General features: G+C 40.2%; 5 protein-coding genes across 7 annotated transcripts in view; 4 read left to right on the top strand and 1 right to left on the bottom strand.

Annotated features, from left to right (window-relative positions):
* Positions 1-9,906: 9,906 nt before the first annotated feature.
* On the bottom strand, positions 9,907-11,436 carry cysltr1 (cysteinyl leukotriene receptor 1). Its single transcript, XM_084718350.1, has one exon. The coding sequence runs from the start codon at positions 11,418-11,420 to the stop codon at positions 10,377-10,379; it is 1,044 nt and encodes a 347-aa protein (XP_084574476.1). The 5' UTR covers positions 11,421-11,436; the 3' UTR covers positions 9,907-10,376.
* Positions 11,437-27,162: 15,726 nt separating this feature from the next.
* LOC146326452 (uncharacterized) lies at positions 27,163-30,390 on the top strand. Its single transcript, XM_084718349.1, has 2 exons — positions 27,163-27,492; positions 29,390-30,390. Exons 1-2 carry the CDS (start codon positions 27,419-27,421, stop codon positions 30,183-30,185), a joined length of 870 nt encoding a protein of 289 aa, XP_084574475.1. The 5' UTR covers positions 27,163-27,418; the 3' UTR covers positions 30,186-30,390.
* A 12,560-nt stretch (positions 30,391-42,950) lies between these two features.
* Positions 42,951-52,174, top strand: lpar4 (lysophosphatidic acid receptor 4). 2 transcript variants are annotated; one of them, XM_084718725.1, is made up of 3 exons: positions 42,951-43,250; positions 49,769-50,557; positions 51,073-52,174. In XM_084718725.1, exons 2-3 carry the CDS (start codon positions 49,982-49,984, stop codon positions 51,559-51,561), a joined length of 1,065 nt encoding a protein of 354 aa, XP_084574851.1. In that variant the 5' UTR covers positions 42,951-43,250; positions 49,769-49,981; the 3' UTR covers positions 51,562-52,174. The 2 variants fall into 2 exon arrangements, with proteins under 2 accessions (XP_084574851.1, XP_084574850.1); XM_084718724.1 differs by having other exon boundaries at positions 42,951-43,279.
* A 3,945-nt stretch (positions 52,175-56,119) lies between these two features.
* p2ry10 (P2Y receptor family member 10) lies at positions 56,120-61,597 on the top strand. Its single transcript, XM_084718723.1, has 4 exons — positions 56,120-56,848; positions 59,501-59,703; positions 59,799-59,979; positions 60,121-61,597. Exons 2-4 carry the CDS (start codon positions 59,528-59,530, stop codon positions 61,030-61,032), a joined length of 1,269 nt encoding a protein of 422 aa, XP_084574849.1. The 5' UTR covers positions 56,120-56,848; positions 59,501-59,527; the 3' UTR covers positions 61,033-61,597.
* A 1,898-nt stretch (positions 61,598-63,495) lies between these two features.
* The window catches only part of gpr174 (G protein-coupled receptor 174), a 9,446-nt gene continuing 852 nt past the window's right edge, over positions 63,496-72,089 (top strand). Inside the window, exons 1-4 of one of the 2 annotated variants that reach the window (XM_084718728.1) lie at positions 63,496-63,716; positions 63,983-64,165; positions 69,086-69,492; positions 71,697-72,089. The exon at positions 71,697-72,089 is cut by the window's right edge and continues 852 nt beyond it. In XM_084718728.1, the coding sequence (XP_084574854.1) occupies positions 69,295-69,492; positions 71,697-72,089 (591 nt within the window). In that variant the 5' untranslated portion in view covers positions 63,496-63,716; positions 63,983-64,165; positions 69,086-69,294. The remainder of the gene's footprint in view (positions 63,717-63,982; positions 64,166-69,085; positions 69,493-71,696) is intronic. The other variant, XM_084718727.1, reaches the window with a different exon arrangement.

The following is a 72,089-nucleotide window of genomic DNA, read 5'->3' as shown; positions in this document are numbered from 1 at the left end:
CCAAACATCCTTTTGTTGTTTTGGCGTTAAACTGCTCTCCTACTGTGGATGTAGTATCTGGAGATCTAAACACCGCTGCTGCAGACTCATTTTTGCTGAGATTAAACCGACTAAGATTACATTGGCTTGGATGACTAATTCAAAAAGGCAGTGAGTGAAGCGTGCTGAAAGAAGCTAAAGTCTTTCATCATAAAACATCTGTAGGTCCCTGACTCTCTCAATCTTTATAAACATTTTTGATCTTTGTGAGAGTATCACAGTTGCCACAGACATGCTATAGAGCTGATAGGCCGTATTTTAATTAAATATTTTAAAATTATGCATTTAATTACTTTTGAGTAGCCTATTTTGTTATTTGTATTTTGCTGAACAGAAAAAAGATGCATTTTGCAACAAATTAAAAAAGAGAGTTTGTGCATTTGAAAATACATTATTTAATGTGTTATTTTATTCACAAATAAGACCTAGGTTTAAACGGCAGAAAAACACAAAAAAAATATTTCCTGACGTTCTGTCAGATCCAGCAACGTGCTCCTTGTGAACTACGGCCTTTCATTTGTGTTCCATGTCAACAGCAGCCTGAGGAAAGAAGCTGTCTTGGTAAATAAAAATAAAACTGTCATCAAAATATGATCAGATGTTGCAGCTAAAACAAGCTCACTGCATGAACTAAAATACAGCAAAGGAAAAGAGCAATTAGCAAAAATATCATGTGCTCTAGAACTGGCAAATATAGTTACACGCTAGAAAACAATCATCACACAATCAAAACATCCTCGCACCCAAACAACAGAATAGGTCGACTGCCACGGACTCCCAAAACGACATACATGACAGTTGGAGATTACCAGCAACAGGCTTAAGAAAGTCCTGGGTTAAGTCCTGTGTTTATGTGATCCATCCCTCCTTATGCAGGCTTTCCTGCTCTTCATGTTGCTCCCATCACACAAGGACAATGCCAAAAAAATTGGGATGTTGTGTAAATAAAAACAGAATGAAATGCAAAAACCTTTTGACCCATATCAGTTGAATTCAGTGCAAAGACAAGATTTTTAATGTTCAGACTGATTAACTTTATTGTGTTTTGTAATTGTACACTCATTCTGAATTTGATGTGTGTTCCAAAAAAAACAAAAAACAAGTTTTAACAACTTTAACACTCAGTCAGTGTTTGGGAGCTGAGGAGAAGCGCAGTAGAGACTTTCTTTGGCAGAGCGGCAAACTTCTGGTTCAGTCCTTCACTAACTTAAAAGGGGTTTAAATGATTTAATCATGCGGCTCTATAAACTCTCCAAATGTTATCAGACTGCATTGTCATTACACATTATTGACCGCTATGTCAGATTGGCTTCAAAGTCCTCCACTGTTCCTTGAAGCTGGGTGAGGACAGGCTGAAATTAACCAGCATGCACAGCTGAAGTCACGGCCTCCCATCTCAAAATATCCCGACTGGCCATTTTAAACTTACGATGTGGGAAAATGGCAGAGCAGAGCAGAGTGTAAATGGGTTAAGGTTAGGCATCAGTTTGTATTTCATTTAAATACATTTTCCATACCAGAATTTTGTATTTTATTTAAATAAATTTGTTAAGCAAGCATTTTCAGTTTATGCAGGATGCCTTCATATGTATTTGTGCCTATCTCTCTGTATATTCAGCCCTCCTCAACCATTTTGATGAGAGGAGAATAAAAGCTTTTGTAAGTTGTGCCTCTGGCAGGATGACTGAGAAGAGGAATGACAGCTCTGTGGCTGCTGTTACCAACATCTGCACTGATAATTATTACAGCTTTAATTAATTAGAATTATTGCACCAAGGCATTGAGAAATAGCTGAGTAGTCAGGGTGGGAACAGGATATAAATGATCTTTAGTGCAGAGAAGAATGTGCTACAGCCTATTTCTAGGAATGATAGCGGGGTTTCATTTCTTTTTTTGTTCACCAGTACATACACACAGTTCTAAAATTAATGAAAAGATATTTTATTTAAAACAAGAAAAAAATCTCCATTTTAAAAATGCAGTGCGCCTGAATCCATTTTAGGCACTAAACTTTTTTTTTGACCACATAAAAACAGCAGTTATTACAAAAGCCAGAAGGCTTTCTAAGATTTTGAGAATTGATGCGATGATGATAACGTTTTAGTCACAAACAAACTGAGGGGCCTTTCTCTCAGTGTGCGTCACAGAGTAGACAAAAATACACCGGTGTCTCAAAATGCTCTCAATGGAAGACACAATGACTGTTGACACTGCTGCACTGTTCAAAAGCTTCCTGTTGGAGCAACGACAATCTCTAAAAGCAGGGTCTGGGCCCTCGGGTGAGTGCGTTGGAGTTGAAACAGCAGTGAGTTTGGTGACACGTGTCGTGGCAGAATGGGCAGTCTGAGACATGTTATTGTCTGTTTTTAATATGTAATGGACTCATGATTGACAGATGTTTGAGTAATACCCTGACACAGCTTGACTCCGGTGGCTCTTCAGATTCCAGACTGCTATTAACCCGTCTGTGAGCTGTTTGTCTGCCCCACTTTCCTCCGACCTGAACTTAAGAGTGGCCATAACCCATCAGCTTGGCCTTTAACCTTGGACTCTTTAAGTAAAGAAAATGCAATCTGCATGTGGCCTTTGATGTGGGCTGAGTGGTCATATTCAAAGAGTGTAGTGTCACATGTAGATGTACGCTGGTATGCACAAACACACACACGCACGCACACACACACACAGAGGTATGTTTAAAGTGGCAATGTGAGGCAGCATACTGAAAAATCTGAGCTCCAGCACGCAGGAATCATGCGATGTGACGTCTGTATACTGGACAGGGCAGGGTTGTGTTGACTGACCTAAGTCACTTCTGATTCTTTATACCTAAGGATACAAAAGACACCGGACAAAAGATCAAAAAGATGTCGGGGATGCTGATTTTGCTTACATTCACACTGCGTCCACATATGAACCTGGTTTCAGGCCTCACTAGGCTCTGTAAGACTGGTTTCCTGGCTGCTTCCCTCACTCATCAGCAAGGTGGGGGCGGCCAAGCTGTGTGGGAAATCAAGTGTGGTTGTGTCAAATATCAGGTTTGTAGAAGTGCTCATCTGCAGACCATCCATGAACCGTGACATGCATGAAGAAATTGACAATTTTCTGCAATTTTCCACCATCTCTCCTGTTTCCTTCTAGGACAGAATTGTTTCTATTAGCAAGTAGCAACTTAAGTATATGAGACTTGAAAGGTTTTCACGCTTGAAGCCGTTCTAATCAATATTTTTTTTAAAGCAACAGAGGATGACTATATATAATATAAACAGATAATTATCCAGAGACTGTGCAGTTTCTCTCAGCTCAATGAGGCTTTTTAGCATCTATCAGCTTGATTTGGTTTTATGGTCCACTTTTTGTTCAGTCATACCGCACTCATTAATGTTGTTTTCAGCCCCAGCAGGCAGTTCTTTTCAAGGAGATGTAAGCTCTATTAACCTGTTGTGCACTACCCGCCCAGCCTGTGTTGTGTATGAATGATCACGCTAAAAGAGTGTCTTCATTAAATGTGCTCATGTTTTTCATGAACGGTGAACTGAACATATTAGTCTGCAATGAATGAGCGTGTATGTGAGTGCAGTTAACCAACTTACCCATTGATTCCACTGGGCGCTGCACGTCTAAGTGGATAAGTTGTCTGCGTAGTTGAATAGTTTCTTTTTTGTCTATTTTTATTTTGAAATTGATTGAGTCTTCCTTCCTCCTTGCTCAATCTGGATCGTGCAGATTGATGCAGCATCCGTTCAAAAACAGACGCTGCACGTGTTTGAAGCAGAAGCGGAGAATGGCTTCTTGGATGTGATGCAGCCGTGCCTGGGGTAATCAAGCTGTTAGCGATGCTCACATTGTCCGTTGACTAAAAACAATGTGATGCAGACTCGCAGCTGCAAGAGGGCGAGAGAGAGAAAGCGTGAAGTGTCGACGTGATATAAAAACTCTCTTTGATCATTTAGGCTGAACTGTATAAACAACACTACTGACAGATAGATCCATGTTATATACACTCATCTCCTCTCGTCTTCCTCTCTGTGCAGTTCTCATTCATGCTTGTTCTAAAATTGTTGTAAATTGTTATTGATAACTATTAAGTTACCATTAACATTGTATGGGACTTTGAACACCATATGAGCACTAAACAGACCCTGTTAGCGGTCAGCTGGTAAACAAAATAAAGCATTTAGCTGCTAAAGAGCCTTATTTTTCTGTCCGTTGTTGGTGGCAATCAAAACAGAAGCAAAAGGACAGTAACATTTGGACTTATACTTCTCGGGCTGCTAGAAACACGACTCCAAATGAATGCTAATGTCGCTCTGTGTCTGCTGAATGTGCAAAAGAGCACATGTTCACTTTATCAATGTGACTTTAAAAGGTGAAAAGTGTTGTGTTTTCAGCTTGCTGTGCTGCAAATGTATCAAAGGGCCCCTCAGTTGCAGTGTAGAGCAGTTTGAGATGATCGTCTTGAATTGTCCGGGGTAGCGTGAGAGTCGATCTTGAGAATGTGTTGTGTGTTTAGATGATTCCCTGTGTTTGTTGCACAAAAACTAAAGGCAGATTTTCCATGTTAAGAATAAACCCACAGGAATTAAACCATTAGACAGTTAGAGGGCAGGTTTGGTAGTGTCCTGATGTAGTCCAGCGTGGATGTTATATCGTGTGGTGAGTGTCCAGTAAGCGATTTATGGATGAAAAATGTAGGATCAAAGGTCTGAAAGGGAAAAATCCCAACTTTTTATGTGGATATCCAGTCAATGTTGATGATAACTGTGAAGCAGTAAATTCCTTTTTTGTGCAATATTGACTAAGAAAGCTGAGTTCTCCTGCTTGTGAGGCTTGTGTTGCTGTGTGCCATACACGTGATACACCTGTATGGTACGTAGCAACACGTGATATCACCACCAAAACAGAGCATTAGGTGACAAAATACTCATCCAGCATGTCCACCGGATACCCAGAGGTGAGGACCAGAGATTCAAGCTGGAAAAGCCAAAGACATCACTGCAAGATCACTGGATTTTGCTGCAGGAGAACTCAGGTTTATCAGTCAATATAACACACAGTGAGGAATTTAGTGCTTTAATTGACTATATTTACCATCAATACTGATAAAAAAAAAAAGTGCACTTAAATCAAGGATGAACTGATTAGATCTTAGTCGTCAAAGGACCTCATGTCTTTTCCATTCTTGTCAACACGATATCTCAAGAATGCCTGGACAGAAATCCTTCACATCCACTCCAGGATGAACTGACTAAAATTGGATGTCAAAGGTCAAGGTCAGCGTGACCTCACAAAACACACTTTTGGCCATTAGATCATTTGGGATAGGATGAAATGATGAGGTGATAATATTTTATATCCAAAAGGTCAAAGGTCAGCTTCACTGTGACATCATAATGTTCAGCTCTCTATCAGTCCTCTGTTCTCTGTAAAACAAATAGTCTCTCAGTGAAGACATCAGGTTTCTGACTGGAAATTATTCACTGGAATCAAACATGTAAAAAATAAATAACCACGTATTAAATTCCTTCAAAATTTTCACGGCAGATATAATGAGTCTGAACAGACATGGATGTAAACTGCAACCTGAGTACCTTTACCTTTATAAATTACAATCAATCAAATTGGCCAATGCCGTTTCTTTGCTTTTTGTTCCACCTTGCAAAAAATGTGATAAAAGTTCAAATATTCTGGTCCTTCTTTTGCTTTTTGGGGTCCCCTACAACCCCCTCAAGGACCCCCCTCGGTCCTCACACACCAGTTTGAAAGCCTAAATTTCTGGCGTGCCCTTTAACTTTTCATGACCTCACTGTGATAATTTAACTTCCAATAAGACCAATGAGAAAGACACTTTCAAAGCTTAAGTGCCTTTCAAGTTATTTGCCTAATGTGACTTATGTGTTTCCATGGGGTCCAGGGATAGATAGAGGTCATTGGGTAGGTAGGGGGTCCCCAACAAAAGACAGGACGGATTATTTAAAACTTTTAGCACATTTTTTGGAAATTTGAACAAAGCAGAATAAAATAGGGCTGGACGTTTGGTTGATTGTAATTCATAGTGATCCAAGTGTGATTAAAAAAAAAAACTCAGAAAGACAAAATCACCAAAAATTGGGTGCATCTGTTGCAGCCTGGTCTCTTTCCAAGCTCGTCAAAGACCAGCTCTGCTGCTCGGCGACTCATCCAGGCACACATGGTGCCTGTTGGCTGAAACAGACACAAGGACTTTCACCCAGGAGACTTGGGTTTGTGTCCCATGAGAAAGACGTGATTAAAAGTTTTAAGGTAACAGACTTATGTCATAAGTTGCGTCATTTGACGCAATGATTCTCCTCGTGATCCTCTTCAGTGACATCACATGAGGTACGTAATGTAACATAGTTATTGTAATGGTCTTATCCCAAATCTACTCAAATAGTTTTGGTGCCTAAACCTTCTAAAACCACGACCATTTTACAACTTGATCCACATGTTAAAACAAACTATCTGACAGCGTCTCATTCAGCCGCTGCATGTGTGGGATGCCGAGGGGTGGTAACAAAACGTCATTATTTGATGAGTTGTTATGAGAACGGCTTGTCTGTTTTGGGGTTCCTTGACATGAAACAGTTTGGGACCCCTGGGCTACAGTACACATCTAAAAACATGACAGAAAGCCTGACTGCCTACAATAAAATCTGCCCTCCTGGAGGGCACCTCCAACTGTTTCTGAACTCACATGGTGGGCATTAACACATGTTGCAAAACTGAGTCTGCTCCCCCCGAAGACAAACTGTTTTATTTTTTCTTAACCTTTCCCCAAAACTAATCGGTGCCAAGAGCAAGTCATTTAATGAGCAGGGAGCGCAGATGAAACAAATAAAATGATATCGGTTATTTCCTACGACGGTATAGGGTCCACTGTTATATTATCTATAACCTCTTTAGAAATAAATTGGCAGGAATTTAGGCGGGGACTTTCCTTGCTTCCTGTACAGCGAGTATGTCCACCGTGAGGTACACTAACGCTGCACACCACAGAGTCCCATCTCTGAGATAGCCTGGCTCTGCAGACTGAAACAAACATCTTTTTGTGCAAATGGAGGAGGCAGCCGATCATGTGCTTGATATAGTCTGTTTATGAAGTGGTAATACAGTGGCCTTCTATGTTCTAATCAGCAGGGTCGGCCTCAGCAGTCTGCTCTCTCACTGATGTTTTGTGTTTCTGATTAACAGGGAATCTAAAATTATGTCTGAACGTGTCTTTATAGAAGCATGAGGATATGCTCTTATCCTTATCTAGATATAACATATTTCATCGCTTCAGTTAATTACTTTATGAAGCATACAGACAGTTTTATGACATTTGGCATGAATTCAGCTCGTAAAAGTGCACCACACATCCTTTTGATGTCCTGCACTAGAGCTAAAGCAGCAACCTATTGTTTTCTGAGAGAATGGAGATAAAAAAATAGAAAAGCAATAGAGAAAATGATCAGTATTGAATCTATGGCTGAAGTACTGCAGCAATATTTGAGCTGGTGTGACACCCAGTGGACAGAGTTTGCACCTCTTCAGTCAGTCAGCTGACTGTCGTGAGCTGTAGTGGATTTCCATGACAGGGAGAAATAAATGTGATCGTACTGAACTGACACATATTGGATTTATTAAAGCACTTATTACACACAACATGGAATATAATTTGCATACAGTAGGAATACAGCAGCATATTCTCAGGTCTTAAAAGAATAGGTTTGTAAATTTTGTGAAATATACTATACTATACTATACTTGCTTTCTTGCAAAGAGTAAGATGAGAAAATTGATACTATATGGTATTTTTCTTTAGTTTGTAGCTTTGCATAAAGACAGGAAATAGGGGAAACAAACTACAAATGCAGAGATTAAACAAAACATGCAACAGCACTGGTATATTTTCATCTATAAAGCGATACCTACCTCTGTAACCTTCTCTGTGTCGGCTCTATCAGTGGTTACTTTTTAATGTACCCCGGGTTTTCACTGATTTGAGGAGAACTGTATTTTCCTACTTTGCACCGTTGGCTTGGAATAATCTGCAGAAAGATCTTAGATTAGAAACACTTGTATCCGCTGATAAATCTAAAGGCATCATAAAGAATGTGGTGACGGAGACGTGTGCTTGTTTTTCTTGAGAGGCCACTATGTTTTAATAGCTGCTGTTTGGATTTTTGTTTAATAGTTGTGTGTTGTTGTGATTGGCTGCTACCTTGGCCAGGTCTCTCTTGTAAAAGAGATTTTGAATCTCAATGGGACATCCTGGTTAAATAAAGGTAAAGTAAATAAATAAAAATACTGTACTGAGTCAAAAAAAAAGGAACATGATATGGCATCAGAGATTTAAGGAAACTTGCCAAGTTCAACTAAAAGCTTCTCTGACAGCAGTGCCAGAGTCGGCATGTTCTTGGAAATTCCCATTCCAGTAAGGATTGCGTCTGTTTTTGTTTTCCTGTTTCACATTTATTAGAGGTCAAACTGATGCCGAACGTTTGTCGAATGAGCAAGTGTCTGTTTACGAGTTGTAAGGAATCATCAATAATCTTCCAGAGGGAGTTGATGTTTCTAACTGGTTAAATTGAGCAAAATGTCAATGGAGTCTGGCAGGCAGTAAGACAGGCAGTCACTGAACTCTAACTTGTGTATTCTCAGAGCAGCGGGCTCAACTTAACACTGACAGATGACCAACAGGTACAAACAGCTGATCAGCTTACAGTGTAGGACTCGTCCTCGGTCGTCATTATGGCAGCATAATGTATCATTCGTCTTGTGCTTATGTAGCTTCAGTGTCCCTGCAGGCAACCTGCCCTAGTCTGGGGAGGAGGAGGAGGAGGAGGAGGAGGAGGAGGTTGGAAACAACTTGCTTCAACCATAGATCATATGGATTCAAAATATTTAAAACACCATCTATGGCTCCAACTTGCTATTTGTTCTGCTGCACTAATTTTTGAGTGTGTTCATTATTGATCCTTTAATGTAGTGACACTGCATAGAGGCCTATTTCTCCTTGTTTACAGTTTGTTTGCTCATATTTCCATACAAATATGAGCGAACAATCATCTAACCCTAACCCCTAACTCTCAAATATCAAACATCCTTCCGTCTCACTGTTGAGATTACAGTGATGAAAATCATTGAGTGAAGATTTGAGATGGTAAAAAAAGCAAATATTCATTATTATTTACAAAAAAGATACACAAATAATAAAAAATCAATAGCACAAAAACAACACATTAATTGAAATTAGGTAAAAATAACAATACATGGTGTTTCATAATACAGTAACTCATATAATAACAATAAAAAACATAGGGGAAACAGTTACAAGGGCATAATTACAACTTACAAAAATGGTGACAATAACAGTGATGGAACGATAGTCAACAAAAGTAAAAGTCTGCAGTCAGCAGAGTTTAGCCCTTCTTCTTGATACATTCATTTGTAGGTTGTACGAGAGATACTTGAAGAAAATCCAGATAAAGACATATTACAACCTTATCTACAATACAGTTATACATTGATATACTTAATGGGTTTGCATTTGTAATTCTACAGTCTGAGTAACAGGTTGCTCTCATAATAATACAGCAGAATAACATCACTTAAATATTTAAGAAGATGCACTATGAAGAATAATAAATATCAGTTTTAATGGAAATGATCTTCCTGAGAATTAAATACTCTGTTCGTGAGTAAACCAGCCCTCGTTTGTTAAAACCTGTCTCTCCTTCCCTGTTTCTTAATGACAGCAGATGCCATCCTGAGCTTTTTAAACTAGAAACCGACCGATACTGGATTCTGGGGCTGACGCTGATACTGATATTCGAAAGTTAAAAAAAGGTTCTGATATCACTATATATTCTTTATACAGAATATAATATACAGAATATAGAATTTATACATAAACACTTTTTTTTTGCAATGATCCTTTAAAAGTGATTAACACTTGTGACAAAGATATTTTGTCACAGGATATTTTACAGTTTAACAATATTTGTTTTTTGTCTTAAATGACATCAGGGCACTGAAACAGTAAACATTCACTGGTATTTTTAATAACTATAAATAACTATAAATAAAAAAACACAAATAAAGAAAAATATATGTTAATATTAAACTTGAATTCAGAAAAAGGATCAAATATACATAAAATGCTACCTATAAGCTAACAAATAAAAACAATCTGCATTATGTTCTGTTAAAAAAAAAATTCACTTAGGCACATATCAGAAAATATATACGCCATAAACGATAACGACTGATACAGCTGTGACAAGCCAATAATATCAGTTGCCCCTTGTATCGGTCAGGTGGTTTGGTGTTGTAAATTAATTGGCCTGCAGCTGGCGGTTCTCCACGGCCTCCGAGCCCGCCACGGGCTTCAGCCTTTCTATACGGTGCATGGTGCTGCCCGTGAACGACCGGCGCAGGGAGGACAAGCGCCTGCGGAAACCCTCCCCAGAGAAGAAATAAAGCAGTGGATCAAAGCACGAATTGGAAGCAGCCAGGGACAGCGTCACCACCACAGACTTCTGCATGGCGATCTGCTCTGAGCAGGTGGTGTCATTTCGGGACAGGAAGCTCAGGTGGATGGTGCGCTGCACGTGGTATGGCATGAAGCTGATGAGGAAGGTCAGCAGGACGATGACAATCATTCGGATGGCCTTGGTGCCTGTGTCCTGCTGGCGTCGGGCAGCGTTGGTGCGGGACAGCAAGGCGCGGATGATGCCGGCGTAGCAGAGCAGGATGACCAGGAAGGGCACGATGAAGCCGATCACCAGAGACACGTAGTTCAGCATGAGTAGTCTCTTCACGCGATGACCTCCACTTCGTGGCGGCTCAAAGCACTTGGTTTTATTTGTGTTAGGGTCAAAATACTGGCCAGCCATCAGGAAGGGTGAGGATGACAGACAGATGAACACCCAGACGCCCACACACACCAGGCGAGCTCGACCCTCCGTCACCAAACGCATGTTCTGCACAGGGAAGACAATGGCCAGGAAACGTGTGATGGACATGGCGGCCATGAAGTAAATACTGCAGTAGAGGTTTACGTAGAGGGCGTAGGAGCTGATGCGACACAGGAAATCCCCCAGGTCCCACTGGCCCTTGTTGACATAGTAGAGAACTCGCAGTGGCAGCGTCATGACACACAGCAGATCGGACACGGCCAGGTTCAGCATGTAGACGTGAAAGGGTGAGCTCTGGCGGTACGTTCTGATCAACACCACCAGGGCGAAGCCGTTCCCGACCAGGCCCAACACGGTGATGAGGGAATAGGCTGTGGAGTAGACCTGGTTACGGAAGTCATCGATGGACGGACAGGTGGTAAAGTTGCTCGCTACAGCGTCTGTCACATTCATTTTCTCCATTTGTGGCCACACCTGCAGCTGCTGAGAGAGAAATAACACGATGATGAGGATGCGTGCAAAGGAGAGCATGTCAGTGATGCACCCATCGAACCAATATTTTTAAAAAGCATGAGCTAAAACTGACTTCTAATTTCACACTAGCCTAATGTGTATAACACACTCACCACTGCAATCTTGTTAACAGCAAATTTGATGCTATTTATTGCTAGCTTAATAGCTAAAAGGTTGCTGTGTGACTGGGTGCAAATACACAAACCACAAAGGGTAGGCATGTTATCGTATTACATAATTGCATCTGCATCCGACTCCTATTGATTAATAATAACTCTGCTCAGACAGCAGAAGTCTAGGAAGATAGAATCGCAAGAAGACATTAAAGTGTACAACTATCATACAATTTACTTTAAAAATGAAATATAAGAAGTAGTACAAGTAATAAAGTCAAAATAACAGGGAGCATTGTTTTTAGGGATTCAAATCTAAAATGGCAATCTAATGACAGTATGTTGCGCGGTTGATGTTGTGAAGCTAGACACCTTCTGCATGTGGATAACAAAATCAGGATGTATAGCTTATGGACACTGTAATTTCATAGTATAGCATAGAATTGCAATGGAGAGCCTAGAGTCTGACACGTAGGCTTTAAATCATCACTTATGAGCCACTTTCGGTGTCTGCCCTCTGCTTGCATATTCTGAAATTCTGAAGTTTTACTTTACTCTGGACATTTCTGGGCTTCAGCCTGTTTTGCTGGAGAGAAGAAGCCAACTTTGAACAGTGCATTTATAAACAATATTGTTGATTCTATCTTTAAGAAAAAAAAGCAGTAGCTCTGCAGGTTGTGATGACTGCAGTATAGCAGATTATATCTGAGATAGTCTGTTTTTCTGCTGCGTTGCAGATTCTGGTGGAAACTCAGATAGGAGATAAGCGTTTTAGATTTTTATCCTGTCACATGATGAAGGTTTCACTTTTTTCTGGGTAGAAAAGATAAAAAAATGATTTCTACTTCAGCCTATGAAGACAGTTTTTGAGTATTAAATTGTTGATGAGTTCAGACAGAGCTGCAGCCGACTCTGACTAAATAAGGTCATGGATGGATTGTGTTCTTGTAAATTGTACCCAGACAGCAGCTGACTCTGGGCCAGATAATTGTTTTGCTTTACTGACCAATTTTACCATCTATGTATCTAATTTACATTATGACAAACAAAACTACATACTTTTCACATGAACTGACTGACTCAGTTGAAAATACAAAAGGCTGTTTAAAAGACAATAACTGTGCTTGAGTGCAGTTTTGAGTTCACTTGAATATTTCCATTTTTTACAAATTTATACTTTATTCAGCTACATTTTAGAAGCCAATATTATGCTTTTTACTCCACTACATTTGTTTGATAATTTAAGTTACTATAATATAACTACATTGCAAATTCTGATTATTAATACAAAACATAAATCAACTAATAAAACATGATGTATGATAGACTAATCTTACTGAGCAGTATATAAAGTAACAGAAATCAGCTCCACCTTTACCAGCGTCAACATAAAAGGTATAGGTATGCAAAATGTTTTGTACTTTTGCCTTTGGTACTTTAAGTATGATGGAAATGCTTTCTGTGTTTTTTTGAGTTCTTCCATGCAGCTGGTAACATATTTTTACACTGTGGTATTAATACTTTTACTTAAGTAAAAGATCTGAGAACTTCTCCCAGCACTGGTAAATGCATTTTACTTTAAACTTGTTTATTTGTGTAGCTCTTATACACTTTGCATTAACAGCTTGTGTACTGAGTCGCATAATCTTACCATATGTTATCAAATTATACTCATCCAAGCATCTGCCATAAAGTATTTCCTGCTGTACAAAATGAAAGTGTTTGCATTACTCAAATTCAGGTTATGTGGCAATCAAATGTTGTAATTAGTTATCTATAAGTTACTTCCCCTTAACAAAAGTGAAAATATCTCTTTTTCAGCCAAAGTAAAACTTTCAATGTGATAAAAAATAAGACTCTTTCAAGTTTTCCTTACCGCTGAATTCCTGTCTGGTGCCAGAGCACAGGGAGGGCAGTCGTTTCTTTGGTCCTTCTCTCCTGGTTGATGTGCTCGACAGCAGTGCTGCTTCGGTGTGTGTTTGTTTCCTCCGCCTCTCTGTCTCGTCTGCCAACTGTCACAGCAGTAGTGGGAGGAGGACGCTGCAGGTGGCTGCCTTCTTACAACCTCTGCCCTTGGGAAGCTTTTTACCGACTGATATTTCTCTTCTGCTGAGCAGTGCAACAGTGTCAGCCTCAATGACATCATCAACCACACAGACACACATTTACAATAATCATAATCATTAGGAGGGATTTGGAGCCTGTGCCTCGTCGATGGGAAAAGTGAAAGAGAAGTGTGGGTAAAAATAAAAAGAATGCATCAACACTTAAAGTTGTGTGTTTGTGAGTTTACTTGATCTGGACATCATTCATCCTGTTATTGATGTGCAAGTCATGAATCAATCGTTTGCAACTCAAGACTCAAGTCCTCATCTCAGTTAACTCATTCACTGACTTTCCCCTTGCAAGTGCAAACGAGATGAGATCACATGTCACTCACACTCTTATATTCACAGTATTTGTGAAAATGTATTAAGTTTATTACTGTATTAATCAACCCTGTTAGACAAGCAACTGCTTCAGCACTTGTTTTGTTTCAGTGGCGCTCTCTTGGCCCGGTGCCTGCTCCGTGCAGTCAGCTGAACGTCTGCCCCGCCCCTGTGCTGCACACTCGCACTCACTCAGACAGTCGGTACTCCAGAGCACGCTCCCTGCACGGAGCTGTTTGCCCCGTCCAACCAGATTCACCACACTCAGTCTCGTTCCCCAGCTTGGAGTGGTGCTTGGAGCTGAGGCTCTGGCACAAATCACTGTTTCCACGCCAAGAGATGTGAGAATTCCACTCTTGCAGGTCCTCCAGCAAAGTCTTTTGAATTGTGTAAAGCAATAGGCTTTATAAATATGTGTTCTGAGTTTCTGTTATTAACCACCACAGCCAAATTTTTTACAGTTGCTAAGTATGGAAACTTAGGTCTCAAAATCTCAAGTGCCAAATACCGCTATGACCTGATACATGGACGCTCCGTTTAGCAAACATGTTTGAGCCATCAGAACCAGAGGACAGTGACCTATCAACTCAGTTAAGAATCTCTTTTTTCCTTCAGTGTCAGATTGTTGGAACTGAAGTGAGCAGTGAGTGTGATTTGGACAGAGAGAGGCACTAAAAGTATGTTCGTAATGACCGTCGGGAAGGGTGGGGAGATTGTGTTGGATTGTGGAACTCCACGCAAAATATCCTGTGCACATTTCAGTGCTACGTAGTTCACAGTCTTTTCATGTTTTCAGCTGTTATTTTCTAATATGTATCTTCTTTGGACGAAAATCTCCTCTACACAGACTTGAATCATCTTCAAATTTTTCTTTTTTTTTCAAGAGCGGAAGGCTTCGCCATCTTGGGGTAAAAAAAACTACCAGTTACCAAGCTTCTTCATCTGTTATTAGGGAGCAGGACAATAAAGAGATGGGATTTTTGGAAGGGTCTATTGTGCGTGCACCTACAGGCATAACTCAGCCCTGAACGTACATCCCCTGAGAATTTTTCCAACAGGATCAAGTTGAGTTGCAGACAAACTCCTTTTCCTCCTTAGGTATCAGTCATTGCTTGTATTTGCTTGTTCTGCGTGCAAATACACAATTACAGAACCTGTTCTGTTCTGACTGTTTGTGCATACTGGAACCTAAGAAGTACTTGTTAATAGTTTTGTACCGTTTGACATGTGTCTACACAAAGGCTCACATTAAATGAGAGCCTACTGGAGTATTTACAAGGCCAGACTGCATTGCTGATTCTTGTTTTTTAACAGGTTTTTCATCCAACACGTGCAACTTGGAGGTTCACATACATTTTTTAACTTGTATTCTTTTGATGTCTGAATTCTTCTTCTTCATTGGCATAATTATATACCTGTAACACCAATTAAATAACAATATGATACAAAAAATACCAAAGGGAAAAAACATAAAACAAGCAAAAAAAAAGTGTAACTCATATAAAAATTAAGTAAATAAACATGTGAATAAAGACAGAAAAATGAGCTGACTTGAGACCTGAGATTGTCTGTATTAAAGATCAACAAATCTGTTTCTTTTCTAATGTAATCTGGTTGTGATCTTCTCAGTGATGAAGACATTTTTTACCCCATCTCTCCATTGAATTACGCCAGGAGACTGTGGTTTTTGCCAGGAAACTGTTATCATTTTCTTTGCTGCTAAATCGCTGATTCATTTTACTGAACGCGTCATTTAAGACAGCCTTGTTAAGCAACGTGTTGGGTTCGGTGCAGCTCGCTGTTCTGTGGAAACAAGTCAAGAATGAGCTCCGTAACCTGAGATCAGACGGTGTGACTGTGAAGTAATAAAGCAAATATAAAGAAACACATAAAGAAAGATGGGTCAGCAAACACAATCCCTCTTATACTGATGATGGAAGGCTTTTGTTTATTCAACAGCATTTCCTCTTGCTAATGAGTGTGATTTACAGTAAATAAATGGAGTGCGGATACTACAGTGGAAATGGGCATACTCATTTTTTCAGTTAAAAGGCTTGTGCGTGTGAAGGGCAGGATAATTCATCTCTGACGCATTAAGAGAACCACAAAGATGACTGCAGTGGCAGAAAACTGCAATAAAATGTTTTGACCCTTCTGAGATATGTGGAAAGTGCATTTGTAGTCTCAGAGTAATGCCATTTCAAGGTCTCTGAAGTATCAGCTAAGCACACATAACTGTTTATTGATTGCATGCTGAATTAGGTCTTATTGTTGGCATGATACTCTCCGCACTCAGGGCAATTAACAGTACATCAATCATGCCAACGAAGCAGCATTCATCAACAGTACTTTAAACAAATCATATGTAAGCAAAAACTTCAAATACAGGTGCATGGATTGCAGCTAAAAATAAGCTCCTACCTGTCTGCATTCACAGACGGACAAATGTTGGTTGAGTTGAGTGAAGTTTCATGTGCTGGTGTTACTGCATTGTGGCTCATAATTGCCTTGATGCTAAATCCAATAATGCGGGTGGGAAGTCGAAATGGTTGTTAGACTAAGTGCATCCTCCCGATGATCATCCAGTTTTCAGTTGTTGTGAGTGGACTGTCCATTCCCTCTGCTTGCTTATTGTTTTTGTTCAGTCTTATCTGACTATCTTTAGTCAGGAAAATGGGCCAAATGTGATTTTTTTTTCCCCAAGATGTCTTCTCCCCGTCGCCTCCCCCTCCCCCCATTTTTGTTTTTTCTTTGTTACACAACTTCGAAGATAACTAATTGCTAATTTAGGTGTGCCAGTGAGCCAGCTCTTACAATAACAGGAGCCCTGACATACTGACATGGAATGCTCACCCTGACACGTTGCCAAGTAAAATACTGTAGTCTGTGGGTGGGAAGTCAATGAGGGAGCATGCCCTTGCTCTTGCATTGAGGACTTCATCTGGTTGTTGGGTTGGTTGGTTGCCTATCTGGTTTGTTTTTGCCTTGGCACGTTCTGTTTTGTAATATTTCACTGTACATCCATCTCACACTGAGGGCTTACATACAAATCCACATGGAGTCAGAAGAAAAGTTACTTTTCTCTCCAAACAGACAAATAATCCTCCATTTACCCAGCAAAATAAAATCATTTATAAGGAAAATCCTTTTGCAGAACAAAACTAGGATCCACAGAAGTGTCCAAAAAACAATATTTCACAAAAAGGGTAACCCAGAGATACAAATTAACAGTCAAAAAAGCTGTATTGATCCAAACTGGCTGTAGGCAGCCTCCTTCCTTTACTACTGCTGACTAATTAGCCATTTTGGCTAACTTCTCAATTACAACAGTAGGAGGTGCACTTTCCCAATACTCACAATTAACCAAATACAGGGAATAACAGTAAAAAATGTAGAACTTGTGAACAATTAACCTCATTAGTACAAGAGAACAATAATAACTGAAGCTGGTTGGTTGGTTGCCTGTGTAGTTGGTTGCTTGGTTGGTTGGTAAGTAGGTTGGCTAGTTGGTTGCTTGGTTGGCAGTTGGTTGGTTGGTTGGCTGGTAGTTGGCCGGTTGGTTGGTAGTTGGTTGGTTGGTAAGTAGGTTGGCTAGTTGGTTGGTTGGTTGGCTGGTAGTTGGTTGGTTGGTAAGTAGGTTGCCTAGGCACTTGGTTGGTTGGATATCAGGAGTGGGTACAAATAGTAGATGATAAAAGGGACTGAGCAGATGGTCAGTCTCATTAACTGTTGCTGCTGCTGCTGGGGCGTCGGGGGAGTGTCTATAGTGTAGACCATCAGCAATGAGGTGTTTCAGGACCGAGCGTGGTCCCTGATGAAAAGATTATGCTGGAACACAACTGAAAAATGTTGTAAACAATCTTAAGAGAATACACTGTATTGTTCCTTTTCATCAGCTGTTTGCTAGATGAGTTAGAATGACACCAATGATGTGTTAATAACTTGCAGCCTGAGAAGTGCTGTGCCAGAGTGCAGTGTTTTTATGCATGGCCATTCACTGTGTTTACCTTCATTAAACCAAGCTGTAGTAGTATAACCAAACAGACCTCCACACACGCCAGACTGGTTGGTTGCAATATTCTCCTTTTAATGAAGGAGATGTCTGATTACCAGAACTCATAACAAAGTAGCTATAGATAATATTTAAGGAAATGCTGTTGCATAACATTAAAACTGGGGAAGGCAACATTGTTTTGATATCATTGAGAAAGTATTTCATAATAACCTTTCAACATATTGTTAATGTTTTGGGTACAGACTTACTTTGATGTGTTAATGTTGTGATCCATCCAGACATTTCCTGAGGTGAAGCTCACCATTAACTGATCTTTTGTTCTCACTCAGAGCCATGAGACCAGTGATGTGACTGGCTGAGCGAGTATTTTGATAATCGCCACGTCAGCTGAACAATATTTACCTTCAACCAGCCCGTTACATACAGTACATTGTTCTGCACAACCTAAATAGAAGATAGACATGAAGACACACACTCTGTGTACCTAGACTTACCACCTTGTGCTTGGCATTTATTATTCAAATTTCAACTGAATGCAAAATATTAATATTAATATTAAATGCTTTTGCACCCTTGTAGAACTGGGCCTGTCCCAAAGGGCACACTACTGCCTGCATCATCAAGGACTGGTACATATTGGCACTGCACTTGCAACACTGGCAACTGACACTGATAAGAAATCTTTTAAAATTATGATAAAGGAAATTTGAAAAAAGAAAACATGTTTCCCAGAGCGTGAAACCAACCTCTTTGGTACAAGTACATCTGCAGACTCAGAGTCACTACAAAACATGCCAATGACACTATACATCCCTCAAGATGGGTAGGTTTAGGCACCAAAACTAATAAGGCAGGGTAAAGGATGCAGTATGATGTTTAAGCTGCTGCAAAAACAAACAACTCTTAACAAGCGTGTGGTGTTGGCAGCGCTTTATTTGATTATTGCCATGTCAATAAAGCTACTTGAATTTGAATTGACATTGGCAGCAGAAACTGTGGTTTGCATGTTATCTCCTGCTGATGGTAAACATTTGTTTCCTCTAAACATGAACACAATCTTTCCTTGAATTTAATCACGACCACAATCGTCTAAATTTCAGTAAATAGTTGTTGTTTTTTTCTGCTTCACATAAGACTGCTTTAAATGTGTGTTTGGTCACTAGGCAGCAATGGAAATAAATAAATATACCACTGGCATACAGTATTATCACCTTTTAAAGTGCAATTTCTCCACTTTTTATGTGGATGTCCAATTAGCATTAATGATAAATGTAGTCAAATAAAGCAATAAAGTCAATAAGGAATTTTCCCTTTACATGTAAACTGAGAAGGTGGACAGCTGCCTATTAAAGGGACTGATCAGCTTATTTGATGCGGGGTTGTGTGAGGTACTTATCAATAGTCAGTGTATTAGCTACAGTAGATGGAGGTTAGCATGCGTCCAGTTTGAAGAAGCAGAGAGGGGCACCAGCACTGAAGATAAGCAACGTACTGCTGTGGACAGAGTCAGAAACAAAAAGGTCGGTATTTTAGCCACTTAAGAGGTCCACCTAAAAAATCTACAATTGCTTAAGTGTATTATTTTCACTAATTTACCTTCCTGTCAGACAGTTTTTACCGACATGAAAAAGCTGTTTTGGAAACCAAATATCACTCTCTCCAAACCAACTCCACAGACAAAATCAATAATTTTACCACGCAGGGTCTACCACAGCCTCAGTCTGTTAGTTAGTTTGTGTTATTGTGCAGTTAAATACTAAAATCATGTTTTTAATCGCAAATACCGAATTCACCAAACTCAGTTTTTTATCAACTTTTTATTAACACTCATTTTAAATAAGTTACTTGCACTTTGGGGTCGAAAAAGCTGCCAAACTCAGTGTAGTTGTGTTGGGTTCACTTAAACAAACAAGTACTTAAAAATGATGTTTTTTCAGTGGTGAAATGTAACTAAATACATTACTCTTGTACTTAAGTATTGTGGACTTAAAATGCACAAGTTATTTTTAAATCTCAAGTTTACTTTACTTAATTTTTTTGAGGCAATGAGTTTGAATAGTTTTCTAATAAGTGCACTCAATTTATTAGATTTAACAGTGTGTGACTTCAGTGAATCTGAACTTTTGTATCACTGAAGTCAGACAACGGAAACAAGCAAACAGATCGAGGCAGCAGTGGATGAGAAACTCTCATGTTCTGCGAAGTAAAATTACTGATTTCACCTGTGAAGTTTGGTTGGTTTGGAGGGGGCAGCATTTAGCTTGTAAAATAGCGGTTTCCTGTCAGAAAAGGCTGTCTGACGGTAAGGTAAAGTGGTGAAAATATTCTAAATACAGTGTACACTTAAACCGATGTTGATTTTTTTTTAAGATGGACCTTTTTTAAGCGGCTAAAATACGATGGTTCAGGTGGGAGAGTGTTAACTCCATGTGCTGAGGCTGTGAGTCCTCTGCATCGGGCGTGGGTACAACTCTCATCTGTGACCCTTTGCTGCATGTCATTTCCCCACTCTCTCTCTCCGTTTCCTGTCATATTTTCGGCTTTCCTATAGATTAAAGGCATAAAAAAAAAAGCCTCCAAAGATATTTTAAAACAAAAACCTTTTGTTGCTGACCCTGTCCACAGCAGTTCATTGCTTAGCTTCCATGATGCTGCTTCTCTACTGTAGGTAATACACTGACTGTCAATAAGTACCCCATAAAACCTCACTTCAAATAATCCAAATATCCCCTTATAACACTAGCATCATTTGGAACTGTGTTTGGTTGCACCTAAAGAAATATGAAACGTGAAAACACTGATTAAAACAGCTTTTGAAATACTTCAAACTTGAAACTTCACTTTCTGGGCTTCCAACTTAACCATAGAAGTTGTAGATCAGAAAGCACTTATGAATCATTTTGGAAGGTACTAACTGACCACTTCTGCCGAATAAACACTTACAAACTTTTGTTTACTGGGTACAGACACTATGCATATTTGACTGGGGCCCAGCAGCTCCTTTGCCTTCGCTGCAGCACCGCTCCTTTCATGGAAATGAGAGCAGATGTTTCCCTCGAGCTAACACACGTCAATTATCACAGTGTGATTAGTTTCATGATTTGTGTGTTTTCACTCTGCTGGCAAGCTGGTAAGATCGCCAACATTATTTGCCTCAACGAGTTGCAAACCACAGTTTACATTAGTGATTTTTACATTCAATTAGCATGATTTTACAGACAGATTTATGCAGTTGAAACAAAAAAAAAGTGGGCTTAATAAAGTCAAAAAGACTACCTGGGTGGTCTGCTTACCCTGAGATCTATTGTTATTCAAATGGTCTCTTTTGTTGCTCTGACAGAACTGGTAATACCCCGCAGACGAGGATGTTTATGTAGGTCACTTTATCTCTGAGGTGTATTGTTCATCTCAGCAGTTTGTTGAAGTGTCTCACAAAGTGATACACTCCTGCCAGATCACCGCTGAAAAACAGACTTGCAAAATAACATAGAAAACTTTTTGTGGTTTCCTAGTTGCTGACATTGTACACGCAATGTCTGTTAGCTGATGTGCAGATACTTTCGTATAAACTTTTGTTTTGTATAACCTGGACGCTTCAGGTCAGCAGAACAGAGAATTCTGACTATTTAGGAACCACATGCTGCATGTATACAAAGTAACTGTTATATATTATAAAATAACACTTTATTGGTTCATTTTGCAAAACATTATAAAGTATTAAAGCCAGAGTTCAGTAATGGCTCAGCATGCTGTATATTCAAATCATCCTTTACTGCTACAACATGAGGTTGTAAGAGGCCCAGGCTTCCTGTAGGGTCAGGCAACATATATTGATATATATAAATAAATATCATTATTGTTATATGAGACTAGACATCATCTTAGATTTCGGCTATCATTACATCATGATATGGCATAAGTGTTATCTTTTCCTGGTGCTAAAGGGTAGTTTACTAGTTGGCCTAGTTTACTGCATTGCTTCTGAAGAATGGCTTCAGGCCTTGCTTAGATAACCTCACACAGTTATGCAGCATAAATGAAACCAAAATAGTAGAATATGTGCAAACAAACACGTAGACGCAGACAAATCTGCCATGCGTAAAAAGGAAAATGGAGAACTGTACGTTGAGCGCAGAGAGAAAATATGTTGACAAAGCTTCCCATTATTGCTTATCTAATGATGTGCACTCTATGATGCATTTGGCATTTTATGAGGGCTTTCTGGTTTGAGTTACAAAGAGCAAAGGAAGTTAATTTTTTCTGGAAGTTGTAGCTGATTGTGGTCGGGTTGTGAGTCATTAGGAAGTCTTTCAGCAGCTGTATGAAGTCATCTGTGAGTTCGTGCGGTGGTAATTGAGGCACCATGGGCGTTTTCCATATAAATGAATGAACAGATTCACATAAGGAAATGTATCTCATAACATTATATTTCTGTATGCCTATATGCTCTTTTGTTTGCCCTTTCCATACAGATTTCATGTGACATAACAATAAATGCTTTGAAACTACTATTTTGAATTATAAGTCATAATTATTGTTTGGATGAAATACTAAATCTGCATGATCAAAAATACATAAACAAAATACACAAAGTTTATATTTGTTTTACAGAGAACGTAATCAAGGCAGCCATGACATTTCCTTCAGAAGCTCTTTGAAGGAACAAGTTAATATTAAATAAATGTAATTTCTAGGAGACAGTGTTTATTTTCTGTGGTTGTGAAAAAAAAAAAAACAGGCTGACATTTTAAGGTCTTCAAACAAGCTCCTCAAAATGTGGATGCATGTAGAACATAGTATTGTAAGACAGATTTTCCTTTTCTCTTTGAAATAAGAAAAACAAATTAAGAGAGATGTTTGTGTGTGATGCATATACGAACACAAATGTGTGGTTAAGCAGCAGGTGTATCTCCAGGCTAACAGACACACAAAACAACAGTTCAAATGGTACATAGACAAACACATGACCGACTTACTTTTCCACTGGTCAAACACTCTCAAAGTCTCTTCTTCGCTCTCTTTAAACAAGCCCTGATACTGAGAAGGAGAATAATGTTGGGAAACGCTGGTTTACTTTGTCAGAATGCTAATATTTGCTAATTAGCACTAAGTACAGAAGTATAGAGTAGTATAAAGCATAGAGAGCCAAAGTCACGCTCCTTCTGATGTGCATCATGGAACCTAACTGGAATATGAATGAGTTGCAATTCGTTGTAGGCTTGTCAAAGTTTAGTTTGGTTTTGTGTGAAACCACTTAGTGAAGAAAATCTCTCATCTGGAAGGAGAAATTCACAACGTCGTTGGCCTGGTAGTTCGGTTGGTAGAGCGTTTGCCGCAGGCATCGAGGCTGGGGTTCATCTGCAGCAGCCATGAGTTCAACTCCTGCCTATGGCCCGTTGATGCATGTCTCTCCCTCTTCCCTCAGCAGACCTATACATAAAGGCATGTAAAGCATCAGAAAATATTTTAAAAAAGAAAATCACAACATAGTTTGTACGACTTCTGTGTCTGTTATCTTAATAATATTATACTTAAGCCGTTTTACAGTAAACTGCGACTTTCTTGACTTGTAAAATTATTTTTTTAAACTGACAAACATCACATTTGTAATCCATTTGCCTCAGTTCCACCCAGGCTCCACCTTTTTACCCATTTTTGTTTTAGCTGGGAGTTAAGCAGAGTCAAGCGGACAGTCAGAACCAACACACCCTGAGTTTCACAAAGGCTCTTCAGAAACCTGTGACTGAGGTCACAGAGACTATGTGTTTTTTTAAAGAGTCGCACTAGAGGAAAAAAATTCTCACACAACACCAGAAACCTGCAGGGCTAAGAAAATCTTCATCTTCTCTGCCAAATGAAAGAGCTCATTTCTGTTGTTCAACTTTTTATTTTTTATATTTGTGACGAGACTGGCAAGGCAGCATGTCACTTATTTGTAATCATCCCCTCCATAAGGTGTGTAAGGTGAGTGTGTGCATGTTTGATGGACCTGAAGTTTGTCAGCATCTAATCTTGAATGTGACCAGACTGATCGGTCTATTTTTATGCGCAGAAAGAATTCTGTGATTCAGAATTCTTGAAAAACCTTGAAAAAAAAAAAAAAATTAATGCAGTGGCCAAAGGCATTATGTTTTTGGATCATCCTATTCTTGTGAAAGTGATATCTCAAGAACAGCGCCAGTTTCTTCAGACTTGGCACACATGACCACTTGGACTCAAGCATGAACAGATTAGATTTATTCACTGTGACCTCATACATGACAAAGTTTTGCACAAATATCTAATACTCCTCACTCTGAGTGAAGACAGCATATTTCTAATGAACATTTCCAATGTGACACTTGATACCTTTCATTAAATTCCTTCAAAGTCTTCTCTACAGACAGGAAACTGAAGTACTGGAGAATCAAAAATTTTGACCTGATGAAATAATTGCGGTAAACAATATTATTGTCATACTATCGACCATTTTATGCTATTGATATAATCACCTCTGAACTTTTAAATCTTAAGAGAAAATATTACCATATAAATAATACATACATTAAATCAATCAATAAATAACCCAAACCAATAAATAAAATGGACTCTCAGGCTGTGTTAACAAAAACTTCAGGCTGGGGTAGGCAATTTAGTTTTTGCATCATTGAACAAAGTTTCCATAATAACTGACAGGCGTAGTTCACTCAAAAATAAAGGTTCAGTCATTATCTACTCACTCTCATGCCAGTTGAAAGTCAGGTTTAATTTTTTTTGGTCCACACAACAATGCTGGAGTTTCACGGGAAAACAGTGTTTCCGAATCTCCCGAAATGGTTTAAGTGAATAGTGACCAGTTTTTAAATGTAAAAAATGATTTAAAAAAAAAAAACCTCTTTAGTTCTCGTCTGGTGTAATCCAAGTCTCCTATAAGCCTTGAAAGCTGTCATTTACAGCATTGTTTAGCCTAAATCTTCACTGCGTGATCCTTAGTTTGGTGGCATGTTCGTGTGCACGTGTACACTGTGTGAACTGTGTGTGTGTGTGTGTGTGTGTGTGTTTCTTCTTTCTTTCATTTTTTCCATTTGAAAACTGGCCTTGAAAATCTAGCCTGAGACAGTAGACTTTGGCTGCAGGTCAGTTGCAGGTTGTTGAGTCTCATTCAGAAATGAAACGAAAGTACCATCAGTAACCTGATGACGGCACCGGATGGAAGAAATAATGATGCAACCCAAAGTTATTACAATTCATGCCGAGGGACATTTCACAGAAATCCGTCCAATAGTTGTCAGACATTTCACTAAAAAACAAAAATGTCAACTCTATTGACAGTTTTCCATAAACACCAGAAACCTGTTAACATTTCCTGCCATTTGTAGCATCTTGTTTATGTTGTTATTTGTGACGAGACCATGAAGGCAGCATGTCGTGTATTTGTCATTTGGATGTAATTTAGTTATCAAGTTATCAAAAATGGACTGTATTAACACACACACACACACAAACACACACACACACACACACACACACACACACACACACCCTTGTCTTGATACAAAAAACATATTTTACACTCTTCCTGTCATATTTGGCAAAGATGTTCATACCCCAGCTTCCACACACACACACACACACACACACTCATGTTGTGTGATACACACTTACTCACACACCTGGCCAGTTAAACACTGTCACGTGTGTGTTATTTGCACCAAACCGAAACTAAAGCCACCTGGTCCCAGTCAACCATCCGCCACCGATGGATTAAGCAATGCAAATTGTAACGGCAGGGTGAGTTGAGTGATTAGTCAGTTTAGAGGAGAGTCACGTTGCGTGGCAGTTATCATGGTGATCACACCCAGGTTGTTGTGGATACAGCTGTGTGTGTTTCACTCCGCCTGTGATAAATCAACAATACGTGTGGGTTGGGACAACTCTACTGAAACGTAAATAATTCAGTAACTGAAAACAAGCTGTGGAAACATTTATTCATTCAATGACAAAGTTGGTGGGGACAGTAAACATGTCCCCACATGTTGTTGCAAAGTCTCAGAGTGACAGAGACACAGACACAGTGTGTCCCCATAAACATGGTTACAGCTATCAGTCTCCGGCATGCAGTGCGACAGGAGACAGAAACGCTATGTTGCTGCCAGAGGATCGCTGACTGAGACTGCAACATGGGAACAAATTACAAACTAATACATTTGTGTATATTTCTCACTTTGCCTCTGTTGACAACATGATATGTTTGTTGCTAGTTGTTCAATACATTTATGAAATATTTTGGCTATGGGTAACCAGTGGACCAAACCAATATGAGACACAATGAGGGGGAGCACACAGTCTTTCAAAACTTAAAAATGTATTGTTTCGTGTCGATAATTAGCACAGGTAGTTTGTCTTAATACTGAGACAAGACTAACAAGAGTGGTTATATTTAAATCTTTTGTTCAAAGTTATTGATATTTCTGTCTGAACCAGGACTACGAAATAAAACAGGGGGAAGCTTTACTTAAATGTCACTCAGGTGCACACTTTGCAAGAATACTAGTTGCTAGCTAGCAGGGATATTTTATATATAAGTTTTATATAATTAGTTTAGTGTAATTTATTACATAACATTTAAAATAATAATTTTAAGGAAAATGCAGCATCTGACTCATTTTGGCAGATGTTATAATGCAGGATTTTCTTTATGTACAGGAGCCCCAGAGATTTCTATTCATTATAATTTTCTAAAAGTTTAAATTGCTGCATTTAAAGTTTATCAGATGTAATGTATTAAATGTCAGTGTGCCACCTTAGAGGGTGTTGAATCTCCCCACTAAATGAAAAAAAAAGGAACCCCCCCTAAAAAAAATTTAGCATAAAGCTTCCAAAAAGAAATGGCCCTGCAACCCAGGCCCTCCCTTTGGAAACGCCCCTCCCTACTGAAAGTGAATAATACTGGATATTGGTATGGACATGTCCATAAAGTCCCAACCCAATTCCACACCTTTTCATACAATCCACCCTGTGATTTTAATGACTGATTGTGTTTTTTGAATCTATACTGATTTGATATTAGTCACTGTGAAGGGTTTTTCACCACTGGCTTCTTGATCCTTGTCTGAATGTATGGAAGACATCTTGCCAGCTCATTCCCTGGCATCGGCTCTCCCAGACTAAGCTCCTTTTTTGGCTTTTCGTTCCGGGGAAAAACACACAGACCTACAGTTTTACACTGATGACAGCGACGCAGCCTCGGGCTCAGATCCTGCACCAACGTGAATCAGCTGCAGTCTGGCTTTCCTCCAAACCAGACATGATGACATTTATAGACTGAGACCCAGTGGAGTAGATAAAGAGAAGAGAGAGAGAGGGGACTCCTCACACTTTCTCACTCAGCCTCTTTGGGAAGAGGGGCTGATGTGGGAAAATCAGCCCACATCGAGGTGGAACAGGACAATGACCTTCAAACTCAACTTCCTGCCAACACATGGGTGAGTTACACGCAAAGTAGGTCCAGTTCTTTGTTTAAAGGTGTGTCTGTTGAATCAGTTTAATCAGCTGGAAACAGTTAAAGTTCTGAATATCAACAAGGACGAATAACACATGGGGAGCTGAGGAGCTGTTTGCCTGAATTTAAAAGATATTATGAGACAGACTTCAGTGTATCAGATTTAATAAAATAACCATCGCTTTTCAGACGCCTTCCTACAGCCTTCTCTTATATCTGTATAGCACTATGTTTGGTAAGTTATATAAACAAATACAGTCTGAGTGTTTTTTGGGTAACACTTTATCGTTGATGAAAGATAATTGATAGTTTATTCAACTTGAATAAATAGTAATTTTAGTGCTAACAAACATTTAAATGCTGTTTATATGAGCTTTATAAACCATTTATCAAGCAATTTTAAAGTTCTATAAACATCAGTTAAAAGTAGTTCCTACTTGAAACACACACACAACAAGGTCTGTGATTTCTTGACAGAGACATCGCTGTTCAGTTTCAAATGTGTTTTTTCTTTTTTTCTTTTTTTTTGGACTGTTTGAGCGCCACGAGCCGAGTGCCATCTAGTTCCACTGTACTGGAGAGAAGGGAGAAATCTGTACGCGCAACACAACTTACAACTCACACCACAACAGTACAGATGGATAAATAGTGTTACAGGCCAAATAAAAATGATGTATTTTTGATTTTGGGGGCTTTACATATTTGTTGGTGATTACCAAATGATTTGTAAACCTTTAAGACATTATTGCATAAAGAGATGAGCCAGATATTTATAACACTTAGTTAATAATTAGTTTGTAAACTGTTTATAAATATTATTTGGTTTGCTATTATGAAGTTACAACTGATGATTATAATACCTTATGTACAGTTCAGTCACAGTTCAGTTATGTACATAGATGGATGACTATTTAATGTATTTAATAAATAACTCATGTACATTACGTAACATACCATTATGTTACATGTTACAGTACGTGATGTTATGCTATTTTATGTCATGTTATGTTTCGTTACTTTACAGTGTAGTACTTCACACTATGTTATGCTACATTACATTATGTTATTTTATGCTACATAATGTTACGTAATGTTATGTTATGATATGCTACATTATGTTATGTTATGTGACTCTGTGTTACGTTACGTTGCATTGCGTTGTGTTACATATGAGAACTTATATAAGTTCGTACTTATTTCAACCCAAAACACCATCTTTTCCCAACCCTGCCCAAGTAGTTTTTGTGCCTGTATTTTGAAAGTCTACTGTTGCATATGTATTATTGCTAACTTGACTGTGGGGTCCTGCAAGTACAAAACTGGCACTTGAGGGGTATCTACGACATCATAGTTTGAAGCTAATGAGGTCATTGACCAAGCTGGTATATGATGAGCTGGGAGTGAGAACGTGTTGTTGATAAACATTATCCAGATTTTTATTGTAAAGCAGCGATTGATGTTTGTAAAACTTTATAAATGGTAAATTAATACCATGTAGTGCATCTACAAACATTATTAGGAAGGCCATTATAAAGGACTGCCATCCAGAAACTGACGTAGACTTATGTATACATACCAAACAGTCATGGTGTATCATATTCTGTTCAATGTCAGTTATGTATTTTATCAGTGGCTTCTTTGCTTGTCTGGGCCTCTGCCTTCTTGCACAACAGCCTGGCGTAGTCATAAAAGAAGAGAGAGGTGTGAGGGAATCATGTGGGAGAGATAAACTGCCGGTGCTTGTGCGTGCATGTGTGTGTGTATGTGTGTGTGTGTGTGTGTGTGTATGTGTGTCAGTGGGCGGAGCAGAGACACATGCATAAATGTTTATCCCAAAGAAATTGCATCACATTGAGCTCCATGTGTTCAACTCTCTGCAGATCGAACCAAGTGTTAAAGTCAGTCTGGGAGATCAGCTCTTGGTGCTGGCCTGGTTCAGTCACAGAGGGAGGGCTCTCGGCCTCTAGAGGATGTCTGCGTCGGTTCCTGCTGCTGAAGCTGGTGACGGTGCTGCTGTTCCCCCACGGCGCAGGCGTCCCCCTGCTGATGGGCTGTGCGCTCAGCCTGCGGGTCCTGGTGCTGCTCCGCTCCCCTCACATCTCCACCAAACCCTCCACGGTGCTCCTGGGTCGGCTGGCTCTCACAGACGCTCTCGCACTGCTTCACTGGATCTTTTGGCTCGGAGCGACTCTGGCCCGGTGGATGGGGGGTGGCGGCTTTGAGATTAAAGTGGACCTCATGAAGGAGGTGAAATCATGTTGGTGGGGGGAGGCTGTGGACCTGCTCTCTCAGCAGCTGCTTGACGCTCACCACCTGGCCTCTCTGCTCCTGCTGGGCCTGCTGGGACTGGAGGCCACGCTGGTGTCACGCTGGCCTCAGCAGACTCGCAGGTTCAGGACTTCTCGCTGGGCTCAGCTCAGCTGCAGCCTCATCTGGACGCTTGTCCTGCTTGAACTGTTCTTCTCGCTCCACTCAAAACTTTTCCAGGACTCCAGACCTCAAACTTTTCCCTCAATATTACAAAACTCTCAAACTTCCTCTCTCAGCCTGATGCCTCATCAGCTCCTTCCGACCTTCTCCTACTGCCTGAGGAGGACATTATGGCTAATGAATTTATGGCTGCATTATACTGTCCTCTATAGCAAACCACAGAAGAGACGGAGCTCCTTTCATTAGAAGCTTTGGCTGTAAAATAGTATGAATTCAACCAAAAGTGTTGTCTGTTCCTTGCCATTTGTATTTATTTTGTTGTATTCATATAATAGAACTGTATTTAATGTGTGTAGAAGAAATACTGATTAAAATGTCTTTATATGGGCTTTAAAGGAACACCACACAGGATTTTCCTAAAAATAATCCTGCTCAATCATCACTTATGACCCACTAGCATGCTCTACAGAAATGGAGCTGTCTCCGCTGTCTCCGCTGTCTCTGCTGTCTCTGTCTCGCTCCTCAGCTCTCTGTCCGTGTCATGGACATATGAAGAGGTGCAGGTGTGTTAGTTTGTTTGACTGAGGGCCAGGCAGAGACACAGTGCACAGGATGAAGCGTTCGCCTCGGGTGTCGGCAGTGTGGCTTCCTCATACAGTGTGGGTTGTGCAGAGGTGTGGCTGTGTTTATCTGGAACGTAACTGCTGTGAAACAGTCAGAAAATACACTGTAAAAAAATATCCAGTAATTTTAAAGGATAACTTACTTACTCTGCGTTTAACTCCATCGTAGTATTTGGAGCAGTGGGCAGCCTCTCTGCACTGCTCAGGGACCAGCTCCAGAGCAAAACCAGTATTTTGCATATAAGTTAATGATGGTGGTCTAAACTGGAGGAAATCCAGTCAGCTTGCTATGAGGAGAAAGTGTTAACCAGTGTGTCATCATGTCATCCGGTAGTGGAATCAACTAATCTTTTCTTATTAACTTAATATAAATATCCAAGTTTTATTTATTCAAGTTAATCAAACTTAAACTTTCTAGTATTTATTTTTAAAGCACTGCAGAACTTATGAACATGAGCTCTTCTAACTTGAAGTCTTGTGACTTGAAATGATGAGTTGAATGAACGCACTGCACAGAGTTCAGTCAACTCATTAAATTAAGTTTCTATAGAAACACGACCGGCATTTTAGCAACACTGTTTGTTTTGACAATAATGAAAACATTACAAAAAAGCTGAAAGTTAGTATAGAATTCAGTCCACCTTGCACTTACAATTGAATAAATTCCCCGGGAGCAGTTTCACTTTTTGTGCTAATGCTGGACCAAAGTAGCTTCAAACAGCTCTTTGTGTGAAATGAAGAAGTGACTCTTCAAACTGAGGAAATGTAAAAGGAAGTGAAATTTGTTGGGCATGTTCTTCAGCGGGATTGAAGAGTTGTGTGTTCAACTTAATGTCTTAAGCCTACTGAACATGTTTGCTCGAAAGTTTGTTTGACTAAAAATGTTTATTTGTTTTGAATCATAACAAAATTGCCTTAACTTGTCTTTTCAAATTAAGCCAACTTGAACATTTTAATGCTGCTACTCTCTCTTAAGTCACTCTCGACCAGTGCCGCTCTCTCTGAGCAGTGGAGGAGGGGCCAACTATGAATGTTTACAAACAGCAACCGACAAATCCACCTTTAAAGTGAGACTAGCTATCTAAATAGTTTACTAAAATTAATAAACACTGGTCACCATGAGCTACTGGTCACACCAATCCAGCCAAGGCAGTTGTGAACCCTTGAGTGTACAAAATAGATAAAATGCACTTTTTTCTTGCTTTTTCACTTGACTTTTCATCTGTAAAAAGGAAGATTATGTTATGTTTTTTGTCAAAAGATACATAGTCTCCACTTAATGACACTTGAAACACTTAATAAGGAAGAGGCCCTTCCAGGAAATACATCCTCAATGAAACATAAACACATGAACTACAAGTATGAACTGTACTAAAAACATATTAAAAACTTGTGGTGTGATGATGTTACTATAGGCCTTTGGATTTATGTGGTTTTCTCATCTTACGTTTGTGGTGAAGTAAGCTGATCTGACATTTAAACAGTGAGAGATTCTGATCTGCTTCATCTGTAAACATGTTGTCATCCTGCAGCTGCTCAGCTGTTTGATCTGGCAGACTGAGCAGGAAAAGATGCAGAAATAAAGAAAGAAATAAAATACAACACAAATATGTTCGTGGTTTGTCAAAAGATCGCAGTGTCTTCAGCAGAGTTGAATTTCGTGTCACTCTTCACACTCTCTAATGTGTGTTTAAAGGTGTGTTCTGTTTGCATATCATGTCTCTCATGCTGATCAGTACAGAAATGTCTGTTTACATTTTTCTGCAGAATATCAAAACGGGGATGGTTCAGTAGCAAGATCTTTTTTTTTTCTAATTCCTGCTCCAGCTTAACTTGTTTATCATCTGTCATCCAGCCAATCACTCAGTGAGCTACACTGTAAAAATATCAACTTACTTCTAAAGAAACATGATCACCACTTTAGCAAGACTTCCCAGCATGCTTTGTTTGAGACTTAAAACTCTTGCGAGACCATGTGAAAGACCACATGTATAATGAAACCTTGTTGTGTGTCTCTAATGCATGTTTCAAAATCATGAAAACAGGCAACCGTCGTGAAAGTTTGACACGCAAATTAGCTCCAACAGGAGCAGCTGCAGATGAAAGTTCTTTGTGTAAAATGAAGAACTGATTCTTCAAACTAAGAAAAAAATCAAAGAAAAACAGACTTGATTGAAGTGTTTGCACGGTTGCAAGTAATTTGTTTTCAGTAACTGACTTCATTTCAAAGTAATCTGACAGAACCGTGAGTGTTAAAAGTTAAAACACATAGTTTTTTAGTGTGCTGTACAGATAAAACACACACACACACACACACACAGACAGAGCAGAAAACCAGTTTCTGTGTGTGAGTCAAACGCTGGTCAATCTAATAAGACGGATGCCACAAACACAGAATTTCAGGCTTGAAAGCAGTACCCAGGCACACTGCAGCTTCAGCTCAGTCATCAGTCACTACAATCATCTTTGCTTTACACAAATTTGTTGCTAAAGATCTGAAAGATCAAAGATGTACTTCCTGTGAAGAAACTGTCTGTGTTTGTAACATTTCAAGGGTATCTGTGACCACATCACACACACAGACACACACACCACGGTCAGCGTTGAGACATTTCTGCTTTGACACTGACGCAAAAGAGAAGTGTGAGGAGAAAAAAAAAAAAAAAACTCCTTGTGTAGAGTTATCAGAGACTCACAGAATGATTTAAGGAGCAGGTGAGTGAAACTGCACAGCTGCATTTTAGCTGAGTAATTCATGGTTGTATTGTGAGCTGAGTCCAGCAGAGGGAAGCAGAGAGCAGCTGACGCTTCAAGTCTGCAAAGAGCCACTGACAGAGTGAGGAGGAGGATGGAGGATGGAGCTGCTGCACTCAGCTAATTAAAATGGCTGCTTGTGTGTGTATGTGTGTGTGTGTGTGTGCACGTGTGTGTGCGTGGCTGCAACTTCAAGTGTTCCTGGAACTAATCAATTGAGGCTGAAAGCCGAGGAACAAGGACGGGGTGAAGAGGAGCGAGGAGCGCTGGTGGCAGCTTCCTTCCCATGATGCTCTCTGCTTGGCAGTGGTCAGGCCTGCACAGTGTACTTTGGCACTGGGGCTGTCAGTCACGAGTAAACAATGTGGGAGGTCAGACTTTTAAAAATAACAATAGATCCTGTTTGTGCTCTTCAGCAAGTCAAGGTTCATTTGTGCTCTTGAGACTTTAAAGAGCCGGACCAGAGGAGGAGAGGACCGTGAGCTGCGATGATTAGGTACAGAAATACGGAGACTGAGGGGAGTTTCTCTATCAAGAAATCTGTGTCAAGAAAAATGTACAAAGAGCAGCGTCTCTCCAACTTTTCTTTTTTTCTGAGGACTCACTGTTTAAAAATGTCAAACCATCCTGACCCAAAGTTCCATTTTTACTGCTATTTCTGCATCACTTTATATTATCTCATGGTGTGTTTTTGAAAACATGCACATGTTAAACACTTGATGAATGAGAAATAAATGCATTTAAGGTTAGGAGGTAAGGAGTTAGCAGGCCATCTCATTGTTTTTCTTTCATTTCATTAGGGAAACAATGTAGGACATTTAACCTACTTCATAAATAAGACATAATAAGTACATTTAGGTGAATTAACAGGTGCCTGTTTTTTCCTCTCATCATTAAAACAATAGTGTGTGCATGCGCTCACAACACACAACATGCATCACTTTTTTAAGAAAAGCTGTCATGAAATTTTAGGCTGCAACAATCCCCAAAAAAAGCCTGTGAAATCCTGGAGGGACTGAATATACAGATTTTAAATGCTTTAAAAAAAGGTGCACTGAAGATATAAAAATTACATTTGCTGAATTTCTTCCACAGTCATATTTATTTGGTGACCCAATAACATTTTCTTTGACCCACCTGAGGGTCATGACCCAGTGTCTGTGAATGACTGCATTAGAGGATAGCGCAAAACTATTAAATTCATCACAGGCATGTTGTTCTCCATCATTCGGCCAATCATTAAGAAATCATGCAGTTACAGTATGTCCTCTTGCTTTGACCTGTAACTCTAGCACCTCCTTTTGGACTGTGTCAGTGTGTCAGTGTTTGTATACAGTGATGAGATTCTACCTCTTCTTTCTGTCAAAATCATTGTGTCCAGATGGGGGCGAATGATAACCAACATCCCAGTGTCTCTCTAACACAGATACACATATCAGATAGAACATTAACGATGGCTGTGTTCCATTCAAGTGTCCAAAGGGAATTAATCTATCGTTCACTTTATAGTTAAACCTGAAAATACCTACAGTGAGTACCTATAGTGAATACAAGAGAAGAAAACTATGAATGTCTACAGTACACTCTAAGAAATAAGGATACTAATTAGAACCATATGGGGTTCTTCAGCTTTTACCCATAGGAGAACGCTTACTGGTTCCAGTTAGAACCACCTGTAACCCGTACACAGGGCTCTACATAGAACCCAACATAAATGTTTATAGCTAGAACCATCTCTGAAAGGTTTGACCCAGAACCCTTATGAGAGGTTCTACAGAGAACTCTTGTATGGTGTAATGGTTCCACCCAGAACCCCCTCTTGGGGTTCTATCCGAGAATTGAGAACTTCCTTATATTCCAAGGGTTTCATCAAGAACCCTTCCAGGGGTCTCTATTGAGAATCCTTTTATTTTCTAAGGGTTTCAATTAGAACATTTTTATATTCTAAGTGTTTCACCTCTTGTCCTCTGGAAAGAAACATGTTAAAAAATGATTGCATATTTTAGTCATCCATCATTTTCACAATCTATGTTACAGTTAAACAATGTTAAATTGACTCATTTGAATTATGAGTAAACACATGAATATTTGAGGTTGAGGATCTTTTAACAACTGTGCTCTAGATAGTTCTAGAAAGAACTGTCCACAAAGGGTTCTTTGGATGATAAGGGTTCTTAATGCCACGCTCAGTCTAACAAAACCCTTGATGAACCCACAGGAAGCAACAGACTGCTGCTAACTCACAGCTCTTCGAGCCGTTCCCTGGTAGGACTGGTAATTTTCCGTCACCTGGTTGGTTAAAAAAAAACTTTTGTAACCAACTCAGTTAAAAAAAATGTTTCTTGAAGATGTTTACAGGTTTTTTTTTAACATTTGTTGAGGAAGTGCAGGTTTTCCTGTGTGTCTCTTTCTCAAAAGCAATGCTGCGCTCGCTCTGTCTGCACTTTGCCAGGCTTCTTTTTAATCGTTGATCAGTCGCCATGCTCACATTTCTGCTATGATGCAGGACTACTGTCAGTTTAAAGCCAGAGAGCACTGAACTTTGGTCTGTGCTTCTGTTTGCCTTTGCCACAAGGCAATGCAGTTTGGTTTTTACCTTGTTTGTAATTTGATTGAGTCTGATTGGTGATGTCTTCTTTTCCTTTTTTCTGAGGTGTAGAGCAGGTTTGTGGGTGCAGCCCTCAGGATCAGTTAGGCCTTGAAAGGGGTTCGCTTAGGTTTAGTTGCATTGAACTGGTCTTTGTTTAAAAAAGTTTTTGGTATTTTTAGTACTAGAGCCTAATTCTGCTCTGCATGCATTGTTTAGACACCTATATTGAAAACTAAAATAGGTAACACTACATTTTGATTTCCCAATAATTTTCTAGAAGTTACATGATAAATTATTCTTAAATCTGTTACTAATTGTTAATTAGTCATTTTCTGTTAGACTTCAGTTTCTAGTTTACTAAGCAGGTATTAATTTCCAGGTGAATTTCCTTGAAATAACAAATTAAATCAAACGTGCAGAAAATACAAATGAACTGCCATAATATAATAAATAAAATAAAAGGGAAAATAAAGACTTTTTACTCTGTGTCTCTGGGTGATGTTGGGAGTTCAGACACCAGTGTTTCTAAACTCCATACACCCTGGCAACATAGTCCTTTATCTGCTGCATCACGCTAATAAAGCAAAATAGAACTGAACTAAATTCAGTTATCCTGTCAAGTCGCACCATTTCCAGCCCCAAGCTTTCTCTATTCTTGTCTTGATAAGTAATAAAGAAGAAGAGTGGCCTCTATTCAATCATCAAATCTGGTTAATCTGTTAGGAAGCAGGACGCACTCAACCAATTCTGCAAATTTAAGTTTTATCTTCTTTCCCTGGCAGCCACAGCCTGCAGCCTGCATGATCACAAAAAACTTTAAACTGTCCAAAGAAAAAAGGCTTTAAGTCTTTGCATTACAAAAGAAATGCACAGGAAATGTTGTGTCTGCTGAATATGGTGCCTTTCAGTTGAATTCCTCTTGTCCAACTGTTTTTTTCAAGCATCTGTAGTTGACCTACTGTGCAAACTTTAACGATGACATTGCTGAACTGCTGTCTGTCATCTGCATTGATTTTGACTGTGTGTGGGAAGTCCAGTTTTTCTCACATCTTTGCCAAAAACAATAATAATGCATGTGGCTTATTTACTACTGTTGACGGGCTGACAAACCCTCCTAAATCATACAATAAATTTGCCTCATTCTTCACTAATAAAATTCAGAGAGCGGAGGAACTGACTGTAACAATATCACCACTTCAATTCATGCGGTGAATTTTTCACTAACAAAATTCAGACAATTAAACAAATTGTCAGTGCCTCCATATCAGGTATCACAGAATTTGATCCTAGCAACTATCAGAAGGATGGCTGGATGGCTGGATGGATGGATGGATGGATGGATGGATGGATGGATGGATGGATGGAGCGGGCATAAGATCTCTTGTAAACAGTCACACAACTTTTCTCAGGTTATCTCCCACAGGCCCTCAAAACTGCAGTTCTTAAGCCACTCAACAACAATTAATCTAGACAACTCACTAATGTACAATTACACTCCTGCAGAACCTCCCATTTTTAAGTAAAGTCTTTGAAAAGGCTGTTTTTCAACAACTGCCTGCAACCACCTGGCTGCTCTTGATAAAGTCTTGAATATAATCAACTTAATCATAGACGGTGGAAAAGTTTCAGTCTTGATATTAAAGTCCTGCATGGTCGACCATATATGACTAAGACTGGAAAATTGGGTGTGACTCCCTGGCAAAGTCCTGAACTGGTTTAAATTCTATTTGAATTAAAGTGTAGTTTGTATTAATGGGTAATATCTGAACATACAAGGATGACATACTGGAGTTAGGGTTACGGTTAGCCTTTATTTATTAATGTTTTATACTGCATTTTAATTTGAATAAAAATTTAATCTGCATACTTTAATCTTGTCTTTACCCTCTTAAATCATATTTAAAAGTCACCTTTCCCATTGCTTCATATTTCTTTTCTTAAAATCTTTGTATCTTACCCTTTGAACTGCCTGATTTTTGAAAACTTCCTGCACGAATAAACTTGCCTTGCCAAGAAGACCATGTTTGGAAAAGAACTGATCAAATCTTATGCAGATGACTTTTTACTGGATGTGATCTGAGGTACGTCAGGTACATCAGCCATTATATCACAGAGACAAACAGCAGGCTCTGTCTGTACAGGCCGGGGTCAGTCTGGTCAGCCTGTCTGCCTCATCTCTCAGTCTGGAGAACGAGCGCTCACCCATGGCTGCTCATGCTGCACCTATAAGTGCTGTGGGGTAAACAGCCGCTGCTCGATCTCTTCAGCTGCAGAGTGTATCCGGGGTCTGTGGTCTTGGTCAAAGTCAGCAGCATTGATCTGGGCTCCGCTCTGCTGTGGCTGAGTTGGTGTCTAATCAGGTCAGAGCTGAGCGCTGGCAAACAGAGGCTAAGGTCTGTTACAGAGGTATATGCATACGCACTTAGGACACCCCTCTGCAGTCATGTTAATATCAGTCCATAAAGCCTATAAAGCTCAAGACTTCTGTGTTGTATTGCCTCGTCGCCTTTGTCCGGCCCTGTTGTCAGGGCCGAGGTATGTATGGCACGACGGGGCTGCCCCTAAACCCTCCTGGAGCCAATGAATGAGAGGATGGACGGAAGCAAGGGGAGGAAAGCAAAGGAAATACACTCATCATCGCATTAAAGGAGAGCAGGACAGAGGGGTCGAAGAAGAGAGGAGATGGAGGGAGGGAGAGAGCGGGGGTGGAGGGGGGGGTGCAGTAATGGGGTCTTTGTTCTGGTTGGTGTGACTCACAAAGCCTTTGCTGGAGCAGCACAGCTTAGTTACCGTTACCAAACACAGAGAATAAGGAGGGAGGAGTGTGTGTGTGTGTGTGTGTGTGTAAGGACTGGGGGGAAGTTTGTGCAACCCAATCAAAGCTTACATGTCCTCTCTGGTTCGACCAATCATAAGATTTCAACACAGCTTTTGCTTGTTTGCCGTTGCTTTTATTAGTTTTGTTCTTAGCCCCAATTGGCTGCGTTGACTGTCAGTACATAACAGACAACCAGCACGACGCCATAGTCGTACAATCACCTTGTCAGACTTGGTTATGTGGGGTTTACAGTAGGGCTGAACAATAAATCACAATCGCGATACGTTTGCAATATGGCCAAGTGCAATATTGCAGAACTAGAACAAAATCAAAATTTTTTGAAAAAAGGAAAAATGTTTGAGAAAACAGCATTATAATGAGGTGCTATAGTGCTGCAGAGATTACCCGGCCTAAAAATCATGTTCTCCAGATGAAGGAAAACAAAACTCAATAAATATCACATCATCATGTGTTTAAAAGTTTTTTTTTTTTTTTTAAATCAGTGAACATAAAACATTTGTAATGCAAAACTGATTTCTGCTAGTCTTATCATATATCGCAATCGCAATTTCAAAATAGTTGCAATATGATTTTTTTTTTTTTAACCAAACATGCAGCCTTAGTTTACGCAAAGTAACTGACAGGTAACATCATTCTTTGCAGCATCTCACCTTTGATTATGTATTTTGACAGAAGTCATCTAAAGATCCAAAACTCATCATCAATAGGTAAAAAAAAATATATATACTTTTTTGGGCAAAATGTGTCACTCAGAGGACATAGAAAGTTGAGAATTAATTTAATTAACTTAATTTGAAAAACCATCACTATTTACATATGATATATATGATGTGTGTGTAGTCATACTAGCTGCTAATCACAGTAACTAAAAGATGAATTACCATCACATTTGGTACAGACATTCATGTCCTCTCAGGATAAATTGTAATAACAGAATCAGCTGTACTTTGTTTTTAGTATAAATTAGCAAATGCTAGCATGCTGACAGGCTAAACTAAGGCACATAATATGTATATATAAGATAAAAAATAGTCATATTTCAATATATAATTTGACCCATCAAAAGAATGTGGGTCTGAATATTGTTTTTTACCCTTTACCTCCACTGACATTTCCCCTATTATGGTCACCGCTGCCAAAATGCCTTTTCTAAATTAATGGGTAACTCTTACTTGCCAGCTACTGAAGCAATACTTTACTTTAGCTGACCAAACAAAGGACAAAATTTGAATCATGTTGTGAAACGTCAAGGAAACGTGTTTTTACATGACTCACATGTTCACTTCAACACCAACAATAAAGAGGTTAGTCACATCTGGTGGTGTGTAATGTATTGTGTGTGAGCGTGTTAAACTGGCGTGTGTGTGTGTCTGACTTCAGTTTATGCAGCAGGATGTCCTGTCCTCCCTGCTGCTATTGTGGAGTGTTCAGGCTGCCAGACGCAACCCCCAAAGACCACTTCCCCTCTGTCAAGTGCCTCTCTCTGTCGCTCATACACACCCACACCCACACACACACACGCACGCATGCATACACAGCCTCATGCCAGCCGAACACAATGGGAACCTGTCCAACACCGCCCTGTCACCTGGCTAAAAATACCTCTTCTGGTTGCCCCAGACATGATGATTGTATTGTAACAATAGTGTGGCAGGACTTTTGTCAGCCAAAATAGCACTTTGCTGTTATTCTGAGATATCATACATCACGGTGTATCAGCCTGGTGTGAATTATGCTGAAGATGTTACCTGCATTTTGAACTAATTAATTATATTCTCATCTTATTTAAATGCTCTGTAGATCACTTGTCATTATGAAGTTAAAGGACTGGTATTTACAATTTGGTCGCATCTAACTGTGAGCTTGCAGACCGCAAACATGTCACCTCCCCCTCCCCTTCCAGGTGTGTACAAGAACCTACGGTAGCAAAAACGCAAAAGGCCATCTCTAGAACCAGTGTTTAGTTCATCTGTTCTGGGTTAATGTAGAAAAATATTAGTGTAACATGGCGTCCTCCAAGGAGGAGGACCCGCACCCTCTCTTGATATAAATTCTAGGGTAACAAAAAACACAGCGATTCTTATTTTGAATATAAACTAATGAAAACATTCTTATGAATATTACATTCCATTTCTGCCATATTCTCCCAATAAAGCCCCATAAAACACCTTTAACTGATGGTTTTTATCATCTCCGCCAGACGTAAGCCTGGATCACTTACATATGTCTGTGTGTGTGTGTGTGTGTGTGTGTGTGTGTGTGTGTGTGTGTGTGTGTGTGTGAGACCAATGAACCTGCAGCTTGTCCACAACTTATCTCAAATACTACTTGACCAATTAGCCTAATTGTTTTGTGCACATTTGTGACTGTACGCTGAAGGACCTGTGTTGTCCACAATTTCTGAAAAACACTGAAGACACTTTTTATATGGCGACAGCTGTGGCTACAGGCATTGTGTTCTTGGTTGATATCTCAAGAATGCCTGGAGGGAATTTTTTCCAACTTGGCACAAATGTTCACTTGGACTGATTAAATGGTGATCAAAGATCAAAGGTTGTGGTAAACTCACAAAACACATTTTGGGCCATGACTTGAAGAATTCATGCACATGCAAACATCTAATAGGATACCAGCAGTGGTAGAGAGAGACAGTTACATATGATTAAATGACAAAATAAATGTAATTGTAATCTGTTACATGTGACCTCTTATAGATGCATTCAGGTGGAAGCAGAATTTTGATGTATCTGGTAACTGCTGTTGAAATAGTCTCAGTTAATCACTGATACCTCTTTACGACCTACAGAAATTAAGGGGACAGCTCGCGAGAAGGTCAGCTATTTCTGTATACTTGTTTTGGCTGCCACTGGGTTGAATTCTCTGTGAAATCAGATGAAACAAGCCTGTGTTTACATTTTAGATTCCATATGACTATCACGTCAGTCAGTTTAAAAGCAGCAAGAAGAGATTTTTATACATTATACATACATTATATTAATTTATTCTCGACATTATATTTTTTCAGTAAATACAGTGCATTTGTCCACAGGAGCCTCCAAAATCAACACTTATTAAAGTTTCTTGTAGTGGCTTTAATCTTTAACAATACATCGTGTTTTAGTTGTTTATTTGCTTTGTATTGCATGTAAACTCTTAGTCTGCAAAGTAACTAGCAGGGGTGGAAGTAATTAATTAAAAATACTCAAATTAGTGTAATTAAGTAGTTTATTTTGTACTTTTATGGGTATATTTTCAAGCCTGTACTTTTACTTGTATTTAAGTATGCATCAGAAGATGTAATCTATGTACAGTTATTTTTAAAATCATAGTTGAGTACTGAGAACAATTTGAATTAATAACCAAACCTTTCGCCTGCATTCTAGTAGCTAATCAGGTGATTTGATCACAAACAGACCAATGAAAACCAGGAAATAGGAACAAAAAACAAAAAAAAAGACTGCAGCAGCACAAGTTTGGAGTTAGGATTGTATTGATGGATATTTAATCAATAGTCTCGGCACTAATTGCACCTTATTTGACACTGTTTTGTCTGATCGACCCACTTGTAGAAATTAGCAATAAAATTAGAAAAAAAACAAAAATAGAAATAAAATGAAAATGAGAAAAAAAGTGTTTTGTATCTTATGATTAATGATTAATCAATTGTCAGCATTTTGGATCAGGAAAACGCACACATTTTTTTCAATCCTAGTTTGGAGAGGTGACTGTGACATCAGTGGTTAAAAGTAACTAATACTCTGAGTGGTTTTTGCAAAAAATACTTAGTACTTTTACTTAAGCATTTGTCTAATACCAATATTTGTCAGTACTCTTTCCACCACTGGTAACTAAAGCTCTCAGATAAATGTAGTGGTTTAAAAAGTGGGAGAGTATAAGTAGAAATATACTTGAGTGAAGTTACTTTATAAAGTCACAATAATATAATCTTAAGTCACAGGAGGTTAATTAAAAAACAGCCTATAATAGGGGGGAAAACATTTTGAGGCTGGTAATAAAAGTGTGTTTCTGGTCCTCGTGCTTTGTGAGCTCTCCAGCTGATGACACCAGCCTGTGTCTCCTCTCTTTCTCCCTCCCGCTCCACAATCCCCTATTCACCCTCCTCCTCTTCCCTGCAGCCCAGTTGAGGGTCTATTGTCTCGCTTCCTGTGACCGTGCAGCAGCTCTCCTCATGCCCCGCGCGCTCACGCACTCACGCGCGCGCGCACAAACACCCCGGGTGAGCAGGCGCGCGGGATCTGATGCGGTCCCATTTCCAGCAGACGGACCAAGGGCTGGTCAGGACCAGCCGAGGAGCTCGCAGCCGATAACTCGCTCGAAAAGAGGCTTCTGGGTGATATTTGGGAGCAGTTTGACTCGGGAGAGGTAAAAAACTCCAGAGGAGCAGAAGGACTGAGGAGCAGCAAAAACATCTGAGAGGAAGAGTATGGAGTTTTTCTTTTGACAGCTGCACCGCTGCCACACTGACAAACATCAGTGACCAGGAGGTGAGCTGTCACCATCCACTCAGCTGCCAGTGAGTTCCTCTGCTTTGTCTTCACACAATGACATTTCTGAATAGAGCTGACGAAAACATGTTTTGTCTTGAGTTGAGAAAAAACTTTCCACACGAGAGAAGAATGGACTGGTTTAGCCACAACTTTTGTACTTTAATAATTTAGCTGTGGAGCTGATAAAATACATCTGCAGGCTTAGATTTACTGCATATAACAGGACTTTAAACTAACTGGTGTGGTTTAAAGTACAAATAACACCTTTCAACACTGGCTAATGCAATTTATACAAATTATGTGGCATCAACAAATATGTGTAATTAGCACCTGTGCAGCCCCTAAACAAACTAAACACCCCTTTATATTAGGAATTAAATATTATACTATAAAATGTATCACAAGGCTTAACTAATGTGTTTGGAGGAACAAAAACCCACTTATGGAAAGGCTAAAGTAGGACTGGGCAATATATCAATATTATATCTATACTGTGATATGAGACTAGATATCATCTTTTTTGGATGTCAGTATATTGTGATATAAGTACTGTCTAAAGGCTGCATTGCAGTAAAATGATGTAATTTTCTGAACTTATCAGACGGTTCTGTTATTTGTTTTTATCCATACAGTCATTACATCCACATTTACCAAAAATCTCATATTCATATTTTGTGAAAAGACCAACAGTCATTCCTTCAGTATTTTTGCAATATCAATAACTATTAGTATCGATGTATTCAGTCAAAAAGTTAAGTGCAACATCGCGACATATTGCAGCATGGGATCAAGAATTAGGTGACGATTGAATCCCAATCCAGCCTGCACACAATTTTAATCCAGTCTCAACAAGAAATATGCATTTTAATGTCTAAAATGTGTTTATAAAGTCTCACAAGTAATGTTATTTTATTGATTAACTGATTAATTGTTTGATCTATAAAATAGCTAGAAATTATGAAAAATGTACATCACATTTTCTCTAAAACTCCTGGTTTTGTTTGACCAACAGTCAAAAAAAAATTTCAGAGATATTCAAATTACGACACCTTTAAAAAATAATTTTATAGTTACGACATAGAATATTAAATAAAACATAAAGGATGAAAACTTTTTGTTCTTGTGTCTCAGATACACTTTAAGATAAGGTGGCTTGTTTTTATTCTTTTTTTTTTTTCAAGTCAAGCAAATTAAAATTTTAAGTCAGCCCTGAGACTAACTTTTTTAAGTTCAAGCATTTTTTTTTACAGTGTAATACTATTATATAGGAAAATGAGTGAATTAAAATGATCCAAATGAGTAATCGAAATTTCTTTGAATCAGATTAATCAATTATGAATCCATTATTAAATTCATTGCCAACTGTTTTGGTAATTGATTAATCAGTCTGAGTAATTTTTTAAGAAAAAACAGAACGGGGCGCCCCTGTAGCTTAGCTGGTAGGGTGTGCGCTCTATGTGTTGAAGCTATCCGTCCTCTGCAGCGGCTGTCGGTGCGATTCCCGCCTGTGGCACATTTGCGGTGTGTCATCCCCTCTCCCTCTCCCCCTTTCTTGTCATATCTTCAGCTGTCCTATCTAAAATAAGGGCCAAAAAATAACCTTTAAAAAAAGAAAAAACAAAACAAAAATATCAAAATCTCTGATTTCAGCTGCTTAAATGTGAATGTTTTCTGGTTTCTTTATTCTTGGACGACAGTAAACTGCATATCTTTGGGTTGACATTTGTGGACATCATCTTGAGCTTTAGGACACTTTATAGACCAAACAAGTAAACCATTAATCAAGAAAATAATCTACAAATGAATCGATGAAAATTGTTGTTAGATGCAGCCCTACAGTTAATCAACCAACAGCTCATTACTTAACCATATAAATCCTATAAGACTTCACGGAGTAAAAACATATTCTGTAAACTACATCCATCAGCTCTCCTGGCTTTATGCAGTGAAGACGTCCACTGTCTGTGAGCCTGCTTGTCCTCCACCGTCATCTCTCCCTGTCTCCTTCCTCCTCCTCGCATGTGAGAGAAAGGAACAGCTGGACGTGAGCTGAGCCTGAACTCGATCCGTTCAGATCAGCGGGTCCCAGAGGCCTGTTTCTGTCACAGCCACGGCCGACTGCGGGGGGAAACCCTTTAACTGTGCAGCTGTCCACGACCTGTACATGCAATCCATACACACACACACACACACACACACACACACACACACACACACACACACACACACACACAATAGGGTCAGAAATCCCTCGGCGGGACTCCTAGAAATCCACAACATGCTTAAATATGTCTCCGCTACATAAACTGTATAGCAGCCAAATACAATGTTCTATAGACTGGCCTCCCTGCAGAAACAACATCAGCTGAATATGAAGCCGGTACTGTCAGAGGTCCTGGGACGGAGCCACGGTACACAGAACCCTACAGTGTGTGTGCGTGTGAGTGAGGACTGGCACATGGACGTGTTTGCTTGCTTGTGTATGCACATGTGGAGACTTGGTGCGTATATGTAAGTGTGTGTTCGGTGCGGACGGGTACAGTGAGGGCATTGTGAGGGCCGCTGGAGACTTTCTGGGAGGCGTGTGAAAACGCAGTAAAGATGTCACACTGCAGCTGGCACAGGACAGCGCTGATGGACTGCTTACACACTCACAGCATTGCCTTTGTGTGTGCGTGCTGAATAGACATATAGACTGAATCTTATCCGGAGACGCTCACGGTTTTTACAGGCCATGCCAAAGCCCGACCACCCCTCTACTGCTGCTGCTTTAGCTCTGTTGCATAACTCAAGATAAGACCGGTTTAGCTTGTTAAATCAGCTGCTGTAGCGATTTGAAACTGCTCTCCCGTAAAGCTGGAGGACTTAGGAGGGAGATTTTAGTAGAGAAAGATAAGAGAATAGGCCGAGATGTCCTGAGGTGTTAGTCCAGCACTGTAACTGGATGGTGTCTTTCCCTCCCTGCCATGCCTTTTAACTCTACACCTCAGTTTTAATGTAAAAATTTCTTGCAGTCTCCAGTTCCAAGGTGAGACAGGTTATTGTTTCAGTTTTTCGAGAGCTCCCTCTGAAGCCACATGAGACATACAGCTGTTTTGATGTGCTGTTTAGCGCTCCTTATGACTGTTTGACTGAAACCGATGTGTCACATTGGTGGAGTTTCCCTTTTAAGACTTTAAGAGTACCTTCGCCTCTGTTTTGGCTGAGAGTCATCTAAACACTCAGAGATTCAGTCCAGTACTGTATCATTTGTTTGGCTCGTGTCTTTGTGGTTCAGAGTTTGTGCAATATTTGTTTGCCAGAGAAATCTACTGAGAGAGTGTACTGTGAGTGTGATTCACAGAGTGTCAGTGTTTGTGAAAATGTACATAGTGTGATACTTGTTTATGTTTACTTGCACAGTAGGTGAAATGAAGTGATGTGTGTGGCTTCTGTGCTGCAAACAGAAGTTTGTTGTGCTGCTAGGAACGTGTTATCGAGAACCGGTACTAAACCGGTGCCGGTTCCCGACTGGTCAGAAGCAAAATATTGATAAGGTACTGGACAAAAGATACTGTTTTCAGTATGTTTGTAACGTTTCATAAACAAGCTGACAGGGCAAAATGTTCACAAGTGTGGACTTACTTCGCTAAATACAATAACTTATAATTCTTGCAAAAAGAAAATAATAATAACAATAATAATAATAGGTGATGAATCTTTTCAGATCTTTTTTTGTCATGTCTTTAGTTTTTGTACCAAATTATGGCAAGTACTTCCAATATGAGTACTAACAAGTATTGTCATCAATGTCAGTATAAATAAAATCCATGATAGATATCCCTATTAATGACCCTGTTTGAGTAGTTTTGACTTTGCCGTACAGACCAACAACTATCACTGCACACTTATGGCATTAGCTCGATTTAAAAGATGCTATAATCATAAAAACTACACTTAAGGGCATTTGTATGTGTTGTCTGGTGTCTTATAGAAGTCCGAATCTGCATCCACTTAGTTATGTCATATATTTTTTTTTAAAAGCAGATACTCCTATTCTAGTTATTTAAAGTCTTGATATTAATCCAAACACAAACATTTATTTGTTAGCAACAAGTCAACAAATTAGAGAAATACAGATGTGACTGATTCATGAAGAATTTGGAACGCTCTGATACTCAATATCATAGCATCAGTCTGATACCAGCATAAATGACTGGTCTCAGGTATCAGGAAAAGAAAAATCCAATACAGTCCATCGATCTAAACTTTCACCTAAATGGTTAAACTTTGAACAAAGAGGGAGTGACACAGAGGAGCAGCATGTGTCACACGAACGGTGGTTAAAACGTGAGTGAAACCTGTCAGCAGCTGTGCGGAGTTATTTTAAGCTCAAGGGAGAAAGGAAAAACAAAACAGCCGAGTGCAATTTATCTAAATTTCATTTTGAATATTTGTATAAGTGAGTCATGTTGTTGGATGTGCATGGGAATAGAAAATTTGTTTCAGTTTCAGCAGCTTGATGTTTCTAGATCTCAAGGCTTTGTTGCACAAGAGAGAAAAAGATGGTATCAGGTTGGTATTGGTATCAGCAGATAGTCACAGTTGTGTTGTTTTAGCGGACATGAAAAAGTGGTATTGAGCCGCCCTGACACAGGTGTTCCCAATGATACTAAGACTCTCTTTGACCTGAATACGAGTGTCATTGATAACACCTGTGTTTATTCCACAATTTCATGTCAGAATGGCTGCTGTGACAAAGGTCTGTTGGTCATTATACAACACAAAATGTAATAAGCCAGTGTGAGCGATGCTTCCTCCATTTACATGAAGGAAGCAATAAGTCTTTTGGCATCACTTCCGCAATACAAATGCTGAATATGTAGAATATCAAGTTTGATAACACAGCGCACTGTTATAGAGATAAGAAAGTTATCGCTCTGCAAACTCAACACGTACTCAACAATCTTATTTCCTGTTCTGACGTCACACGTTCACACAAATATTAATTCAAGTAAATGAAGTCGACGTATTTTCTCTCACAATGTCAAATCATTTCGATTGTTTGTGTTCGACAACAAAACTATTGTGTTTCTTCACAACGCTGCTCTGTGACGGTGGGAGCAGCTCTGCACTGCTTTTGTACCAAACCAACATGCTGACTTGTTCACTTCCTCCAGTTGAAGCTCAGCCTTGGATCCTTTTGCTACTTGGATGTCAGACTGGTTCAGGCTGGGCAATATAATGATACTGTCATCTTCGATTTTGGATATCGTTATACCTTGATACGGCAAGTCCTGTCTTTTTCTGGTTGCTGCATTACAGAAAATTGATCTAATTATCTGCACTTACAGCTTTTTCTAGTTGTTGTATTAATTGCATTTACCCACTTTGTCATTATATCCACATTGTTATTTTGTGAAAGCGCCGATAATCGTCCTGCAATATTGCTGTGCATTTTGATAAATATCCATAATGAGGTGTTTGATCAAATCTATCATGACATATGCCGTAACTGAGGTGTGTTTTAGCTCTCAATCTACAGTACATGTTTCTGTCGTGGCAGTCTGATGACAGCCTGAGTGCAGCCTGCCACACTGACATGCAAACTAAAACCCCGTTGACAGATGAGACTTTATTTATACTGACTGATAACACATGAACTGCATTAAAGCATACACATACTGACAAACGTGCAAATACAGTTATACCAACACTGAAAATATAGAAATTACGTTTGATTTTAAGCATTTCTACTATTTTTTCTTCCCTGCAGCTGATTTAAATCAGCATTTCCAAATCCTGGTCCTTGGGGCCCTGTGCCCTGCATGTTTTAGATGTTTCTCTTTAAATGGTCAGCTCGTCATCAGTCCTCTGCAGAAGCCTGATAATGACTTGTTCATTTGAATGAACTAGATTATACACTGTTTTACTTAGTTTAACTGTGAAGACACATCGATTAATCCTATAAAAGATGTGAAAGGAGTAGTTACCTATATTGATGCAACCTGTGTTGATGTTAGTCCATTAAGAGCATAATTTTAAATGGTTTAATTAAATGTAAAATTAAAGAAAAATTCAAGATGTAAATACACTAAACATTATAGGTTTGAGTTTGGCATAATGGCTAAAGGAAGGCGTCAAAAATATTGTTACTTGGATATTTTTTTTAATAGAAATTTCAAACGATACAATACTAAAAAAGATAATTCTTTATTGTCCTGCCTGAAATTTGGCTTGGAGTGAAACCAGACTTCTTGTTCAGTGACTTTTTCTGTACCAGCACTTTGTGCACATTGTGAATAAGAATAATATACAGAAATTATTATTATTATCATTAGATTTTTTTTTGTTATGGTATCAAAAGAGGTATTGAGTTTTATTTTTTATGCTGGTATTGTATTGAAGTTTGAATTTTGGTATTGTAACAGGTATACCGTATGCTTCATCTTATGGAGAACTTGAGTTGTTTACTTCTTGTTCTGTAGGTTTTATGGTGAGGAAGTGACCATGTGCTTTTCCTTTTCTCTCCACAGGATGACCGACCAGCCCTGCAGGCGTGCATCCTGACTGTCTCTGCCTCCATTTGTGTGTCTGAATGTCCACGATGACTTGGAGGGGACTTGACTGGTGGGTCCCCTGCTGACACCTCCGTCCCCAGATATCCGCAGCGACTCCCACCTTTCCTGACGGCTTTGGTGTCCCTGTTTTCTGTGGAGTCCCCCCTCCTCCCTGTTTGAGCTGTCACCATGGCTAGCCTGGTGCTCAACGAGACTGGAATGGAGGACTGCGGCATTGACGACTCCTTCAAGTACAACCTGTACTCAGTGGTTTACAGCGTGGTCTTCGTCTTAGGCCTGATCACCAACTGTGCCGCCCTCTTTGTGTTCTGCTTCCGGATGAAGATGCGCAACGAGACCACAATGTTTATGACTAATTTAGCGTTATCTGATTTAGTATTTGTTTTCACGCTGCCGTTCAAGGTCTTCTACAATGTTAACCGCCACTGGCCCTTTGGAGACGGACTGTGTAAAGTTTCGGGAACAGCCTTCATCACCAACATCTACGGCAGCATGCTCTTCCTCACCTGCATCAGCGTCGACCGCTTCCTGGCGATAGTCTACCCTTTCCGCTCCCGCTCCATCCGCACGCGCAGGAACGCGGCGCTGGTGTGTGCTGCCGTGTGGCTGACCATCGTAGGGGGAGGAATATCAGTGACGTTCTTTTCCACCATTAACAGCACAAACAGAGCCACCACGTGCTTCGAGGGCTTCTCCAAGAGCACCTGGAGGACGTACCTGTCCAAAATCACCATCTTCATCGAGGTGAGTGTGATAGTCGCACACATGGACTGAGAAAAATAGACATTTCATCGGCTGCTTCTGTGTGTCTCCTTTATGCATTTGCCCGTCCGGTGGCTTAGACGTCAATAGAAAGAAGAACATCTAAACACCCTGAGACACATAAAATAACACATACAAGAACTTATTCACTTCATTTTTGGAGAAGTTTTTCTCATTGGAAGTTGTGGGTAATCAGAAGATTAATATTTTGGTAAAGAACTGATTAGATCACCCACTATCATGATCAATTTCGTACGTTTATAGCAAACTTGGTTCAGGATTAAGTGAAAACAGTTGATTTTCTAGTGAAATATGAATCTTTTAATGCACATTGCATTGTTTACTAGCAGATCTTGACCTCCACAATATGACAGAAGCACATCATATCGTGAATCTGTTCTTTGTGTTTCTGTATCTATGGTCTCATGACATTTATACACTTATGCTAACCAGTGACACGATGTAAACTTTAATTCCACTCATTGTTTATTTCCTAGATTGTGGGCTTCCTTCTCCCCCTCCTGGCCAACTTGGTATGTTCCTCGCTTGTTCTGCGGACACTGCGGCGTCCAGTGACTGTTGGTCATGGCTGTGACAGCAAGAGACGTGTCCTACGGATGATTTTGGTCCATCTGGGCATCTTCATCATCTGCTTTGTCCCTTATAACTCTATCCTCTTCCTGTACGCCCTGGTGCGGACCCAGGCCCTGGCTAACTGCGCCGTGGAGCGTTTTGCCCGAACTCTTTACCCCATCACTCTGTGTATGGCCAGTCTCAACTGCTGCCTGGACCCCGTGGTCTACTACTTCACCTCAGAGAGCTTCCAAAAGAGCTTGACCATGGGAGGCAAAGGGCCCGGGTCGCGGCCCGAGAGCATCCCCCGCAGCGACACTGAGACCCAGGACACAGCGAACACCCTCCCCAGAGACACACATGCTCTGGCCAGCAATGGAAAAGACACACCGATGTCTGAGAGTCAGTTCTGACTCAGCAGGGACGAAGGAAGGTAAAGAAGGACAGCGTGGGCTCGATGGGAGCCCTGAATTTGAAAAATTAAGCAATCAGCTGTTTGGTCCTGGAAGTGACAAACGCATAACTCAGCAGATTAGTTAAGTCCTGAGGTAAGTCCTGAGGTATGGCCTGGGCTTTACGGATTAATCCACCACTGGAGAGCGGAGGAATGTATCTGTGTGTGTTTATTATGGGACACTACAGGGACCAGGGGACCAGAGCCCCAGCCACACCGGGACAAATGTCTAGAGACACGCAGGGCCTCTGAAAGAGACTCCAGCACATCATCACTCAGGCTTAACACACACAAACACTCACAAATGCACTGGATTGTGGATAAGATGGAGATTTCCGTCCACATTGTTAAAATATGCTGTTTAGTACTTTTATAACACACTGAGCCCTTAAGTTTTATTGTTATAAAGTCCGAGCTTTCACAGAACATTATATCATCGTAGACGTTAATGTTATGACACTTTTTAGTGTGGTGAGACTCAGTGTTATTATAACACGGCAGCGCGCTGACCTGCTGAGTTAAACGTGTCTCGTGTTGAAGTTTGAGGCCATTAAATGTCTGTTTTGAATTGCTTTCGTGGCTGCATTTATTATTTCTGTCCCCCGCCTTGTGCCTGTCGGTTTGGCCAAACGTATTCTGAACCGGCCCTTGTCAGCATGACTGGAGGTTTGAACTCATGGGGGAGTTTTCCTACTCTACTCTCCTCATTTTCATCATTTGTTCTTGGAGCCGAGGGCAGCTCTGATCCAGTCGAGGACCTTGGCCTGTGCGCTGTGTCACAGGCCAAATGCTTATTATGACTGGAGCAATGGTCCATTGTTTGCTTCTGAATGAGGTCTCTCTGTCTTAATCTGGCCTTAGACTGCAGATCTGCTCAAAGTCTCTTACACACAGCAACATGCACACACTCCAAAGTACGAGTGAACGCTGTTTACTAAATACCCCAAATCAGCGTGTTACAGTACACTGCACAAGGCACAAAACAGCAAAGTCATTAGTCAGCAGATCCAGGAGTTTGGTGAATACTTTTATCATGCCGTTAGCACGTGCACTTTTATCATGCAGGACCCCACTGGGACTTAAACGTGTAGTTCAGACTCTTTGAAGTGGGGTTGTATGAGGTACTTATCCATAGTGTATAGATGGCGGTTGGTATGCCCTCAGTTTGGACAGGCAGCAGGAGGACTGGTGTAGTAGGAAGCAACTGAACTGCTGTGTACAGGATCAGCAGAATAATGTGTTTTAGCCACCTGAACAAAATCAATATCACTTGCCAACAGTCATCCTTTTCTGATAGGAAACAGCTGTTAAATGCTGCCTGGCCAAAGCAAAATTCACACACTCTAGTATTTTGTTTTACTGCCTTTAACTTTTATTACAGCACACATTCGCCATGGCGTTGATGATGCCATGTCACAACATTTATTTCTGTCCAGAGTTTTTTTTTTGCCAAGATCTTGTATTGATGATGGGAGAGTCGGACCGCTGCAAGTCTTCTCCAGCACATCCCAAAGATTCTCAGTGGGGTTCAGGTCTGGACTCTGTGGTGGCCAATCCATGTGTGAAAATGATGCCTCATGCTCCCTGAACCACTCTTTCACAATCTGAGCCAGAGGAATCCTGACATTGTCATCAGGGAAGAAAAAATCCTTTGAAAAACCTGGTCATTCAGTATATTCAGGTAATGAGCTGACCTGATTTTCTAGGCAAATAACGTTGCTGAACTTCAACCTGAGCAACTGAAGCAACCCCAGATCATAACACTGCCCACACAGGCGTGTACAGTAGGCACTAGGCATGATGGGAGCATCACTTCATCCTCCTCTTATTACCCTGATGCCCGTATCACTCTGGAACAGGGAAAATCTAGATTCCACATGACCTTTTTCAATTGGTCCAGAGTCCAATCTTAATGCTCCCCAGCAAATTGAAGCCTTTTTTTTTTTCCAATTAGCCTCACCGATAAATGGTGTTCTTAAGGCTATCCCTATCTTTTGACTTCTCTTCACATTGTGTGAGGAAATCCTCTTATTTTCGCTATTAAATACAGCCATGAATGCTACTCTTGATTTTTTACAATTTGATTTCACAAATCAGTCAGTCTAAATCATTCAAGATTTTTGGTTCATCACTATCCTTCCAGGTTTTAATAATGTGTTGGACAGTTCTTAACCCAATTTGAGTTGTTTCATCAATCTCCTTAGTTGTTTTCTTTGCTTGATGCAGGCCAGTAATTTGACAGAGTCACATCTTTTCCATGTCTTCTGACATGTTTTAAGAAATGAGAAGCTCCTCACTGCATCAGTTACAGTTGAATAACTTGTTGCCAGCTGAAACATTTTAATCACTGCAGTATTTATCCAATCCAGGTGGTGAGTTTTTTTTGGCGAGGAAGTGTATAAGCCAATTATCATTCTATCCAAAGCCACCAGACTCGTGGCAAAAGCAATAAGTTTACTGCTGCTCATCTACTGGCAGATTCCCAGCTTGCTTGTGTGTTTGCCTTTAAAAGGGACAGTTCACAACAGAATCAAAAATACATATTTTTCCTCTGGCCTGTAATGCTCTTTATTCATTAGATTGTTTTAGTGTGTGTTATAGAGTTTTGGAGATATTGGTCGTAGAGATGTCTGCCTTCTCTTTAATATAACGGAACTACGTGGCGCTCTCTGATGGATCTCTACGGTCTCGGCAACTCACAGTAAAACAGTCTCAATGGACGAATAGCACAGTGAAGAATAGTTGTTTTTGATTTTTGGGTGAATGCACTATCACTGTCCCTTTAACAGTGACATTGCCATTGAAAGGATCAGCAGCATGATCATCTGTATGTTTTCTGAATGCACTGGGTCTCTGGGACATTATACAAGATGTCAGTACAAGTTGTTTATCCATTCTTTCGTAGAACCACGCACAGTTCAAGATTCATGTCTGTACTGGGGAATGTAACAGGCCTGTATACCTGCAGCAGCTGTGTGAGAGAAAAAAGAGATGTAGTTAACTTAGTCGGCCTCTCTTAGTGTGAGTGATGTGACCATGTGCATCCAGCGGCAGAGACAGTAGATGGACTCGGGGATTTGGGGTCAAAGGCTGGAGAGAGGAGGACTAATAAACAGGAGTGGAGAGAAGTACTGTGGAGCAGGAAATAAGAAGAGTGGGAGTGTAGAAAACTATGCAAGAACCAGCCTTCACCCCTTGACTGGTTCATGCCAAGAATGTGCTGAAATACTTGCAACAGAGGACACTCAACCCTTCAAATGTCTCCTTTAAAGGAGCAATCTGCCCATCTAACAGTGGAATAAAAAACAATGTACTGTAGCTCAGTAGACTGTGAGTGTAGGCCTGTCCTGACCTCTAGTGGCCGTAAGTGAGAACAAACATTTTACTGAAAACAGCAGAAAAGACACCACTGACACTTAATCGTGTATTTTTTTTTTAATTCAACATGTTTGAATTGTCCTGGCTTTATGTTGAACTCTCTGTGTGTGTTGCGGTGGGGGCAGAGACAGGAAGCTTCATCGAGACCACGCAGGGTTGGGCACAACCTGAGAACATGTCACCAAGTCTTGGGGTTTGATATGGCGTGCACTCAGTGGTGTGAAACCAAAAGGGTGGATAACGGCTATGTCACTTTGTTGAACTTCACCTTTGCATTTTAGAGGCACGTGAAAACTTTTTTTTTTTCTTCCCACACAACTGAAACCATAAACAAGTTGCAAAAGTGCAACTCACCATAAGTTTCACCACCAGTAACCTCAGAAAAACAGCTACTATCACGTCACAAGGGACCACAGAACTAAAGGTGCAGAGGACTAGAAAAGTCTTCACACAAGTCTACCTCACAAAATTAAAGGAGACATATTTAGTTCATATTTTTATCTTTGGGTTGTAGTAGAATAGATTTGCAAGCTTTGATGTTCAGAAGGTGATGTTCCTGCCCCCCTCCCGAAAGTCTGTTCTGCTCTGATTGGTCACCTGCATGCTCAGGAGTTAGGGTGGGGGGGCTGGACGGTCACCTATCTGGAGGTTGTCCTATATGTTGGTATTTTATTGGGTCTTTAAAGACATCATGGGAGCATATCTTTGTTTAAAAACCATGCAAAAATGTATTTTGCATAATATGTGATCTGATATACTAAATCATAAAATAAAAACACAACATTAAGTTAAATACTGGCTTCGATAACAACAGTGCTACAGCCAGTATATTCTGTTTCTCATTCTCACAACAACTATTTTTTTATTTGCCCATTTCAAGCTTATTAGAGTATTTGGCTTTTGTTTTTGGGTTAACAGGCATAGCTTTACACTGACACATAATAAGCAGTTTTAAACAGCTGATCAACTTAAAGCGTAAGACTCGATGTCACTTGTCAGTGTCATAGTATGATGCTGTGATCATCTCGCGTTCGTGTTTGGCGACCCTGCAGCCTGCAGGCAACCTGCCTGAGCATCCTCAAGTCTGGGGACTTGATTATAATAATATAATATATTTCTGCTTTAATGACTTGATATACAACAGCTGAAAAAAAAGGAAGTGTAGCATTTGATAAGGGAAGCACTTGACACTTTCATTTTGTCATATCATCCACATTACAGGATTCAAAGTTAGTCAGTTACTCTACAATATATTATATCAAATGTGTTTATATAAGCACAAGCTGCATGAAAAGCAGTAGGTAATCTAAGACTCTGCTGTGTCCACTGATCAGATCAATTGCTTCAGACCAAATTTGAGAGGTAACAGGACCCAAACACGTGCCTCCTTGTCTGTCTGTCTTCTTGTAAATGAATGTCTTAACCTTTTTTTTCTTAACCACACGCTCACCCTCTCTGTGTGCCCAATACTGCATGCGTCCTAAGTTTTTGCTATGTTGCTGGAGACAGTGACGTAGCAGATGGGTGAAAAACAGTCACACGCAAGAGATGAGGGCAGAGCTTCCCCTTCCCCTTGTCACCTAAACACCAGTCGAGTCTGAGAGCAGCAGACGCCATCACCTCAAGCGACTACACACACTAACTGAAACCACATCTTTGGCGGGTTAATGCTGACTTCTTGCTCACACGGCTGCTGAGACGCGGCAGGAAGGTTTGCTGTTGACCCCGCTTGCTACTGTGCAGCCTGAGGAGGAGAGCGTGCCACTGTTGACAGAGGACTGTGAAGCTGCAGGAGCATGTGGTCGCTGGTGGTCACCCCTGGCTCTGACCTCTGCTCTCCGTGCTGATCATACAGAGAGATACACAAGGTAAAGACAGTTCTTGTTTGCAGATATGCTGCTGCTGACTCTGCTGCGCTCTGTCTGAACGTTTGTGGTCAAAGTCATGCTTCATGTTTTGCTGATGGTAGGGGCATTAAATCCTCTTTCACTCTATATTCTGAGTTTCACGTTAGAGGTATTATTAAAGACATAATTAAAGTCAAATTAGGAGTAAAATATAAAAATTGGGATTTTTTTTGCCTCTGTTGTCATGAAGGCTAAATTTGAAGTAACTGAAATGTCATCAATGACTTGATTTTATACTGAAATACAAGATGCAGAGTTTGAGAAATTGTTCAAATCAGTTTGCAAAATGTTTTTTTTTACTTAGTGTTGAGAAGATGCAACTTACCAATTTATCCTCACAAGGTCCCCACAAAACCTGACTTTCATATAACTTCCTTAAAATCAAGTCTGTTAGGACATACCGTTCCACAGCTCTTAGGATAGGTAACATGAGGGGATCCGTTGGCTGACTGTGGTGGGCTGAGAGCCCCAGCAGCCAAGAACAAGAAGTGTCACATCTCGTCAAAAAATTACAGTAAAGCAGCAAGAAACTGTCGCTGGTTCCCTGTTCTCCCTCCTGGAGCCAGCAGAGGAAGGGTGTGGCTTGGTCTTGATGGCAAACGGAAGGCTGATGCTTCAGTGATAAGCCGGGTTCATGCTCTGTCTTTCTTCCACAAGTTTCCTGCTGCAGCCTTTGGTCACACAGAGTCATCTCTGATTTAAGACTATCATCATGTTTAATTTGACATCCGGTAAATACACTGCAAAAACATTCCAAACGTTTTTTAAACTGGATCAGGGATTCTCAGAGATTTGATGACTGAATGCCGATTTCGTGAGCACATGACTGAGGGCTGCACCGGAAAAAAACAGTTATCTTGTGGGATTTGTGATTGGCCTCGTGATGGTGTTTAACACACAACGCACCTGAGCACCAAATACATTTGTTTGCAGATAAGGCAGATAACATTATCTGTCCCCTGAGATCTGATGAAGTAAGCATTTTTCTTGAAACCGTCTTTTTTCCTCAAGAAGACACGATTTTCACAAGGTGGCTTTTTCATCTCACCTCCAGTGACTTGTCCTCTGATACTGTTAACTTTAGCTGACAGCTCTGGTATTGATAACAGAAGTTAGATCTTGCGGTTCTCGTGAGGTGAAACCAGTAGCTTTTTATAAGTTATCTTTCCTAACCTGACAGATGTGTGCTCGGAGGCGTTGTTTGACACAGTAGCCAAGTTTTGTATTGAATTCACGATATTAAAAATGAAAGTATTGAAACTGAATGGTTTAAATATAATGCCTGCATTTCATGTCACATTCAGGAGGCCATGCAGAATGTTTCTGAGGGCTGTCAGCAGCCCACTGGCCACAGTTTGAGAACCCCTGATTGAGATGATAAATACAAGTACGGGGTAAAATAATTTTGTGGCAGGTTACTGTGCATTTCCTGTTGCACTTATGAATCACAGGAATTTAACATTTTTTTCTATGTAATATTTGGCCACAACTAATGACAGTAGGTTGCAATGAATGGATTTATTATTATCTGACAAATCATTCAGCTCTAAGCCATTAGTAAGAACAATTTATGCTTGCTGTTTTGTTTTTTTTAAATGATCTCTTTAGCTCATCAGGAAGACCCCTAAATGAACTGTTAGAGCACTTCTGGAAAACAGCTGGACCTGGGCCAAAATACATTTATTATACTTACAACTGTAGATGTGATATATTTTTGGAAAATCCCTTTATTAAAGGCAGAGTTGTAGTTGTGATGACTGAGCTGAAATTCATGAGTTCCCTTCTAATGACGTGTTATCATTAATAACTGTAGACTGTTTTATACTTAATGCAAGAGAGCATAAAATGTCCTGTTCTACAATTTTATGTTTTTTTTTTATTTAACTGTAACTATAATGCAGACTTGGTAGCTTATTACAAAATGAGGATCTCCAAATTACCTCGTCACCTGCTGTTGTAAATGTTAAGCTGTTAAAAATGGAATGTGGTCCATATGCCCAGCAGCCCTTTTACAGAAGTTAAGTGTTCCAACAGTCCACTGGAGAGGTTTCCTGATGAACTAAAGAGCAAGTTAATAAAAAAAAAAAAAGTGTCATGCCACAGGAGGATAAACACAAAACAACAATCTCAATAGCCAGCTGTTGTTTCCGGGGCCAAGAATAAACCTTTCAGTCTCAACTTTTAAGCCATTATGGATGAAAAGTCTTTAAAATAATCAGAAAAAAAATGTAGATCTGAATATTACACAATTCCATGGCAACTGGGCGAACTTTAGGAAGATTGTGCTAAAAGAAAAGAGAAAAAGAAAAGCTACTAAATGGACCTTGAGGTGAGAATGTTTTGCCAAGCTGGCAACTACTTTCCTGATTAGTAGCTTAACAGATCCATAAGTCATTTATTAATGCTGTATAGGCTTATAGGTTGTCTTATTACAGTAAAAGCAGGTGCAGGCATCAAAATGGAACATTAAATGTCTTTTATTTGTGTTGTATTCAGTTAAATGCAGGCTTAAAAGGAATTTCACATCATTGGAACTGGGGTTATTAGTTATTTTAGAAATGTGTCACATATTGTTTGGAGCAATAGTTTCATAATACTCATCCTCTCTTTCAGATGTTATGGGTATCTGAGTGAATTCAAATGACTCTGAATATGTCTGGGAGGTGTGAGGTGTTGGTCAACTCCTCCTGTGGTCACAATATGAGCGCCTGGGAAGAGCGCATGGACAAGATGTACACCTACTTCTACCTGCTGCTCTTCATCCCTGGGCTGCTGCTCAACACCATCGCGCTCTGGGTCCTCTGCAGACACATCAGGTACATGTACAAGACGTACACATATACAAACACGCTCATGTAAAGTGTCAGACATGTACTGGATGTGACTAACTCCTCTGCATGGTTCTCTGCAGTAAGAAGACCAAGGCGGTGATCTTCATGATAAATCTGGCAGTAGCGGACCTTGCCCATATCCTCTCTCTGCCGCTCAGGATTTATTATTACTTCACACATGAGTGGCCCTTTGGACAAGGCCTCTGCTTGTTCTGCTTCTACCTCAAATACCTCAACATGTACGCTGCTATAGTGTTCCTGGTAAGCAGACAGTAAACTGGAATGCTGACAAAATACTAGAAAGAATGGCTCTAAGCTAAACTTTTTCAAGCAGAGCAAATGCACTTTCTGCAGTTCTTAATCTGGTTAATAATGTTAATTTGACTATTTTTTTGTTTCCAGGTGTGCATCAGCGTGCAAAGGTGTATCTTCCTGCTCAACCCGTTCTCCGCTCGCGGCTGGAGGCGGCGCTATGACCTGTTGATCAGTGTCATTGTGTGGGTGGTGGTCGGTCTGGGCTGCTCGCCTTTCATTCTGATGCGGAGCAACTCCAGCAATCCCAGCGTCAGCACAGATACAGTCTATAACGTGACCCATTCGCTGGATGTCACGTCTACCCATCATCCCCTAGACCACACCGGGCTTTATGCATCGCCCTTGACTACAAGCCCCAGTCACAGCTCCACCAAAGGCAGCTGTTTTAAGGACTTGCCCATGCGTTGCCTGTCCGTCTCCCTGGCGGTCACCATGATGGCTCTCGCTGAGCTGTTTGGCTTCGTTATTCCTTTTGCCTGCATCAGCTACAGCTCATTCCGCATCGCCCGCTCCCTCAACCAAAGGCAGACCCAGGATCAGCATAACTCGACCACACTGAACTCCTCAGCACGCAGCCGACTCCAGTCCGTCACCTCCAACTGTCAGACTGAAAAATATCACGAGAAGCAGACAAATGGTGAGAAGCGGCGGGCTCTACGGATGGTGCTGAGCTGCTCCGCCCTCTTCTTGTTCTGCTTCGCCCCCTACCACTTCAACTTCCTGCTCTACCTGATGGTGTCACAGGGCATCGTGTCCAACTGCGGCACCAGCCTGGCCGTGCGTCAGTTCCACCCGGTGTCTCTGTGCCTGGCGAGCCTGAGCTGCTGCCTCAACCCTCTCCTCTATTACTTTCTAACAGCAGAGTTCAGACTGCACCTCACCAGGCGCTCCTCCTCCTTCACCTCCTCGCTCCTCTCCTCCCCGATCAGCTCTCCGACGCAGCGTCTGGCACCGCACCGACTGACAAGCATGGAGAGTAACTGCTCAGACAGGGAGTAGCGTTACTAAAATGTGTTTGTTCCTCTGGGATTGACATAGCTAAACATGACAGGTCTTACCCATGACGCATTCTGTTGAGCTGAAAGCAGACTGACATGATCCAAGTTAGACAACGAGATGTTTCACAGCTGTCTGGATACAAACTGACCTGCAGAGCTTTGACCTCGATGTGAAGAACATCTCAGAGGACATCACTTTGAAACAAAAAACTCTTCAATCTGCAACTGAAGTGATGCCTGTGTTTCATATTAAGTAGCACACAGTCTTTAAGTGAATATCAAGTTGTCTAATGTACATAAAGTTTGTTCAATGGAGACATATGCAACACTTTAACATACGGTAAATTTAGGGCCTGAACAGCAGCTGGTGTGAGGGCCTTATTGAAATTGCTCAGATTATTCTTATGATTGATCTAAATTAGTCACGTTTTTGAGGGGATAAATGTGCTCAATGTGAAACTTGGCACATGCGTCACAAGGGGTGAAAATTTACATTTGATATGGGTCTTGCACATGGGTGTGGCAAATCACTTGTCTCACTGCCCCAGCTGCAGGTTTCACCTAGATGCATGAAAATGGATTGGCACGTGTGCGATGCCCAGATGTAGAAAAAAGCATTTTGGATCCGTGGCCTAAACCCAACAGGAAGTCGGCCATTTGGAATTTACTGTGAAATTTTAGGGCTTTTTTTTCTCACATTTTCAGGCACTTAAAAAAAACTCCTCCTAGAAAATCAATCAGATCAGCTTCAAAATGCTATCTGCGTGCTAAAGATCTTCGAAATGAGAAGCTATTCAAAATTTTTTTGTCAAACTGCATTTCCTTGGAAACATGGTGAATTTCAGTGTTTCACCACGAAACAGGAAAATGTTGTAACTTGAGTGTTCATGGTCCAATCTGTCCCAAACAAACGCGGCCTGAAGACATCTACATGACAAATACGATTCATAGTGATTGCACCACCTACTAGCAAGGGGAAGTAACAACAAGTTAGGTAACGTCATTTCATTTTTTGCAGTGTTCAAAACGCATGGAAATTCAGTGCTGTGTCATGCACAGGATACAAGGGCACAATCATCACTGCTTGCCGTTTTTAGAAATAGGTGAAAGCTCGATCTGATATACGATCTATGGCTGCAGAGAGAGGTAGGCAGGTTGCCTGCGGGCTGCAGAGACACTGAACCTACAGCAGTGCAAGACAAGCGCAAGATTATAGTTTGATACTGACAAGCATCGTCAAGTCCTCTACTGTAGGTCTACCAGCTGTTTATAACTGCCACGTGTCTGTGAATGCAAAGCTAAGCCTGTTATCCTGAAAACAAAAGCCCACTGATCCAAAAATACACAGTTTTGTAGCTGGAGTTCACTGACTGCTTGCCTTTCTGCCCGTCAGACTCCATTAACATATTGTTCAATTTAACTGTTATAAACATCCTCTCCTTCTAAGGGATTATTAATGATTTCTCATGACTCATAAACAGACACTCGTTTAGCAAACATTTGGCATTAATTTTAAGTCTCTGTAAAGTGAATGTGAAACAGGCAAACAAGAACAGATGTTCTGCACTGGAATAGGCATGTCAAGGGAGAAAATACTGGCTGTTGTGTTGTGTTGTTCTCGGAGAGGCCAGTATTTCAACTTAGCATGTTTTCTGATTTTAGTACAGCAAATATATTACATATTTCTCCTTCAACAAATTAAACAGTTTTACATAAGCTATATAATTAAATTAAAGCTGTATGCACATGCATGTAAATGTTCTGTAAATAAAGCAAGTCTGTGCTTTTTGTCGTATCTGTGGTGTTTTGAATCTACCTGTTGATCATGAGGTTTCCTCCGGGTGACAGTCAATGAAAGTCTGTGCCAAAACATTTTTGCTTTACTTCCTCTCACAATGCAAAGTGGTGAAGACAGTTGGCAGCAGTTGCAGCAGCTCTGCATACCAGTAACTGCCAAACTCTGAGGTCGGTTTTTAAACTGACAGCAACCCCCCCCCCTCCCCATCAGCCTCCTCTTGCATCTGCTAAGTCAAAGTCTGTGCCAACTCTGTGGCTACTACCACCCCCAGGCAGATGCATGCAGCCCACCTTAGGAAAAACCGTCTGATTCACCCACCAAAAGGCTGCTGTCATGAAGCATTTCTCCTATTTAGTAACTGAAACAATCATCTTGTGAAATATGTGAGCGGAAGAAACCAAGTGCAGTCTGAAAAAGGCCCAAAAACATTTCAGTTTCTGGTTTTAGTATTAATTCTCAGTCTTTATATATTATAATTTCTTCACCTGTCATCAGAAGAACACACATGGCAGATAAATGCTGTCCACAAGCAAAGAAATAAGCCATAATAGCAGAAGTCATGGTGTCAAAAATTCTTGTAAACCACACCCCCACACTCACAGGAAGCCCTATGTGTGCTCAAACCCCCAGCACAGCAGAGAGACACAGAGAGGGTCAAAACAGGACTGAGAAACAGAACGCGGAGAGAAATCAAGACAGGAAACAACAGTAGATTAGACAAAGAGAGTTATCAGATAAAAAAAAAGAGAAGAGATTTAGAAAGAGAAAGGGCAGGACAGAGAAAGTGAGCTGCATTAGAGGACGAAGAGGGAGGGCATGACGTGTGTTGGCTGAAGCTTCACCGTTCTGCTTTTTGATGCGACGCGGCTTGAAGTCTGAAGAAAGAGGTGAGATACTGGCTTCCGATCTTGTAGATTATTTTGAAAAAACGTGAGAGAGGCCGTAACAGCAGGATGCTTTTACTGTGGAGTCATGCCTCATAGGGGACCTCGCATGTTGCTCCACTGTGAGGAATGTCTGCTATGTTGAGGGTGTGAATGTGTGTCTGTAGGTCAAAGTGTCTGTGTCTTCTTCGATCTGTCCATGAGAAGTGTACAGTATAATGTGCATCTGGGATGGGGATTATCATCACATGTTTTGTGTGTTGGATCAGCATATGTTTAGGGACCCGGGTGCTCGCCACCAACATTTTGGGTGCTGATCTGCGAGGCCAGATGTCGTGTCTGAGTGGAAAAGGCTGTAACGCATCAGCAACCCACAAAGAGATGAATCATGGTGGATGAAATAATGTGTTTCCATTGGCAAGACTGGGGGACTAAAACTGGTGAATGCTAAGGTAGGGATGCAGCTCTTTTCTGAAGGAGAGAAACTTTTCATGTACCGCCAACACTAACCCAGTTTTCCTTAGTATACCCAAATATCAACAAGATCCAAAGGCATACAATGATGACATGTAGCCACTGGACGTCACATATGGGCAGTCCTTGTTCAGTCATCAGTGTATACATGAAACTACTGCCATGAGCCACAGGGAGGCTAAAACAGAAGAGCAATTAGATCATTTATCTTGAAAAAGTTGTTTTGCGATAATATATGCAATGTCTGACAGAGGCATACTGTACGTGCCAAAAAGAGAGCAATAAAAAACAAGTCACACCAAAACAGTCACACATAGGCCAAAGGTCAGTGAAGCTAAAAGGAACACTGGGGACCGAGGGTCCACTGGGAGATGTTTCTGAGTGCTGTGAAGTGGGATAAAAGGCAGCTGGCCAGCAGCCAGACTGCTTTGGACGAGTTTATGTATTTCTTGAAGTAAATCCCCTCCAAAATTCTTCCTCTCGTTAATGGATTTCCTGGAAACCAGTGGTGAAAAGAACAGTTCTGTACTTTGGTGCAGTTGTGAGGTACCTTACTCCACTGCATTTATCTGACGGCTATAGTTAGTTACTTTTCAGATCAAGATCTGACCCTGCACAGTATACAAGATGTAGACACTCTGAAGTCACCCATTGGATTGTGGACTACCATTTTTTCTCCTCAAGTTTGGCATTTGGGCATTTGTTTTTTCGATTCAAAAGTGACCACATTTGGATGAGACGCTGGGGCTGAGGAGGAGAGCGGGGTGGACAGTCTATCGTAAATGCCGCTTTCAAATGGAACGTGTGGTTTGACATGAGAAGTCTCCAAAACTCCAAAACAAGCTAGCAAAGCTTTCAGAAAATTTCCACTTTGGGGGGCCATGAATACCACAAGAAGTGGGGGGCGTTCCTTTCTTGAAGGTAGCATAACGCAAGCTACCAATCCCATGGGGCCTGGTTCTGTTAGCATAGCGAATGTTAAGTTATTAGCCTATGCTCCAGCAAGCTAGGTTGGCCAGGTGCATCTGTATTTCACATCAGGGGTGGAAGTAACTAATTACAAATACTCAAATTACTGTATTATGTTGGGGTTTTTTTTAGGCACTTGTACTTTTATGAGTAGATTTTCAAGTTGCTACTTTTACTTGTACTTAAGTATTAATTTCACCATGTACATGTACATCAGCATTCATGGTCCAATCTGCCCCAAACCTCACATTTAATAAGAAACGCGGCCTGAAGACATACGATTCATAGTAATTGCACCACCTGCTAGCAAGGGGAAGTAACACTTAGGTAACATCTTTTTTTTTTGCAGTGTTCAAAATGCATGGAAATTCAGAGCTGTGTCATGCACAGGATACGAGGCCACAGTCACTGCTTGCCACTTTTAGAAATAGGTGAAAGCTCTATTTAATATACGATCTATGGCTGAAAAGAGTTATAGGCAGGTTGCCTGCGGGCTGCAGAGACACTGAACCTACAGCAGTGCAAGACAAGCGCAAGATTATAGTTTGATACTGACAAGCATCGTCAAGTCCTCTACTGTAGGTCTACCAGCTGTTTATAACTGCCACTTGTCCGTGAATGCAAAGCTAAGCCTGTTATCCTGAAAACAAAAGCCCACTGATCCAAAAATACACAGTTTTGTAGCTGGAGTTCACTGACTGCTTGCCTTTCTGCCCGTCAGACTCCATTAACATATTGTTCAATTTAACTCTTCTAAACATCCTCTCCTTCTTTATGAGTAGATTTTCAAGTTGCTACTTTTACTTTTTTAAGTATTATTTTCACCATGTACTCAGCTTAGTTACTTTCAAAATCATAATTGAGTGCTAAATACAAGTTGAGTTAATATCCAAACCTTTCATCTGTGTTTTTGAAGCCATTAAAACTATTGGATCACAAGTCAGCCAATGAAAACCAGAACAAGTGAACAAGTACTTTGTACTTTCACTTGTAATTGAGTAATGTTTTAATAATGTAACAATACTTCTACTTGAGTACAGATTTTCAGAACTCTTTCCACCACTGATTCACATCAACTGTGATCTTAACTGGGATGATAACCCTTTTAACGGACTAAATACACTCTGTGAAAGGGTCAAAGCTTTCAGATGAAAACACAGACAACGCCTTTAGTCTGACTGACATATCACTCTGGTCACTAAAGGTAGCCATGCCATGAATCATATCCTGCTTTATCATCTATTTTACTCTAAATGGGATCATAATTAACAAAATGAACAAAACTGCTTTATTAAAGCAGACTTGAGACTAGCAGTTGAGACCATGAAATCATCAGGAAACTGTTTACTGAGGTCATAAATCAAGTGAGAAGAAGGGTCATTTTCTCATACACTATAATATCATCTGAGTTTTTTTTTTTTTTTGCAACAAACCGAGTCGCCTCCTGTTGGCTTTCAGAAAGAACACAGATTTAAGGCACTTCTGCACTGCCTTCACTTTACAGGCCCGACGGCTACGCCCACTTCTTTAATACAGTCTATATGGGGGTTCTTGTCACGTCAAAGGTCTTACTATGAAGAGACCATCTTCTTTCCTGTCCCATCAATCATCTCAGGACCACTCAGATTTATCTTGTGACCATACGGCGGGGCCCCGACCCCTGGGTGGGGAAACTCTTGACTTGACTACCGAACAATGAGGCACCAGTTACAACAGTAAAATGCTACTTAGACTTACAAATTGATGCATCAGTACTGACAATCTAGTAATGTAATATATGATAATACCAAAAACGATTACTCTTAAACAAAAGGTTTTTGGCCATCCGGCCTTTATCAGTGTCTGCCACCGTTATCACTGTAAACACCATCCGTGCAGTGTGAGAATGGAAAGCTTGACAGGTGTAGCAACAGTAACTAAGGAAGGCGAAGGATGAGTAGCTCCACCACTGAGAATCCTACGTTTTGACACTTACGGATCAGGCGCGGCGTTATGGGTGGGCCTAACGGGCCTGGGCCCACCCACTTGTACAGCAGGCCCACCTTAAATGCCTGGGAGAACATATATTTTCTTAACTTTTTATTTTTAATTATTAAAATCAGCACAACACAACATGTATTCGGCTCTTATCACGTGTGGGGTCTGGACCAATCACAACGGGCCGTTCTTCGTCGCCCCAGACAAATGCATTTCTCACTGAAACTAGAACTTCTAGAAAATGTAGACAACACAGGATCGCTCCGTCTCTCCCTCTCCTTGCAGTCAATTTAAAGAGGCAGATCAAACAAAAATGCACCAAAAAGAATTAAAATGTCAGTTTTCTTAATGAACTGATGTATTGATCTATTTGATCCATAGCGAAAATATCGATAACGAGATATCCTGTGCCACTTGAGATAAATACAAACTGCCGTGGTGAAATGATAAGCTATCTCTGCACTGAAGGTGTTTTTTAAAAAGATTTTAAAAGACTCATATCACAGCATGATATGAGACTACGAGTCGGAAACGGTGCTAACTTCTGTAATTAAAAGGCCCACCCTAAGTTACTGTGGCCAAGACGAAATTGAAATCCTGGCACCGAGTCTGTTACAGATGAAATGATTGCTGGTTTAATGATAAACCACAATAAAATTCCTGATGATTTGTGTCACTGTTTCACATTTTCATTGTCATTAAAACCATGTTTGATTACTGTGCTTTGAAAACCTCAAATACCGTCCAGCATCAACCACAGTTGACACCAGTCTCTCAGGTTCGATGTGCATGAATGAGGTCCTTTCCATTGTCAAGCACATGATGACATTTAAAAGTACTGAGAGGCTTTCAGTATAAAACCCGGTGAAATGATTTCAGTTCATGTGTCACTTCTTTTTCAACATTTTCAACACATTTGAACAAAACTGTGATGATACTGATGATCTTGATCGTTTTGGTCGCTGTAATTGTGGTATGAAATTTTCACATTGTCTCATCTCCGCTCGCAGCGTGTTTAGAGAACAGCCTCAGGAGGTTAAGGCAAGATGGCAAGCAGATGATGTGAATCACAGTTATTATTTATAACACAAAACAATTTCTTTTTCTGTTCCATAATTAGCTAGACTCAGTTCAGTCCAAGTCACACCAGATAATAACAGAAACTAAACTGCATCACGTTGTGTGAGCTTAAACAGTTTACATGGGCTTGAACAGAAATGAAACAGTAAGAAAACCCATGTAGAACCCGCGTACGCCTAAACCCACTGATGTTTACAGCAGTGGGCGGAACACGCCTACAAGCAGGAAGTTCAGCTCCAGACATTACTGTGCATTTCCATTTCCATTTGTTAAGACAAAATTGACATTTTAGATTCATTAGAGTTTGAAATGACCAAATAGTTTCTCAGATCTTCTGAAATTACTTTCATTTTGTGCCGCTGGAAATGTTAAAAGGCATATTGATCCGCCACAGAAACAAACCTTCCACACACCCATGTTCACTTACTGTATAGCGGGCATATTTGTCCTGATCTGACTTAGTAACCAAAACCACAAGCCTGGTCTGACTTTTACTGTAAGCACGCTAGTTTCACACTTATGCCTCGCTCCAAAATGTTTCAGACCAGCCTGCTATAGGCCACCCTGCAGGTGCTCATCAGTGAATGCTACGTGGGAGAGTGTAGCATCAACTTCTCTGTGGGTTTGCATATTTACTGTAATTGGGGCTGCAGAAGCTGCGATCACACACAACGTATCACATTATGTTCAGAGTCGTGGTATAACAAGTTGTGGACATAGTTGACAAGTCTGAGTGTGTTTGCAAATGTGTGTGTTCGTGCTGTACAGTGTGATTCTTCTTCAAAACCTGATTGTTATCTGTGCAACATGCAAAACATGCTGCCATGAGAGTTTTATTAACTGTGCCACAAATGTTATCCTGTTTTATACAGATACCTGCTTACATGCACTGGACAAGACATCAGGGATCAGGACTGAATGCGGTCTGAACTGCGCTCTGGACTTTAACTTCACCAAAGGAAGCACAAACTCCTCCTCGCCATAATGGACAGCATGGACGTTCCAACACGTCTAACGCCGGACTATATGCAGCTTTCCTGATACAAGCTTGCCGCTTGTGTTGACAGTGAACTGGCTTAAGATGAGCTTTAACAACCACAGCTGCAGTGAAGATCATCGCACGTACCAGCACCATGTGTATGCAGTGGTGTACAGTGTGATCTTAGCGCCGGGCCTGCTGGGTAATGTGTTGGCGCTCTGGGTGTTCAGGGCCTATGTCAGAGAGACCAAGAAGGCTGTGGTGTTCATGATGAACCTGGCTGTGGCTGACCTGCTGCAGGTAAATATCCCTCCACGTCTTTAAAAACCTAATAAAATAATCAGATATGAAGTATCAGTCATCTAATTCTTCATGTGTGTTTATGTATCTATTTATCTATTTGTTTAATCTAATCAGATGAGAGATAACTTCGTCAATCATTCATATTTCCTGTTTAGATAAATTCTCTTCTGTGTGGATGGTAGGGACAATTATGAATTACTTTCTTATTTAACTGTTTAACCAAAAACATTTTACTTTAAAGACCTAACAAGCATTTTTAAGTACATTGTTTATAATACACATAATGCAGTTGTATATGAGTACATTTATAAGTGTAGACATTTCTAACTTCCTGTATGAAGCACCCATAGGTGGTGAATTAATAGTTACTGAATGACTGATAACCCGGTATAGTAATATGGCTGTAATAACATTTACAATCAGTTTGGCAAACTGTTATATTGTCAATCATTCATTTTATTTTATACACCAGTTAGGATGTTTCACGTGAGTGAATGAGTTATGAGTTATATGTGCTGTAAAATGCATGAATAAACACTTTAAAATATCCTTATATGAGACATTTGTTAAAAAGTGTATTGTAGTACATAGTAGAAGTATCTCACAAACCCTTTATTGACAGTTTAATTCAGTAATTCAGAAAATATAGTCATATAGACCTTTATTTGATACTTAATTTCACCAAAGCAGAAATCCAAGCATCGGCGGGAATGTGGATCAATACAAGTGGATCATACACATGTATTTTGGGTTGCGCCCACGAATTCAAACCTTTTGGGAAAATGTGGGTCATTTAATATCTGGGGTCCTGGGCCTTATGTGCAGCACTGATGTGTCATTTTCCTTGTTTCTTGTTCTGCGGTGTTGCTCCTGAAAGCTTAAGTAAAGATGATGTCTACCTCCACACCGTGGAAAAAATGACCTTTTTTGCCTAAAGAAAGACATACAAGAAAAATATTAAAAAGTGGGCCTGTTACTTATAATAAGGGTTAGGGTTTTACCTTTTTCTCTTTCCTTTCTTTTCTACTTATTCTCTTTACCACTTACATTTTGCACTAACACTGAAAAATCAAGGTGACAAACTGCACCTGTTATCCTGTACTTGACGACTGTTTATTTTATGTGAAACCTCGTGTTCTTTGATTGTTCCTAAAATGTGCTAAATATAAAAAGTTAAAAAGAAAATTTAGTCGTTATCTACTAACCTTCATGCTGACTGAAGGTTGGTTTTATTTAAATAAATGGTGACCAGTTTTCACACGTAAAACAATGACCAGAAAAAGATACAAAACATAAATTTCCTCCGTACTGCTCGACTGGCGTGATCCAAGTCTTCTAAAGTCCCAACATGACAAGTTGACTTGAAAGACGCTATGTTTGTTTTTATGGTTTTCTTCATTTGTTCTTATGCAAAATACACCTACACCTAAAGCTGTTGTGATAAAGACACATTTCCGAAATGACGTTTTTTGATAATTTGGCAGATAAATGGCAGCTAACAAGGTCTGCTATGTTAACTTTGACTCATAGCAAACTAACATCCATGAATTCAAACGTGATATGAATATATTTTTCAAAATACACAATTACTAAGCTGTTTGTGAGGGTCACATGATAAACACTCCAGAAGAGAAGATGATCTTTACGTTGGATCACCTGGTGTGACACACACACTCTCTATATGCCAGTCATGTGTTTATGTTTATGTGTTAACTGTGCAAACTTCTGTTTCCATGGATATTGTTTGGCTTTGAAAAAAACTTTCAGGGCATGAAAAATAATAATTTTACAATGCTATAAGTAATATTTATACTTTAATTTGAAATGTCATATGTAATTTTATTAACTCATTTTACTTATCTGTTGTGAGACATTAACAAAAAGACGTGTTTGGACCAGTAAAATGCTGCATAAATGGTATCAGTTCACATTATATAGGAACTATTTTTATGTCAAGCTGTTTAATGACACTGTGTACATATTTATCAGGCATCATATATATATAAAAAAAATTACATAAATTCAAAATTTGCACACTGCTGGGACTTAAAAATTCCTGTAGCTGCAGAAACATCCATATTATGCTTTACTTTGCACTTAATTTTGCTCCATCATGTGATTCTGTTAACTTGTGTCCAGCAGCAGCTTTTTTTTTGTAGTTTTTCTTCTGCATTCATTTTGACGCTCTCTGCTCTCCTCAGGTGCTCTCCCTGCCTCTGCGGATCTACTATTACCTGAACAACACGTGGCCCTTTGGTCATCCGCTCTGCATGATCTGCTTCTATCTCAAGTACGTCAACATGTACGCCTCCATCTACTTCCTGGTGTGCGTCAGCGTGCGCCGCTGTGAGCTCATCATCCGCCCGCTGAGGTACAACTCATCCACGCGAAAAAGAGACAAAACTATCTGCGGGCTCGGCTGGCTGTTGGTCTTCCTGGGCTGTCTGCCCTTCCCTCTGCTGAGGAACCCCAGCAGTTACTGGGGCCTTAACTCTAATATAAATAAAACTCTCCTCACCTCAGAGGCCAGTGCCACCCTCAGCAGACCTGACCTGGTGTGTTTCTCAGAGCTGCCCATGAGGAACGTGGGTGTT

Source organism: Lutjanus erythropterus, chromosome 5, assembly GCF_056507025.1.
Source record: "Lutjanus erythropterus isolate fLutEry1 chromosome 5, fLutEry1.hap2, whole genome shotgun sequence".
In the NCBI taxonomy this organism is placed as follows: Eukaryota; Metazoa; Chordata; class Actinopteri; order Lutjaniformes; family Lutjanidae; genus Lutjanus; species Lutjanus erythropterus.
Note: the sequence above shows the minus strand (reverse complement) of the source record. Positions and strands in the feature narration are given on the sequence as shown.

Excerpts from the sequence above, each read along its gene's own strand:
- cysltr1 (XM_084718350.1), bottom strand. The coding sequence starts at position 11,420 with ATGGAGAAAATGAATGTGACAGACGCTGTAGCGAGCAACTTTACCACC.
- LOC146326452 (XM_084718349.1), top strand. The coding sequence starts at position 27,419 with ATGTGGGAAAATCAGCCCACATCGAGGTGGAACAGGACAATGACCTTC. Across the intron at positions 27,493-29,389 it reads AACTTCCTGCCAACACATGG|ATCGAACCAAGTGTTAAAGT; the intron begins GTGAGTTACACG and ends AACTCTCTGCAG.
- lpar4 (XM_084718725.1), top strand. The coding sequence starts at position 49,982 with ATGGCTAGCCTGGTGCTCAACGAGACTGGAATGGAGGACTGCGGCATT. Across the intron at positions 50,558-51,072 it reads AAATCACCATCTTCATCGAG|ATTGTGGGCTTCCTTCTCCC; the intron begins GTGAGTGTGATA and ends TTTATTTCCTAG.
- p2ry10 (XM_084718723.1), top strand. The coding sequence starts at position 59,528 with ATGACTCTGAATATGTCTGGGAGGTGTGAGGTGTTGGTCAACTCCTCC. Across the intron at positions 59,704-59,798 it reads GTCCTCTGCAGACACATCAG|TAAGAAGACCAAGGCGGTGA; the intron begins GTACATGTACAA and ends GGTTCTCTGCAG. Across the intron at positions 59,980-60,120 it reads ACGCTGCTATAGTGTTCCTG|GTGTGCATCAGCGTGCAAAG; the intron begins GTAAGCAGACAG and ends TTTTGTTTCCAG.